Below are 54,094 nucleotides of genomic sequence, written 5' to 3'. Positions count from 1 at the left end.
CAGATCTGTGAAATCCTGTTTTAGTGTTAATGAAGCTTCATAAAAAGAAAAAACAAAAAAACTCCTACATGTTGTGCTGTTTGTCATTGTTTATAAAAATGTACAAAAGTCAATAAACATGCTTCAAAAAAACATTTAAGGGTGATATTTAATCTAAGACCATGATTTTGTTGGGGGAAATGTTAAAATAACATAGTAAAAATAAGGAAGTGTCTCTGAGATGAAATCTTAATTACACCTTTGGCAGATTACATGAGTACATTTCTATGTCTGGCAAAAAAAAAAAGACACATAGTCCACATGTGCATGTAAAATAATATACTTTATTATGACCGTACATTTCTCAGGATCAATACAAAGCACTTTTCTGTTTTGTTTAGTGATGCTTTCCACGTGACATTTTCTCTCCAAAGGACAAAGAGGCCAAGACAGGAAGATTAACCACGTCAGACGTACGCATGAAAAAATGATGCACGCAGTTTGCTGCTATAATCTGCGACACAGAGGTAAGAAGGTGAGAGGATGCTAGAACTGACAGGAATGCATGAAGAGTACCAAATGTGTAGAAAGCAGCCACAGCTGAGGAAATTCTTTCTGTTTTAACATGACTTACCAGATAACTCCTATTTCAAGCCAACTCCGATTTCTCATTCTTTTAAAAAAATGTGTGAAATTCTGCCACTGGGTTTCACCTGTCAGTCCATCTTCCAGAATAAAACATATGAGTAAAGATTCTGGAAACATGCTCATTTGTGAAGACTGAAAATATCCTCTTCAATTGTCATATTAAAATGTTTAAATCTGAGCTGGAGGTTGATGAGGGAATATCCTGTATATTCACAGCAAAGACGTACAATTTGCGAGATACGGCACAGCATCAAACTGAGTCCCCGTCCGCCTTTTGAGTCCTCTGGAGGAAAAAAAAAAAACCTTGACCAATGCCATCTTTCTATCGAAGGAACAGGGTGACGAACAAACGAGCATACATCGCAAAATAAGTCTTTTTTTTTTTTTTTTACACATAAATATCAGATACAAAGGCGGATGATTTATGTCAGTAAAGCTTTTGACCATGCAACGTTCAGTACCTTAAAAATAAAAAACACCAAATAAAACACAGCTTAGTCCACCAGAGACACAAAACAATGTCAAATATATACACAATACAATAAAAATAACAACATCACTGTTTTTCTGCAAGAGCACGATTTTATCATATATTTTACAGCTAAAGTTGTACCATTAGTCCAGCACATTAACATGTGTACAGGTAGCTTGAGGGAGGGAGGGGGGGAAGCGAACTATTGCTACAAGTCAACACTACACGAGGTCATCAGAAGTATTTAAATACGCCATTGAAATAGAAGCTGTAAAAATAATATACTCCGAATACATTTATATAATTATATACATATACATATAGGTTAAATACTGATCATTCGGAATCCCTGGATTGCTGAAAAACGTCCTTTGTCGATTTAGGCAGCTAGCTAAGTCGTACTAACTGAGGCCCTCCACTAACATCTTCCACTGCTGCGCTGAACATTGTGCTTCACATTTGGGCTGTTTCACGTTTTTTTGCCTAAAAAGCTATGACAGGCAGAAAGGTGACTCATCAGGTGGTTTTTCAAAAGTACTAGTTCGACATCTTGAGGAAATTCTCTTTAATTAGCTTTTTTGCCGAGAGGTAGATGAGGAGATGGACACCACTCTCACGTTAGCTTAGCTCGAGCGTGATGACCTTGTACGGGTGAAACAAATCAGAGTGAATCAGAAGCTGCTAAGCTAACTATCGTCTAGCTAGGGATGAGCGCGTGGGCTGCTTTATGTGCGTCTGTTATCAATTCAACTAACTAAATGATCTGTACCTGTATTCTTATTCAAAATGGGTTTGAACAGGAAGTGGGCGTTGCTCCCATCGGAGGTGGGTGTGGCTAACCAGAGGCTTTTAATAGATGCAGATTTATCAGAAGACGCTAAGCTAGCTATCTTCTAACTAGGGACGAGCAAGTAGACAGTCATCCATATCTGTATCACTTCAACCAACCAAAAGGTCTATATGTCTGCTGACATCAGCAGTGGGCGTGGCTAACCGGACGTTCATTTAAATGTGACATTTGTATGTGTTGATCAGAAGCTGTTATGTTTATGATTTAGTCCACAGCTATTTACAGAACATGATCTGAATGAAGCTTCAGATCAGTGATTTGGATCATGTGGTCAACTATATACATATTTTTTTTTTTTTTATGAACTTATAATAAACTTCAGTCTGTTAGCCTACCCAACAAATACAAATACTGAAGCATTTTATTTGGATGATACTTGCATGCGTATAAGTAAATGATCTGTATTGTGTACTCCACTTTCAGCCAAATAATCTCTCAACACTACATGTAACTCTGGCTTAATGTTCAGCACACAGGCATGAGACTGGTGGTAATATTCTCATCTCCTGTAACTCTCAGCAGCAAAGTGAATAAGTGAACTTCTCAAAATGTTGGACAATTCTGAAGCCACATGAAACACAGTTTCTGTTTTTTAGTTGCCTTTTTCAGATAATATAAATCAGCTTTCTGTTGAGTTTTATTATCCCTATCTTATATTTAATTCTAATAGATGTGCAGTATCGAAACAATACTGAAGGAAAATACATTTCAAGCCATATTTTTTTTCATATTTATCCCAGAAGAGGAGGTTTCAGTGGCGGCTCTTCCTCCCTCAATTCAGTCCGGTAAATATTTTACTGCATGAAATATAATGACAATCTACTAAACTACTGCCTGCCTCATAAGTGCATTATTGTTGTACAACATTTAGTGTTTCATACCTCAATAGAAAAGCTCTCTGCTGCCTTAAAAAGGAAATCCACTCTCAAACAGAATGTGCGCATGTTCCTCCTATGATCTTGGTTTAAATGCTTGAAAACAGACACACAAAAAAGTTCAGGAACAATGTTGCCCATTCATCTTTTGAGACTCATGTTCCAGCAAATAATAGAGGGGTCCATTAAAATATTGGAACATATTTCTTCCACTAACAAAAGTGATAGATGGTTGGCCTTGACTGCAAAACCAAAACGTTGGATTTGTTTCCTTTGTACATTTTTGATTAATTGAATTACCTAATTCTATATTTTTGTTGGAAACCAATTTGTATTGAAAGGCCTTGGGCATCCCAGATTTTTTTCTACCACCGCAAAGATGTGGAAGAGTCCAAATTTCAAATGCTGCTTTAGAAGACTGCCAAAAAAAAAATACAAAAAAGTACTTTGGGGGAACTCTGGAAGCCCTGGGATGTTTTGGTCGGTTTTAAAAACTGAATGAATATCGTCTATCAGTAACTTTGCATCTACAAACGTTGGATCAGTATCACTGACTGAAAGCTTGCATGAGGTTATGCTGTAAGTTGCAAGCCCTGTATCAAGATCATACGAGGGGAGACATTTTCTTTCAGGGTGGATTTTCCTCTTGACGTACCACCTTCACACAATTAAGGCACCTTTTAAACCCCTGAGGGGTCAATGGGTTCTTCTAATAAGAAGAGAAGCAACAATAACAACATGGAACACAGAACCAGACTGAAACAAACTGACAACAGCAACATAAAGTAAGACAGTCGACAAAATAAAAGGAAAATAAACACATTACGGAATGTCTATGGGTAAGGTACAAACGCCAGAAGTGCCCCGTTACATCTCTTCTCATCTCGTCGTTGCAGTTCGTACAGCAGCACCGCAACACGCTGTCACGTCAACGTCACAGGATCACAGGATGGAAACACTGTGGCTGTATGCTGAAGCACCTTGACAAAGGTCTTCCCCGAACCTCATCAGGGTGTATGAGTGTGTGAGCAGGAGTCAGTATCCGACGTTGAGCTTGTTCTTGTTGAGCTCTCTCTCCAGGTTTCCTATCAGAGTGTCGATGCTCTCCTGCAGGTCTCTCAGGTTGACCCTGTTGCTCAGCACGGGGCTGATGTCCTGGATCTTCATGTACGCCTGGTAGGTGTGCTCTTTGGGCAGACGAGGTGGAAGGATGTGGTCGCACACCCTCTCCTCCTCCTCCTCCTCATCTTCCTCCTCCTCCTCATTGTCCTCTAACGGCTGCCCGTTGCCAGAACTATCACTCTCCACTTGTCTTTCCTCCTCCTCTTCCTCCTTTTCCTCCTCCTCCACCACCTCATCTCTCTGAGGTTGCTCCAGCTCGGCAGGTTCAGACGCAGGGATCTCTACCCCCTGCCCTTCATCTTCCTCTGCGTCCTCGGGCTTCTCCTTCCCCTCCTCAGCTGCCTCTGTGTCCTCGGAGGGCACGTCATCATAGTCCGCCTCCTCTTTGCTGGGAGGGAGCAGGATGTCGCAGGGGAAGTAGCTCTCGCCGCAGCCGCTCCAGTCGCCGGCGTAGCGGTTGCTGGGGCTGTCGAGGCGTCCCGGTCTGGGCCGCAGAACTCCCGCCATTTCCGCCTCAGTGAGGTTCAGGACCTGGGGGCGCTCTTTTCTCCGCCGTATTGGAGGAGCTGATATCAGGTCAGATGAGGCCGGAACAAAACAGGCGGCAGTGGGCTGAGAGGACGACTGGCCATGTGGGTCCACCACTGGAGGAGAAAGCAGCAAGAGAGACAACAGATGGGGAGAGTTAGTCCGATGTGTACAGGTCATTTGAAGAAGAATATTAACGGTTCGACATTTTGGGAAATGCGTTTATTTTCTTTCTTGCTAACAATATACGTACGGCACATTAAATATGGTCAGCTTAGCTTAGCATAGAGACTGGTAAAAGGGGGAAAGAGCTGGAGTGAATTCTTTAGTTTCCTCCAATCAAGAATGTGTTTTTCTTCTTACTCCTGCAGTCGAATGCAGTTTGAGCTCCTCTGTGTAGAATGATGTATGTGCAGACTTTGACGCAAAAAGGTTGTTTTCACAGACGGGCCAGTATTCAGCAGACACAAGTGTGGTTTATTTTCAAATGAAACAAATTTGCATGTACAAGTATTCAGGAATTTTTAATACATTTTCCACCCTGCAGAACCGTGTCAGACACATATTAGAGCTAAAAACATGTGCGGAGGGGATCTTTATTTTTGAGAGAAAGAATATTTCCCAAAATGACGAAATGTTTCCGTTACGTGTTAGTCCACCTAATATACCAAGACATTTTTTTCCCTATATGTCCAAAATGGTATCTAGCCATGCAGATATTTGTAATTATTTATTTTTGTATTTATCTATTTGCCCAAGCTGCCACCACCCCAGTTTTGAGAGGTAATGAGCTAATGTGTCCTTTTGATGATAAAATACACATTTAGCCCAAATGACAGAGTCTAGTTATCAATCTTTTAATATGAGACAGAGTCAAAAACAGAATTGTGTATGGTCAGAGTATTGATATTTCTGTCAGTGGGTCAGACATAATGCTGTTAATTACTATTTGTTTTTTCATGTATTAATCGTGATGCTTTAAGAATATTATAAATTCCAGAAATCTCAAAATATTGGCACAAAAACTGGAAACATCTGCATATCCAGGTACCACTAGGAGTAACTGACAAAATATCACTTTGTGTAGTTTGTGTGAACTGACCCTTTATCCCCCTTTTTTGTAACCTTGTGGTCAAACTAACATTTTAAAAAAAAAATGCCTTGAAAACAACAACCCCTGTAAAAAGATAAAGTGTATCCGAATGAAACTCTCTCAGGGCAACGAAAATATGTAGATAAGTGAACAATAAGTTAATCAAACCGTGGGAGCCTGACAAATAATTCAGAGGAATCCAAACGTGAACATGCCATGCTGTGCTCAAAGTCAGACACACACATGCTGAAGTCACACCACCACACTCTGTGACTCTGATGCCATCCTTCTGCACTATTTGTTATCAACTGTTGACTAAACCAAACTTAAAAATTAACTGAACTGAAACCTTGTTTGGACAAGAATCATCAGACTGTGCCACCAGCAAAGAGGAACAGTGAGCACTCCACCACAACCAGCACAGTCCGGTTACCTGTCTGTCTTTATCTGTGTGTACCTACACTTGTTGACACCGCTAGCTCTCGCTTGCTGGATCAGAAAGGAACAAAAAAACAAAACAAAAAAAGTTAAAAGGTTTGAGGCTGCAGGTCACGCACAACGCAGGAAGAAATCAACACTCAGCTCTATTTGGTTTTGAAAGCTCCAAATGTTCTCCTTCCATGCCTTAAACCAAAACTAACGATGAATTATGAACCTCCATTTCATTCATGAGGAGTGGCAGTTGCAGATGTAATATTTATACGTGTCGGCTGCAAGCCTCGCAACTCTCCTCGAGGCGAGAGACTCGAGCAATTATCACCTTAAAACAAACAGAAATTATCCTCCTTTAAGAGGCAACGTGTCATTTAAATCTCAGACATGATTCACTGGAGTTATTAGCCGTCAGCAGAAAAAAACGAAGGCAGGAAGCAGACGAAAACACTGCGCCGTGTGTAACAGTGGGCGAAAATGTGTTTGTAAAATGTAAAGTGTTATTCCTGCACGTGACATCAAGACACAAACAAGTGCTCGCACACCACAATCACACACATTCCCCTCTTCTTCCTGTCATTCTGTTTGTATAATCATTTGTCCGACCCAAATTGCAAGAAGCCGCAATTTTTTGAAAAATAGTGTGACACTGAGCTTTATAATGAAGTCCTGCAGAGCTGAGCACAGAGGGCATGTCTGTTTGGTAGGCCTACAGACAGCAAACATGTCATCATGATTTTAATAGCAAAAATAAATATATGAGGCAATTGTGAATCATATCGCAACAGACCATATTCCTCTGATGTCACTCTTGGGGTTGAGAGCTTGAATGCTGGTATAGTGGTAAGGTGGTAAAGTGAAAGGCCAGAGGTACCTGGGCCATGTGTCATTTGAAGCTACATGATTCGATTACCCATTAGCTAATGTTAGCATACTGTTGATTACATCCTGAGCATTTCACTTCCGGGCTTAAATAAACGTGGACAAGTTGTGTGTTGTTATTTTAAAGGTGCTCTGTAAGAACTGAGCACCTTGAATCCAGACTCCCAACAACAAGGGGCAGCATTTCACCAGAGTAACTGCTAACTGCTGCTAACTGCATTCCGTTTATACATCCGTGATTGTTAGCCTTCTGTTTGCTTGTTAGTTCAGATCGCCGTGCTGGTGTTTACTGCTGGGAGAAAGAGGTTTTCAGGCCTGGGGCTAGCTGGTTAGCACGCTAATTTCAGTAGATATCTCTTCAATGCAATTGACAAATTGCTACAAAAATGCACAATTTTTATTTCTTCACATCCTGTTGATAGTTTTATTTGTGAGTGTTGTCAACTAAAAATTAGCACATATTACTCCTTTAAGCCTATCATATTGCGTAGCATATCAAGTTACAATGCTAGCTAGGAATGCGAATGTTAATAGTTGTCTAACTAAGCAAATGGAGGAAATGATAATGAAATGAAAGGTAATATCATAAATGTTGTTTCACCTGGAAATACGTCCAGAATTTCACTTTCCATCATGTTTTCAGTTACTCATCAGTCGGAAAAGTGGGGAAATGATAACAGAACCTAGAGCGTGATGTCACAGGAAAATGGCCGCCGTGTGACTATTGGTCTATTGCAATATGTGCAAAAATAATCCCAATATGTCTTTTTACATTTCCATTTTAAGCAGCCCTTCACTTACGACAATATTCACACTGGACACCTCCTCTGCCTCTTTAAAACACATTATGCCCATGCTCTCTCACACTTCCTGTCCATAGTGTCAGTGGATGCCTGGAGTCCTTGCACTTGCCCAGAGACATGCACACTGGAGGGTGGCCCGCATTAACAATGCCTGGGAGGTGCGTGCGTGAGAGGTGTGAAGAGGCGTCTGAAAATATCCCGTAATGGCTGTTAAATGTTAGGGTGAAGCTTTGGGGGCTGAGGGCTAAGGTTAAGCCTGGAATGTCTTTAATTACAGTCAAGGCGTCCTCTGTGCTGTGGGGATGCGGGCAGAATGGAGATGCCACTGAGGGTGTAAACAAAGGCTTGAGCCTGGACTGACAGGTATGTCAGGGTTATTAAAGGTCATTATAGGCACTAGGTGGGTGACATCAGCCAGACACAGGAGAGCAGATTAAAACGATTTTCTTCAGACTACTTGACCCCGTCGCCCTCTGTCATTGTCTGCATGTACGCTCTTATCCTCCTGAATATCTTTGCACTTTCTGTTGTTTATCTTTTGAAATTCCACTTGGACTTCACCCAGGCTACCCGCAATTATGGGATTCACATGTGCTGACTTATTTGGTTGCTACACTCAGTTTCCCTCTCGGCACGTCTCCTCCTATAGCGGATGTAAAGGAGGGTGGAGGGTGCTCGACGTTAGTGGTTTGCACAGAATTGGTTCAATGTGGGAGTCTGAGGATACAGTTAAACTTTAGAGGTCAGACCAGACACAGAGTCAGGGCTTCTTCAGACGTCCATCAGCAGATCTGGTTAAAGCTGCAGGTTACAGGGAAGACGCTCCAGTGTGATGTTAGGAATGTTAAGATTTTTTTTTTTTTTAAAACAACGTGCCTGGAGGTGAACTGTAGAAAATCACTGCACTCTGAAAAAACTACTTCCTTAAGATTAAGACCCAGTAAGAGAGCTTTGTTTCTGAGTCACCATGAACATTCTAAAATGCATTATGGATTTTCTTACAAGCTCATAACCTTATAGGGATTATTCAACCCAAAATGTTTTTTTTTTCTATCTAGACTGTTTTGAAGATATCAAAGGTGTCTGAGGTACATGGCTTGTGGTGCTCAAAGAAAAACAAAAAAAAAGATATTTGAAAAGCTAAACAGCTATGTCTCTTTCCAGAAATCACAACACAGTTCCTGGAGATAATCCACAGACCTTGTTGTGAGCAGTTTTGTCAGAGCTTTTTTTCTTTCAGCATCACAGTGCAGAGGGAAGCAGCATCTATTCGAGGCTAGGGTTGCATCCAAATGTCTGGACTGTGAGAGCTTCCCAAACACTTAATTCAGTGAACAAGGGCAATGAAACAGACTTCACAGACTGATTAAATTACCAAAGATGAATTGCAATGCAAGTGAAAGAGTTTTTTTTTTGTTTTTTTATTCAGCCAAGCTAAATAAGCTACCTAATATTACATCTTATCTGAGAAGGAAGCCTTTATTTAATCCATGAATGGCTGCATGCTTTCCTCTGCATGGCGATGCAGCTGGCTGGTCAGGATTTCTGCGAGGAGACATTGCTGTTGAGTTTTTTATAAATATATTTTTGTGTGTGCTTTGAGCAACAAATGCTGAGTGCAATCTAGTCCTATTATATTCAAGAGAAGGAGAACCTCTCTGTGGGTGATAGCTCCAAAACTAGCCAATCTAAGCAGCACAAAAATGTGCTTTTGAATTTGGATAAACTCTCCCGGTAATGCTAATTTAAAAACGCTAATGAGCCGCAGAAGAAAATGCTTTTTGTTTCAGCTGAGGTTTGAACAGGCAAACTGCCAACTACTTCAGCAGTAATACGGTTATGTAGCAGTAATGGATTTTCATACAGTCTTAATGTTTTGTGCTAATAATCTACAGCGTCCGAGCGGCTCACACACTGACTAGAGACGAAGTGAGCACAAAAACGGAACAAAATTAAACACCTCAGGTTGAAAAATATCCAAGTAGTGGCTGTGACTAATACGAAATTCCCCACCGCCTGCAGCTCTTCTTCATTACGCTCCCTCCTTAATGATCTCTGAGTCCCTTCATATCTCACACTGAGCAGACAGCTGCAGCTGCAGAGAACAGCTGTGCAGACAGACAGATGACCTGTTCGGAGAGAAGCTGGTGCTGGGTGTCTGTCTGGTTCCTGTCCTTGGCTGGTGATATATCTGAAGACGGTGGGCCACGCCTCAGAGGTTTGGTTTACATTGGGGCTTACTGGCTTGGCTGTGATTGGCTCACTCTGCCATGATGAAGCACTCTGTGGAGAGTTTCATCTCAGCAGCCAACAGATGGTGGCCAATGACTATCAGAGCTATAGTTATGCCAGCGGTGGATAACCTCAAGGATCAAAGCAGCGCAGCCCTTTAACAGCCCTTTGTAGGGCTGCACCACAGAGCTGGCATGGATTTATACCCTGAAGTAGGCAGAGCTAGAAGCCCCTACAGACAAACTTACTTTGAAAATAATCACGTGTTTCAAACCAAAATACCTGCAAATCTTTATCTAAACCTGACATTTATTCACAAATTTAAAGAACGACCCCTCACCTGGCCAGAGCTGGAGCAGGTAGTGCAGGACTTCGATGTGTTTTTTGAAGTGCAGCGCGCTGGCCAGCTCCTCGGAGTCGATGAAGACTCGGTTGGTGTGGCAGGACGCCTCCTGGCGCTGGCTGAGCAGCACCGGGCCGAAACACACCGCCAGGTTCTGACACGTCATCTTGTTCACTTCCTGGTAGGACGCCACCAACTTTAGGTGGTCGAGAAGCCTCCGCAGTGTCACCTGTTGCACACACACACACACACACACACACACACACACACACACACAAACAAATCAGACATGTTATTATTATGATTAGTAGTTGTAGTAGTACCGCTGGCAGCAGCTGTTTCATCAGGCTGTTTTCAGCAGTGAAGTCTATATTTCTTGTACACTGGGCTGTTCTGAATACTGCTTTCATCTACCATGAGTGTCAGCTGGCTCTCATGTTAAGCATGGCTGTAGCCAAGAGGGTTATTTTAAGGAAATGGAAATCCTCATTGACTCCTTGCTGTTGTCAATGACAGGATTTGCTTTTGCACATTAGAAGCTTAAATATTTTTTAAAGGACAATAATTCTCAATGAATTACCAATGACGAGAAATGTTACTTTGAGCAAGCTAAGCACTATTATTTTTAATGCTACAACGATATGCATTGCTGCACATCTTTTTTCATAATGTCCAACAGTTGTGATAATAATATGAGCAGTGATATCATGCTGGATTCTACCGAGCCCACAGAGGGTCATTGTCTGTAACTGATTTGCGTTTCGGCGCTCCAGGATTGTTGTAAAACCGAAAATTGGGATTTCTTGCTTGAAAATCTTAAGTTACATCTACCAGGGTTGTAATAGGGAATTTTATGTTTTGTGTTGCAGCAGTGTTGAGCATTTAGGGTTAATTACTGTCGGTAGGGAGTCTCATGTATCAGTGACAGCATATTACATATCCCAGGTCACAATATCAAAGTTTTAATAGATTCATGATAACAGTATTTTTACCACATCTATGGAAATTTGCTAAAAAAATGCTACCAATCTAATTGATCTTTGTTTACTGTGTGTTTTGTCTATTTTTGGGGGAAAATACAACCCTCAAAACATGACTGTAGGGAGGTGGAGAAAGTCTGTAACCATAACTTTTACAAAAGTGCTATGTGTAATGTACAAAATAAACAAAAAAAATGTTCTCATATATAATCTCATATAAAATTCAACTGCAATCAAAATTTAAACTTTTTGTCATCTGCCCTAAAGTGATGAAATGTAGAGAAAATGAGACCGCTCCAGGCTTGTGCACTGAATGCCACCACTAATATCCCTCGGTGCACAAGCAGACGTAACAGAAGTCAGACCTGTAGTATTTGAGCCACCATTATCTGCGCCACGATCATCCCTTTCACCACCACCTCAGCAACAATACTCTGGCACAATGATAACTGTGAGATGGCAGCAGGAGGTGTGTGTCTTCCTCACCCTCTCCACCTCCGGAAGGTTGTCCAGCAGGCTGACGGTGTGCTCGGAGTCGGCCTGGTCGTTCTCGCAGCCCGACGCTCCTATCCGCAGAGGCCTTGTGGCCATGGACTCCAACACTGCTTCATAAAGCTGCTTGGTGATAAGCGGGTAGGGCAGTTCTCGCAGGTAGTCCTTCAGTACTCCTGAAAGAGACAATATACAGAGAGTGAGATCAACAGCTGTGGGAGGACAGTGAGCAGATGTTGAATTCATCTGTTATTAAGGGGTTCTTTGCAGCATCAGGCTCAGGCTGTTTTCCCACACTTGAACTGATAAATACTTATTCTCCTCCTGCACAACCTGACAAATCACCAACAATATATCTCTATGCAGAGGTGCCATTCAGATATAATAAGCTTTTGTTCTCCCTCTCTTTTAAGCGGCTGAAGTTGGCGAACGCTCTTGGCTGCAAATTGAGGTCCCATTGTTTCCGCGGTCGATCCCGTGGCGTCTGCGGAGATGCCTGATTGGAGTCGGGCGTGACTCGGCAGCCGAAAGTGTCGGGAGGCCCGGTGTCTGTGACGGGCCGTTCACACCTGTGACTTCAGCCTCCCGCGGCTCAGACAAAAGCTACGGGGAAAACATGAAACCCACGCTGTCTGTCTCCACTAAGCCCCTGAAATATCGCCGGCATGTCTTTTCATCAAAGGCGAAAGGGGCGGGAAGAAAAGGGAAAAATTCGGGAGTAAGAAAGGCTGCTGGCAGGGTGACAGCGCTTTGTGGTGAGTGTCTGCTCTCTGTTCCCTCTGCGTGATGCTGGATCAGTTTTCAGAGACAGCTGGGGGGAGCGTCATCAGTAATACTGTTGACGCTCCAAACTAAAACACACTGACTGTGAACAAGGAGTAAAGAGAATATATTTGATAAGACTTATAGGATAAGTTCACCCCGACATGAACATTCAGTCATTATCCACTACACTCATGCTGATGAAGCAGGAGTAGTTTCGCAGTGCACAAAACATTTCTGGAGCATTGCAGCATTCTTCTTTCACAACTGCGTGAAAGAACAACAACAATATCATCATCATCATCATCATCATCATCAAATGGCTCCATACAGCTCATTCAGTGTAATCTCTCTGGAAGCCCTAAGATCCCAAATTGATTTGACAAGATGTTGTTTACACCCATTATTTAAGCCAGAACCTTTCACCGGAGATGCTAAGCTAAAAGCGCTGCACCTCGATTTCTTGGCTGATGTGTACTTCCACGTCTGCTTCACTTGCTTAGGACAATACTGCATCACTGTTTTGTGGACTTCACTTGACCTTCCATTTTGGGTGAACTTGTCCTTTAAGGGTAACTGCCACTATAGTGATTATGATCATCTAGAAATGCTAGAAAAAGGACACTTGATTGATTTAGCGTTGCACTCTGGCCTGGAGTCATGACGGACAGATAAAACACAATGAAAAGAGCTGATGATGCAAAATCACTGATCAAGAATTCAGGTGTGTTACGCTAGCGGGCTGATGCACCCTCAAGCAGAGATGAGGAGCAGGTCAAAGGAGGGCTCTATGTTCTCCTTCAGATATGCCATTCAAGGTTTAACTCACTTATGGCGCCAAATATGCATTTAGTTTGGTGACATGGCTCTGCTCTTGTTATTCTGTGGAACAAATCTGAACAAGCTTGCCGCAGACTGCTCGTGAGCTCACATTTAACGGACATGCTGCTGAACATTCAAGATTCACGTTACATATCTGACAGCAGGCAGCGGTAGAGGCAGTGATGCAGAGCTGCTTGTCGATGTATGAGGACTGTTTCTGTATAGGTAATGGACATGTGTGATTGGAGAAAGAGTGAAAGATTTGACTACAAAATGACTTCTTTGTGCTTTGTCCCTGGTTACAGACTTACATGTGTAAAATCAGTGGGTTTACCCTTTAAAAGAACATTTTCATCAGAGAACAACCTACAAATCAAGTGACGCCTGTGAGCCAGTCCGATCAGATAAATGTTGTGCTGCTGCAAACAAATATGAAAGCCTTTACTCGACATGTATGACGACACCCACAGTGAATCCACACAGGCACACTGCGCCGTAAATCCGGCGTATGTCTTGCAGTGAAGCGGTTTTGTTCCGCGACACTGCTGCTGCTGCATATTTTAAAAAGCGCATGAAAGCCCACCTGCCAACAGTCCAATTATGCTGCTTCAAGACGGCTTTGTTGAGGGAAAGTCATACTGCTGCGGCTGCAGGTGTTTTGGTCACTTATCTTATCAGCTGCACCTCAGGCCAGAAAAAGAGATTTCCTGTCCTGGCTGTTGGAGCTGTTGCCAGCTTCGGACCGTGGCGAGTTTATTTTCCACCAAGGTACCGATGATCACTGTTTCATCCATCGAGGGCTTGTGCCTACATGTTTACAATGTGCCGCCTTCGCTCTGTTGTTTTGTGTATTTGACACCATCGGTGTGCTGTGACTCCCCAGACGATGCGCTTCATCTCTCGTTTTGTGTGAAGCATTTGCATTTCTCAATGGAGGATTAAGTTCTTCTCCTGTCTGATCTTATTTTTCATGCATTTGATTTTTGGCACAAACACGGTGATGTGTTCATGCTGCTGATTTAAGCAGCAGTGAAATATGAATATGCAGGTTTTCTCAGCTGGCGGCTGTAGGTTGTCTTATTGTTTCAGGGGTTCTTCTTGTTTGGCTCTCAACATCTCTGGTAGAGGGTGTGATTATTCATCAGCTCCAGGGAGATGCAAACGTGACACACTCATGCGCCTTTTTTCTCGACAACGTTGGCTTCGTGGTAAACATGATTAACATTTTCTTCATACTCCCTGAAATTACCTAAGCGCTGGAGAGATATTCCACTCAGCAGGAGTTATTTTATGCTCACTTCATTTCAAATTACTCCTGACAGCTAAGTTTGCTTCTTAAGCACTACAGAGCTCATTGTTAGATGAGCTTACACCAATATGCTTGAAATGCTATGGATAAAAATCTGTCTCTAATTTGAACATATGTAAGGTAATTGGTGTGTGTTTAGAGTGTGCCTTCTAAGGGAATCTCTTTGCGCCACTAACCTAAACCCTGTTCGCAGAAAACCCAAAGTAGTGACACAATCCCCTGAGCCTTTGTAACTGACTCTGATTAGGACGCTGTAAATAGGAGCTCCGACTTCATCACTTGTGAATCTCTGGATTATCCCCTATGGACCCAAGGTGTTTTTCTTGCCTTCTATTTACAGCAAACTACAATAAGATTTGCTGTAAATCCACTGACATCCCTTCAGGCCCAGTGCGGAGAACAGAGGGCACAATTTAACACGCTCACTTTTTAATCCCAGTAAGTCCCGACTCTGCCCCTTAAGGGAGCCCGAGGCTTAAAGCTTTTCAGTCTGTTTCTGTCTGGCAACGTGGGTCCATCGCTCATTAATCTCTGGAGAATAAAGTGGACTGTCGAGCGTTCTATGATGTGTTTTCAGGTGATGATACCTGGCTTTCAGCTACGTGAGAGTAAGAGCTTTTGAATATGGGATAAAGGGGTGAAAGAAGAATCTAAACTCAGTTCAGTGTTACACTACAAAGTCTCAGGTTATCATTAGGTTCATTATCTGCACCGGGGAATGATCTACTGTAAACTTTAGGTGTTGCATTCACTGACAAACCCGTTATCAAACACAATACCACACAATACAACAGGTAAATATCATTGAAATTCTATGAATTGCTGTCACTGTTTTTCTCTTCAGGTGTCAGAAGGTATTAAGCACTACTTATTCTCCCTTTCTATCCAGAACTACAAGACTGAATTATCAGTCACTTCAGTCACAGTTCATCAAGAGTCTTGATTTTTAATGTAAACTTCTCCACTACTGGATGGATTGATGACCTTGGTAGAGATAATCATTATTTCCAAAAGACAAATCCTCATAGCTCTGATGATCCCTTGACTTTTCATCAGCGCCATGCGGCCGGCTGCAACATGAGGACATCAGCCAAGGCTTTCCACAATCTAGGCTGAGGACCAGAGGTGACCGGGCCTATAGGAGATTAGACTAGTGTGTGCACCATAACCTCTTTCAAATCTCTCTTCAAAACATGTTTTCAAGAGTGTGTTTATACCAGGTTTGAATTCCCCCTCTATCGCTTGACTTACTTGTTAAAACCTATGAAGTCTTGACTAACTAACAATGCTGAACAAATATTTTATTTGAAATATGTCAATCTTTTTATATTGTTCTATTTGACTTTTTTATGCTTTCTCAGAGGTGGGAAGTATTTAAGTACAAATACTTTGTTACTATAGACGTAGCAAGGAGGAAACAGACAGAGGGAGACTTTGCAGAGATTCTAGATTTTTCTTATGCTTCTTGCTGTGTTCATGACACTTTTCCAACCCAAAATGGCAATGACACTCAGTGATCAACTATCTTTGTGGTGCATTTACGAACAGATCAGACAAATCCAGCAGATTCTACCTTTAAGACTTTGAATTATGAATATGACGTGAGGTCCAGTTAGCTTTACACAGAAATGTCCTGTAGAAAAGTTCTTTAGAGGGAAATGTTTTATTTATACTTTGAGTACATTTTAGAGCCTTTAATACTTTCACTTGAGTAAAATTTCTATCAGTACTTACCTGGGTCTTTTTTATACAAGTGTCTGTACTTCTACTTACGTAAAGAATATTTTTGCAAGCTCTGCTTATTTTACTCTCTTAAACACAGCTCAGTTTGCTACATAAAAATACCTTTTCAACTGTTTTTACATAGTTTGTTTTGAAAAATGCCATTGTGCAAATGTTGCCTATCTACTAATAAACTAATGACTAAATACCTTTAAAGTTATTTATATCCCCACCAACCACATCTGTATTTTGTAAATAAATATAGCTGGTGAACATTATAATTAAACCTTCTGCACATCGACATATTGCACTGAGCTGAATGTAATTTCGTGTTTTGTTTTGTTTTTTTTAATTTTCTATTTGCACATGTACTATATGTGTTTTTATGTATTCATTACATTATGAGCTCAGGTTGTAAATGCCATGATATGTGGGATTTGACTTGTTTGGTGATTATTCTGCGCCGTCAATCTGTCCCTGCTTGAAAAAAAGATGGAGAATAAATAAAGGAGCAGGAGAAAATAGCAACTTTGTTATCTCGCTTTAGAAAGCCCCTCCACGACTCTGTGCACTCCTCGAGATTCAACATGTCCTCACACACTCACACACACACAGATACTGAGAGAGACAGAGATTGTGCATTCCTGAGGCAGTCCGTGGTGGCTCTGAAGAAAAACAACTCATACCCAAACAGGCACGCAGGCGTAATGTCAGCCCTCCATCTCAGGTGGACGAGCACGACGACAGCTCCGAGTCAGCAGGGTCGCACTTTTAACACGGCTTCAGGCGAACATGCACTTAAAACACCATAAAACGTCTGTGCGATCACACACATCCCCCTGCTCTGCTCCCCCCCGAGCCGGCGTGGCTGATCTGTGGCGGCATGTTTGCATTTTGTTTTTCAGCTCTGATTCACATTCTTCGGTAATCATTTATCTTCGCGAAATCTGGTATGAGCACAGGATACAGTCACTCTGCGTAGCGCTCCTCTAGACACACTGATTTCCAAAACAGATAAAGAGAGAAATGCTTTGTGAACATCCTCCTGCTTCCTGGTGTCAGTCCTGGCTGAGACCTCGCTGATAATAATAATCTGCTGGTTCCATCGCAGGGAAACGACTGCCTGGAAGCAGAAATGAGCCATGTTTTTTTTATCTTTATCTTGGAAAAAAGCCTTGCTTTTGTTGTCCAGAGTCTGCAAATAAAATGCAGAGAGGTAACACTGGATCTTTTTTCCCCCTCGAGATGGAAACTCAAGCACGGTGGACCCTCTGGCCTTGCCTGTGCTGTGAGGCAGATCATCACACAGCAGCAGCAGGACTGTGTCACACTGGCACCGCTTCATGAAACAAATCATCCTCTTTATTTGCCTCAAATGCAAACATGACTACTTAACACACACATTTGGGCTCTGTCTATTTCAGTCATTTTTAAAAATATGCCGCTCCGTCAAACCTTGTGTACGTGCGTGTGCACATGTGCTTGTGTTTGTCTGTAGTAAAGAGAACACAGCCATTCAGGTAAATCATTAGCCAGTCAGTGCTCGTGTTTACCTTTGTGTCTTAGCCCCTGTTGGCGCCTGATCCACACACATAAACACACACGTGCTCAGTGAAATGTGAACACACGCATATACACACACACACACACACATGCAAGGTCACGGGCTCAGGGGTGAACAGGTGTGCCTCCCCTGCAGGTGCTTCACTTTCTTTCACAGCCAAGCTGAACACAAGCGCGCGCCGAGTGTCTGTTCTCTCACATTTAAACTGTCGGGGTTTGGCTTCACACCAGAAGAGATACCAGCTACACATACTGCACATTCATCTACACCCACATGTATGGCTGGTTAAGGCTGAGGAGCAGAATGAGCCCTGTGTTTTCTAGTGTTGTTAGAAAAGAACCCAAAAGTCATGCTTGGGTAAAAGTAAAGATATTGTGTTTAAATATTACTTTGGTCAAAGTGAAAGTCTCCCAATCGGAATAATTCTTCAGTAACAGTCGATATTACAACCACAGCATCCCATGAAGCAGCTCTGCCAGTCCACCGCATCACTCTTGTTTTGGCCTCCTCTACCCACAGATTCAAAAATAGAACTACATACCGAACGCAGAGATGGTGCCTGTTCAGTCCAATGAGAACTGCTGGGGTGGCACATGCACCAAAACATGTTTTCTAGCTTTTAGGGTTTACTTCCTGGTTATGAAGATGCTGAATATTGTGCACAGCGGAGTTTAACCTCCGCTTGCGAGCTCCAACCCTGCCAACAGACTCTTCATTATGGTGATGTAAACGTTTTATAAAGTGAGGAAAGGTTTACAAATATGAAACCTCCATGAATCAAAATTTCACAATACAACGAGTCAGAATTGCTCTTGTTTGCAGTTTGAGCCATTTTCACATATCCAGTTTCACATACAAAAAACAGTAATCTGTAATATGCAGTCTACAAATAACTAGTAACTTACGTGGTGTACAACATTTGCCTCAAAAATAAAGCGGAGTGGAAATATACAGAAGCATGAAATCAAGTAAAGTACCTCACAAATACTAAGGACAGTACTTGAGCAGATAAACGTAGTTACATTCCATCACTGTTGCGATCAATAGCGGCTCAAAGATGAAGAAAAACAAACCCCCGAAATCTCAAAACATTCAGTTAAAGCCACGGATAATTGCATCTTAAAGCATTCTGATGTAAATGTTCCTTTTCGAATCAATTCAGACATTCAGTGTTTCAAATGTGCCACCAAACACTACAAGGCACACAATGCACTGGGGCACGGCTCTACCTTTGACCTGTTGTTCAAACAAAGCGGAAGGTCACTCCTCTTGTCAGCGCTGCAGTCAACGCCTCGCCCGGAGAACAAATGGGGGTTTGTTCTCCGTCTGGCCCCCACCCTGCAGTCCTGCACGCCCCCACAGCACTAGGGGGGGCCAGAGGAGATGTGTGTGTCGCTGCCTTCTCCCGCTGGCATGGTAAAGCTTTACGCTGCGGTTTCTTCAGCATCAAAACAACCGCCCCCTCCCTAAACGAGCAAACCTCCATGCCTAACAGTGGATACAGTGGTGCCCTCATGCGACATTTCGTCAGAAATATGTCCGCAGCTTGGTCCCTGACTTGCAGTTTAAGAAATATTCTGACACCCACACAGGCCTGCAGCTCTTTGTAAAGTGGTTGCCTGCCTCCCCGGGCCGGCCCAGGGTTCAGCTAATCCCCCATGCGTGAGCCAAATACCATCTGTGTTTGTTCGGCAACAAAGGGGGCACTTGTTAATGACTTTCCATGTCTTCACTGGAGTACTGCGGAGAGTGGAGTGGGGTGGGGGGTGGGGGGGCAAAGTAGGGAAGTAGGCTATGGAAAAGACGAGTCAGGCAAGGCAAATTAAAGACCACAAGCTAGGATCAATAACTGTGCCGAGCTTTCCGCCAGCAGGGCTCGGGACACACCGGTTTCATTTTGTGAGGACAGATATCTCCGCCGGTTTCCCTTCACTGGATCACTTTGGAAGCTTTGAATTCACACTAAAGCCACAACAGGTCGGGCTGAGGGCTTAATCATTAGACAGCCTGTCCTATGAAACCAAACTTTTTCTCAGGGATCCGTTGTGCATTTTATCATTTGATCCGCTGTGTGAGTGAGGTGTGATTTGAAGGTGTGATCTGAAGGTCAGAAAGGTTGTAAACATGCTGAGGTTATACCGCTCACGCTGAGGGACACTTGACTCTAATGTGGCTGAGACCACTGCCCAAAGCTGCCAACAGTAACACTGTAACACTTTACTGCTTCCATGACCACATCAATCTACTGGCTGAAGTCTTCCTCACCAGGGGAAAAACACAATCTGATATTATGAGTTTGTTTTTATCTCTTACAACTATATGGGAACACAAGGTGCTACTGAGAAACACCATTACACTGTTAAATGTGATCTTTAAAAAATCCAGGAAACAGATTACCTCAGAATTACCAGTTAGAGTAGACTATAAAATTGAAGTTGTACAAGTATTGAAGTTATTTGTCTACTTTACTGGGTTATTTTGAGTCATAATATGATACGTTCTTTAGGTAAAGTCAATTTGTCAGATTTTACAGTGTGGTTCTTTCTGATACTGATTGAAAACTGAAGTACTCAAAAATAATATGAAACACTTGAAATACTTATTTAAAGATATAGTCCATAGGATTTAGGGGCATCAGTTTGCAGATCGTAACCGACTGAAAACCCCTTGTTTCACTGAAAACACCACTGGCCCTCTCTGGTGCCAGTGTTTGGTTCGGCCATTCCGAGCTAATGTAAAAACATGGCCATGGAACAAGGTGGATTTCCTGAAAGAGGACCTGCTGTCTCTGTAGATACAAAGTGCTCATTCTAAGTTGAATAAAAACAAAACGTTTGAATGATGAAACAGCTGGTCAGGCCGTGTCAAAATCAACAAAACAAAATCCACCTACCACCGCCTCTAAAGCGCATTAAGTAACACACTCAATTGTGTCTGTTTAATCTGTGTAAAAGTTGTGTAAGAGTTTAAGGATGACTAGTTGTTTTACGGGGGGTATGTGAAGGACTTCATTAAAAACTAAGATCGAGTGTGTGAAAGTTTCAAAAACCTCCAGGTGCCCATGATTTGGCACAGAAAGTGTAAAATGAAGTAGCTGAGAATTAGAAACAGCATTAAATCAAAGTGGCCCTGGTGAGTTGTTAGATTATTACCACTGGTTGATGGAGATGATTCCTTAAGATCCACCTCCACATCACCCTCTGACCTCCTTACATCACATCTGTGACAACCTTCTCAAGTGCCATACATGTTCACAGGAGGTTTGACAAGCAGACGAACTACAGATCAGAGAGATTGACGACCTGCTGAAGTTTCCCGGCACGTCGCTCGTGTTGACACTGTTCTGGCTCTTTTGCCCGAATTGTGATGTGAAATAAAGGACTGTGATTTGAAACAAAGGAGGGCAGCACACTGAGCATGTTTTGCAAGCTTTGGATTGAACTCTGATCCCCGGATAATCCCTTTCACTACCTCCTCTTTTAAATTAGCCGTGTGACACGCCAGCCCTCTTAGCTCATCCGTTTGCTGTTCACTTATTAGCCTCTAGGCTGACACCACACTGCTGGGACTCCACTTTAATCCAGTAATCAGCCTTTACATATTAAAGAAGTAGACAGCATAACATGAGGGGACGTTGTACTGCAATTGCAATTTGAATTTGAAGGTGTTTCTTGAAACATGAGGAGATTAAACTCAAAGAAAAAGTGAAATAAGGTCAATCAACCAGCAGATTTTAGTAAAAAAAGACATTTTTGCAGCACACACTGTAAACCCCTCATCTGCCTCCCTTCCCCCTCTCTCTGCCCTCTTCCACTCACTCAGGCCCATCTGCAACAGCAACTCGCTTGGTGGAGCAAATTTAGGCACCGAGCAAAAAACAACAATCCACGCTGGTGCTGGCCCTTTTTTTCTAACCCGTTCAACTGTTAACTGTGTTCTTTGCCCTGCCATGCAAATGCATGTGGATCAAAGCAGGCATGATAGGACGACGCCTATACGGGGCCTCTTCCCAAAACCAACAGCAGCTCCTACAATGCCCAGGGGTTTCCATGGTCTTCCTCTTTTTGTGGGAGAAACAAAAAATCATGACCAAGTCATTTTCTACAACAACTGTGCCTCCCCCCTCATCTGTCGCACTGCTGGAGTCATTACTCAATCCAGTGACACGGCTGGTCTCGTAAGCTGAAGGCTCTGCGAGATGTTCTGCAACTCCTCGTTTACATTTTTAATTTCACAGTGACAGGGCGGAGAGAGGCTGCAACTTGAAGGAATCTCAGTGGCATTTAACTCACTGGACATTTCTGGACATTTTGCCCTCAACAACTGTGGGACGATAAAACATCATCCAGAGTCAGACTGAATTCTTCATGTTTGGGAAAAGAAAGTTCTCCGACTTGACTAAAATGTGGCATAGAAGGGACAGCGCAGAGCAAGTCTCAACCACCAACCTGAAGGAGAAAGAATGACCTGAATGTACAGCATGGCCTGATTTGTGTGCATATGTGTGTGTGTGTGTATGTGTGTGTGTGTGTGTGGGCCCTCCCCTCAGGCACCAGCCTTTACTGTTAGTTGACTGCAGGAATGTTTTAGCTACAAACAGCAGACTCATGTGCTGACCTATCTGCAGCGGACACACCAGTTCAGACACGTTCACCAGGGCAACGACTGGATCCATACTAGACTATATTTGAGTAACATCCTGTGTGTTTTATTATTAATGTACACGTGCTACAAAGCCCTGATCTTAATATAGTAATTTTCTTGTTCTATCACAGCATCTATTGTTTTTATCCTTCTTATTGTAGAGCTACAACTTGTTGATCAAAAGAAAATGAATGTCCAAATATCTTGATAAGTGATCCATCATTAAGCATGAATTTAAAAACAGTGGATGGTTCCACCTTCCTAAACGTAACAATTTGCTGCCGATCTTTCATGACAGTAAGTGAAGAGTCGTGGGGTTTTGGACTGTTAGTCTGACAAAAGAAGCTGCTTGAAGAAGACACTTGCACTCTGGGAAATGGTGGCGTGTGTGTCGGTGACCCTGTGTGCTTCGTTTGCCGTCTTAAGTTCTCCGTTACCGGCAATCAGTTTACCTGTGATGACGTTAACGTCAGGATAGGTGTTTTCGCACAGCTCCACGGCGTAGCTGTCCCTCTCAAACGCCTCTCGTAGCTCCTTCTTCACGGCTGCAGATCCACACAGACGATAGAGACCCACCACCTGGAGACACACAAGTGGGTCAAGTAAACAAAGCATTTGACAGCGAGGCCGACGTTTTTACAACCCTATCGATCACGTTCTACGTCAGCACTCAAACAATGTGCTGGACAGAAGCCAAATCTACTTTCGCAGAAAACTCACATGTTGAACACTGAATTACAATTTAATTTAATTCTACTATGATTTCATACTTTCATTCAAAGATTTTCAAATACAAATTCCAGGTCACAGTTTTTCTCAAAAGAAACCTTCAAATTCTGATGAGTGGACTGACTGATTGCAGTTAATACTGACTTATTTTACTAAACATACCTTATATTCTACTTTATATCTTAATTCTGCTGCCTTTGTTTTGATCATTGAAGTTTTTTGTCTGGCTTTTCCCATCCAAAACGAGGGTTTAAGGATAGCTGTAAAATCTTAACAACATAAGACTCCATGTTGTACAGATTTTACAGCATTTTACAGCATCCCGGCCAGACAAATAAAACACATCTTAACTGATAACCAGCTGCCTTTTCCCAGCAGAAGATCGACTCAGCTTGTTCGATTTCGTAAAACCACGTAACTCTCACTGAACAAAAAGTGATAAAAACTCTGAAATATTTCTCTGGCATGCTAAAAATGCATTTTGATATGCAATTAGCCAAACGTTAGCCAAATTAAGCTAACACAGCCATCCAGGATATTGATATTGATGAGTGCTATAAGCAATGCTAAGAGAAGCGCTGGTGGGGGTGCAGTGGTGGCAATCACCAACATGCCCTCATGTTGACAACAATAAACAGAAGTGCCCTCTTGAACGACCTGACAGTATGGTAAAGTTCCCTCTGCGGAGCCCTTCCAGAGGACAAACTCGGTGTCCTCGCGTCACTATAAATACTGTATATCCTGCCTTTCTGTGTGTCCCACCACATACAGCTGGTGCCCTTTATATTTTTTCGCTCCAGCCCATTAAACCTCCTGAGTCCATCACTGAACAGCAGAGTTGTGCACAGATATTTCGAGGGGGCCGTTGCTCTAACCTGAAAAAATAAACCAAACCCAAGCCCTTTTTAAGGCAATACAGCACACCAGGATTGTCTGAGGACTATGTAGAGATCTAAACTCACAGGGTATCCCATTGGTTATACCGTTCTCTGTTAATCATTTCAACAACTTCAAAAGACTCACCAGGAGCCCTCATACCATAATACCAAATTTTTCAGCATTTGGTCAAGTGTTCTTAAAAAACAGGAGAAAAAGGCAATTTTAAAGGCGATCCAGGCGCACCAAGAGCACGAAAATATCAAGAAATAAGGAAGGAAATATTAAAATGCTTAAAAGGCTCCAGCCCCAGTGGAAACCTAAGGACTAAAACATGTTGGCTTTTTTTAATAATTGCCCTTTTAATGATTTAGCCACAACAATAAGGGCTTCTTAATACTTCCTTCCTCCTTTCGAGTCTTGACACTTTGTGTTTTTGGTGTGCCTGGATTGCCTTTGGAGTCATTTATTTAGTTCTTTTTCTCCCTCCTCCACAGAAGCAGCCTCAGCCAAAGAGGAAAAAAAAATGGACTGTTGCTTGGGAAACTTCAGACTGGTCTCAGGCATGTCCTTGGGTAAAAAGAGTCATCAAATTAGGAAACTAATTCAGTGGTGTCAGCTTCACAGCAATGTTTATCTGAAGTCTAAAGTCAAGTGAGGTTGTAACAGTGAAAGTCTTGAGCAGAGTGAACTGAGCAACAGTGCATTCCATTACTTATGAATTTAAGTTCTTAATTGTAAGAAGATGATTCACTGTTTTCTTCTTTCAAAAGCTGTCCATCTGACTTTGAATACTGCTGTGCAGGTGGCATCATCTTCTATACATCTGTTAGCATCATCTCGCGCCTTATTTAAAGTGAACAAGAGGAGATGTGCTCCGTGTTTCCCCAAACTGCACTCAGAGGTGTGATAAAAACGTCACGTCCTTATGACTGAACGGATAAACACTGAGCTCTTCCAAAAACACAGCTGACAGCTCCGCATTAGAAATGGAAGCTCCGCGCAATAAACCTTTAATGTTTCTTTACCTAAGCCTCTGATGTGTGACCTGAAGGAACTCTTTACAATTTCCTCGAGACGTTGACATTTGATAGCTGGAACTTGGCACCACTGGTCTCCTTGTTATGTCGGGATTAGGCCCGGCTACAGACATACCATAATTTCTCCTACATGTGTCTGTCTGGTATGTAGCATAGCAGACCAACTGGTGTGGTTGCCCCAGCAACGTGTTAAGTCAGTGGGCTGTGAATGGCGGGTCGGGTCCGGTTCCACACAAACACAAATACACACATTTGTAGACACACACACACACACACACTGCTGGCCTTTCCGGGCTCCAGCGTAGGAGCGCTATAATGTCTCCCCACCAGAACAGCTATTTGCAAGCTCTCCTCGTCGAGATGAGCAGTGTTTTCCAAACCTCACACGAGAGGGAGAGAGGAGGACAGATTAGGCAGGGATTTGGCTTTGTGTGAGAGTAAACAGAAGTCACTGGGCACAATGAACAACAAGTCCATTCAGAAAAAAAAAGAGTCTCTCTTTGAGGGGGGAGAGACGAGCGCAGGCGGGGAACAGCTGTTAGCAAAAAGTAGGGCTTGCACTTCTGCCCTGTGGCTGCCGGGCAACACAAGAGGCAGCGCCAGCCAAGACCTATATGTGGTGCGAGGCACAATGACCACCAAACCAAATGAGTTCCCTCGACAGGAATGTGGATGCTCTGTGACTGTAGAGCCAGTGATGGGATCAGATTTATTTTGGTCCGGGATTAGCTTAAGGTCTTTATAGAAACATCAAAGGGGAGAAAGAAAGTGTGTTTGAATTCATTACTGCTCCCAAGTGTTCGACCAGAGTAAGTCCACCTGTTTTCTGTGTGTTTCCTCTCAATATGACTCACCTCCGTAATAGAGCGAAATTAATGATCTGTGCTCACCTGCATGACAGAATGACAGAATGCCTTCCTGGCATGATTCAAAGATTCCCCAACGTAAGCAGAGGACATTCTCACAGCAGAGCAGGCAAACTAGTATAGAAAGTGCATGACTACAAACACACAAACACACAATCGTTGTAGCTAGGAACAAAAATAGGGCTACAGCTATTGATTATTTTCACACAGCCGTGAAAAATATTGAGCAATATTGGCTCAGTTAGCCATGTAGCTAGCAGTCCGGACTGGGAGCTTGGAGGAGTATTGGTGTTTACGCCAAAAGCACAAGAGCTTTGGACTAAGACAGGATGGGGCTAGCTGGTTAGCATGCTAACTTCAATAGATAACTCTGCAACACAGTGGAAATGTCACAACGCCAAACCCAATGTTTCTTCACATTCTGTTGATAATTTTAGGCACTTTTGTTAATGTTACCATGACTAACATTTGTACATATCGCAGCCTTCAAGCAACTTCTCCAAATTATTGGTTTTGTCCAAGCAGCTGCCACCAACACAAAGAAAACAACAAATACTGAAATTCAAGAAAGAAGTATTTACAGCACCAAACTAGGAATTCAGTAGAGAGCAACCAACCATCAAATCAACCAACCAACCAACCAATCAACCAGCTTACCCATCAAGCACCATATTGTCTAGTGTGTTTAATTTCTCTGTACATCTGTCCTATTGTCTGTTTTTCATTTTTTTCTATTAGATTTAGTGTGAATGCGGCATGATTTTGTATTGTTGAACTGTAATATAAAAAAAGGCAGCATCAGATTTTGCCCAACAGGCAACGAAATGAACGAGAATAGTAATCAAGGGACCCACCACTGAGGAACGGAGTCAAGCATCCCTCGTGTTCTTGGTCATTAAGTCTTTAGCTGCAGGATAATTGGTGAATAATTTACAATCCATCGCCTTTGAAACAGAAAAACCTTCAGGAATCAGTTTCCCCGATGTGCCAGATCCTGCATACATTGCTGCAGCTCTGTTTCAAACCGTCCTGTCATGTTCTAAAAGGGTCATTACATAGCAGAGGCTTATATATGAAAGCCCAAAAGCCATTCCTTTAACAGACAGATGAAGCCAACAATGTTACTGATTCAGCGTCTGAAAAGGGCTTTAAAACCTAAAGCTTTAACGACGCAATGTTCAGACGTCAGTTTTGTCTGAAATTATGCATCTGTGCAGCCCATCATAACATGTCACAACATCTGTGTGCTCCTTCTCCCGTCATGTATGGTAATATGCAGGTTTCTGGGACAGACCCTTTTAAAAAAATGTCTCTTTTTAATGGGTACAGTGTGCTCACATACATAACTCCAGTCTCTGACACACACATTATCCGCAGTCTTTTCAAAACACCCACAATCATCCAGAGTCTTAAAAGCCTGGAGAAGCCCTCAGGACACTGATTTCTAAGAGACTCAGAAAAAAAGGGTCTCCACCACACATCCAAGATAACCATTTGTAAAGGCACACCACTGCACCTCTGGCCTTGCGTGCCTCAGTGACATAACCTGCAAATTCCTCCGGAATCTGGTGTCAACCCCCGTACTAACCCCTGTCTGCCTGCAACCTGGGGGAGCCCTTCCATTTGATGTCAGACTGATACCCTGTGCAGAGTCAACTGCTCTGCATCTTTGTAATGAAAGACGGCAGCAAAACAGAGGGGAGAGAGTGAGTAGAAGAAACGCTGTGAGGGACAGGAAACAGACAGCTTCAAAAACAAAGACAGGAGGAGAAACACAGGCAGACGAGGAGAGACAGAGACAGATAGGAGTCATAATATGGCTGGGTGAATTATATCAACAGAAGAAATCTGGGCTGAAGGAATACAAAGTCAGATATTAATGGCCTGAACAGTGACTGATCAATGAATCTGTTGATTACTTTAAAGATTAAGTGATTTATTTTAAGTCTTCAAATTCCTTCTGCTGAAGAAAAGCAGTGAGTCTGCACATTCAAGAAACTAAAACCAGCAAATGTTTGAACAAATGACTTAAAATGAAACTTACTGAATAATCAACTAAGCTCTAGAACATACACTATACATACCCAGCAAACATAGGAATTAATACAACCAAGCATGCGTGTGTTTCTCTGAAAAACTGTGTATTTCCACAATTGGTGTCTGTCGTTGCAGTTATATAATGAAAATGATAAAATATGAAATATGGGTACACCTGGACAGTTCAGCTGACAACTCATTCAACAGGTACTCAGATTTTCGCAAGAGGCCTGGAAGTTCCCTTTACTCATTGTGACAACACGGCATCTAACAATCTCATTCCGTGTTGAAACAATAACTCCATTCATCGATCTCTTGCTCAACAACATTTTTGATAATCTGTTCATTGCTTATCAACAAGAAATGCCTAACATGCCTGTCTCTGGTCTCAGCTTCTCCAATGAGTGTATTTGCAGTTTTTCTTCATCTTATATCATTAGTAAGTTGATGCCAGTTTTGAACTATTGCTCGGCCAAAACAGGCAATCAGGAGAGGTCACACTGAGCTCTGGGGAGAGGTGATAGGCCTTTTTCAAAATTTTAGTGACTAAAAGATGAATCAAATTATCCAAAATAATTCACATATTAATACAAAAATAAATATGTTGTGTTTATAATAAGTTGGCTGTTGACTGTCTCTAAACTTTATTTGTACATTGATAATGGAACTATATTGTAGCAATGACTATTGGTGCTTCTACAAAATGATAAAAAACACATTTTTTTTATTTTTGATAAATAATTGTCAGTAATGTGAATATAATGACTAAGTGGGTAAAGGCAATTACTAGAGCAAGTAAAACAGTTCAGAAAATGATTGTGATACAGCCTTTAAAACTTTAAAACACACTATCTAAATCTAAGATGATATATGTATAGTCATATTATCATGATAAAGATACATTTTTGATATACTGACCAGCCCTCAATTGAACTCTTGGCTTAGAAGATGGAATGGAATCAGTGTAGTTTCTGCAAAACTGTGATGGGTCATTTTGATCATTTTCTGACACTTTAGAGACCAAACAACTTGATTTTTTTTCTATAACAAAAATGTTCTATCACTAATTAAGTACTGAACAGATTAATGGATGATGAAAACAATAAAGAATTGGTAACCTAGTCTTATGAACTACCAACTACTATCACAGGCTACTAACAGGAAGACAATGTAATGACACACTTCTTTTTACATCAGCAAGCAAAATGATTTGCTCCTTCTTTGAAATCAAATCCAACAGACTCCCGCTAGAAGCACGGAGTGCTGCACAAATGGCCGAGGCGGGGCGAGCTCTGATTTGACAGACAGGCTCTTTGGAAAGGCCCCTAATGTTTGCCTGTTGGCCCCAGGCACCCGCTGCCCCTGGCATGCCCCCCTAGAGTGATCAGTCAGGACCAGTGGCCAGACACTTTTACTGCCCCTGTCTCAACTCTAATTAGGAGAAACTCTGCTGCCTTTCTCTCTTCTCTTCAAAGAGCACATGAAACATGGAGGGGAGACAAAACAAGAGCTGGTCACATGATCCAGGGGAACACTCCACCATGCCGGTCTCTTAACTCGGAGTCTTTCTCCTCTCTGAATAAAAGAGCCAGTCGCCCCAGGAAGGCTCAGAGACATCATGAACTGCGGTACATCTCTTCTATCCATTCTGTTCGTGCCACTCATCCAGTATTATATCTTGCTGCAGGGCGAGCACTCATCTCACGGCATACTGAGCCAAAAGGATGCAATGAAGGTTGGATTATCTCACTACAAAAAATGCATTATATAATGGTGTCCTGCCTGCGTCTTTTCAAATGAATCCCCATCTGTTATCAATTGACAGAATGGGATTGGACTGGCTTCCATCCGTGTGTGCTGGGTCCTCAAACATATCTATATATATATCATTTGGAGCTGAAATGATTATTCATTATATTATCAAATTATACTGCAACTATTCTTATAATGAATGAATCATAAACTCCAAAAAACATTCTGAGAAATGGGAAACTGTTTAAGTCAATTGGTTTCAAAATTATCTGTGATTTCAAATCCAGAGTGATTGACTGAGAAAACACTTGAGTTGTTGTCATATTAAATAGAACATGGTTGGTTTTAGACTAATAAAAAAACAGCTATTGCGTTACCTTGGGCACTTGATGATAATGGACATTGGTCACTATTTTCTGACGTTCTACCCTCTAAAAATTAAACAAAAAAACTAGAAAAATAAAGTTACATATTCCTTCAGACAGGCCAGAGCCCAAAACATCACACATGGTGGTAATACTTGTTCATGGGAGCATTTAAGATCTAGTGCGGGGACTTTAGTTTCCCTTTTTTCTTCTGCCCAGTACCTGGTATTTAACAGAGTTGGACGTAAGCAATTTTATAAACCCTTTGCCTAGACAATTAACAGAAAGGAACATTAGTGCTGCAGCATGTAGCTGGTCACAGTCACATCTGCTTGAGTTTTTCTTAAAGAAAAAGATCATAATCTCACTCACCTGGCAGCCTCGCTTTTCGATCTCATTAATGCACTTGCTGATAATCAGCGGCACCATCAGTCCCGTATTCTCCCTCTCCACCACCTTCCACGCCTCCACGCCGAAGACCTGAGGCTCCCTGTCTCCATCTGGCCCTCCATCCAGGGAGTTCTGCCACTGTTCCATCAGGCTCAGCTTGACGTAGATCAGACCCCGCGGCTCCAGCTTCACCGCCAGCTGGTGGCTACGCGTCACCCGGAAGAGCGCCGGCAAGACCACCGTGCCGTGGCAGCAAACACGGTTGCGTCTCGGCGTGGGCTCCCAGCTGAACACCACCAGCTTTAGGTGCTGGGCGTTCTCCAGCTCGATGTTGAAGGTGTGGTCCATATCTAGGAAGGTAGTTCGACACGTGAGGAGAGCGGTTCGTGCTTTATTAACCGAATCCACTTGGATGGCGCAGTAAACATCTCGAGAGTCGATGCGTGGAGGTTTGAGGTCCTCAGCACCATAAAAGTGCAGGCTCATCAGTCCAGAGATGTACTGGCTGCACTTGGGCTGCTCAGTGAAGCTGTAATGGCGGAAAGCATCAATGTCCAGCTCCGTGCCGTTGAGTTTGGAGCTTCCACCACCTCCTTCCATCTCCTTGTTTTTCCCTCCTTTCCCCTCCGCAGAGCCGTGCTTCCCCGACTTGGCCACCAGCTCAGGTGAGTCACCGTCGCTGAGGTAGCCACCTTTACTGGCGGACTTTGAGCTGCCGTTACTTTTCTTCTTGCTGAAGCTGTGCTGTGTGGACACGCTGCTGTCCAGGTGGTAGCGTGAGATCACGTTGCGGCTCGCCTGCCCACCGCCAGACGTAGCTAACCTGGGAGGGCCTGAGGAATGAGGGGCGGCCTCTGACCCAGTCCCGTTGTTTCGGGGAGAATGAGCTCTGGGCTCTAAGTGACTGCTCCCGTTGTTGCTGTTACTGCCACTCGGGGTTCCCTTGACGCTGAGTTTCCGGCTTAGCTCCGGAAGCTTCTTCATCTTCATGGAGATCTTCCTCACAGTGCGAGGGGACTTGATCTTGTCTGGGAAGGACCAGTTTAGGGAGCTGCTCTTCTTGGTGGGGTTTGGACTGGAGGGAGGAGAGCTGACTGCATTGGGCAGGTCAGGACCATCTACAGAGGAAAATAACAGAGCAAGAGAAGATGTGATTAAAAGGAGAGACTGACGCATTTTGAATTTTGGATTATTCTTTGGTTGGGGAAGATTAAACAGTTTCACTTTGGCAAGAAAAATATTTAGAGAGCAATTTCTGAATCACTCTCATGAACAAATGGGTTCCACCAGCCACAAGTTCTTAAAATCGCTGTAATCGCTGGTTTCACGAGACTGTCCACATCACTCCCATGATTACAAGTAGCTGTCAGATGTCCAGTTATGTCGGAGAGGAAAGAGAAGACACAAACCACAGGCAATGTGCGGATTCGCGGCACATCATCAAGTCATTAGGTTTACATGCAACCCAGTAATCCACTGACAGAGATACATTCAGCAGGCGGAGCTCCATAAACACTCCAGCACTGTATAATACAGATACAGCCTATATAAGTAAACCCAGACAGCGATTTAGAAAATTAACAGGTTGCTGAAATGGCGCCGATATCAAGATCAAGCATTTGATTGTTCCCAAAAAGTTTCCATGAGGCCCCTCTCCTGCGAGTGGGCTTCACTCAGTCAAACAGTAGGGAAATTGAGGTGGAATGTCTTTAGCTGCCGCTCCAGGAAAAACAAGGAACTTTAAGCAGGGAAATGTCTGTCTAGAGACACCAACAGCTCCAGGGTTGAGCTAGAGTTACTCAGTCATTATTCAAGTTGAAAAATATCCATTTGGATTGGACCTTGTAGACAGCTCTTGTTTAACTAGATGTCTACAATGCGAAATTTCTACTCAGGAGTGACAGCCATTGTTTAGTCTACAGGACTGAGGTGTGGCTTTACAGTTTCTCCAACATGTCGCTAGACCAACAAGAACTTTTCATCTTCTTGTCGTTCATAAAGAGATGCACAGTCCAGCGTTTAAACAACTAAAACAAATCAGTAAATTACTCAAATCTTCCACAGGCTTGTACAGGTGACTGAAAGAGATGAAGGTCTCATTTTTCTCGGGAAGGTGTCCTATCTCTTATCTTCAAGTACTCTACTTAAGTACACTTTTGCAGTACTTGCACTTAACTAGGTATTTTCATCTTCAGCTACCTTAAACTTCCACTCCATTGATTGCAAAATCAAACTTTAACAGTTGTCTGTTCTGTGTTCACTGCTTGTTACTTCCCCATGCTTAAGATAAGACCTCCATCACTGACTTACAACCCAGACTTTCACTCATTTACCACCTCCAATGAATCTATCTGGCAAAGGAAGAGAAAGAGAAAGACCTGGCACATAGCCAGACCTGATTTGTGTGATTAAAGTGAAATTTGTCAAATTATGGGCACCATGCTTCATCACCACACAGGCAGCCTGAGTCTGTCTCAAACAGAAAAAACAGCTATTTACAACTTTCTGCACTCATTGGTTAACCTGCCTTTTTTTTACACTTTAGAGGGAAAAACTCACAGCACAGATACATGGGAGATCAAAGTTGGACCACATGACTCAGCGGGACAAATCTACCTTCTGTAGGCCTGTCAGCCCAGGCCTAGATGGTAAACAAGGCTCTCAGTCTAGGGGCTGGTGGGCTATTCAGACATTTAATACATTCATGATATGAGCTTTTATTGATTAAAGATTTCTCATTTCAAATATAGAAGCTTTGGTTGTTTTTTTATCAGCTAATTACTTTCTCTGAATAGACTTCTGAAACAAAAGTGATCCTGCAAGAGAGAGAAAGAGAGAGAGAGAGAGAGAGAGAGAGAGAGAGAGAGAGAGAGAGAGAGAGAGAGAGATACAAAGAGGAAAGAAGAGAGAGAGAGAGTGCTTGACCCTGCCAACATCACCAGCTCTATTTTCAGAGGGGACCTGCTGTGCTATTCTGGGGCGAGGGCCCACGACTGAAAAGAGGGAGGCAGAGGAGGTGCAACAGGATGGAGAGAAGGGTAAGATGGGGGGCAGGAACAGGGCAGGGTGTAGCCAGCAGATGGGGGACAAAGGCGCCCCTTGTCCAGGCACTCAGAGGTCTGGATGGTCGACTGAGAGGCTGGCAAGCCGGCGGGTGAATGTACAAATGAACGCGGCTGTTCTCTCACATTCCTCACCAAACCATGTTTAGCCTCCTTTTCCCGCTGGCTGAGTAGCCTTCCCTGTCACAGCTTCCTGCCAATAACAGACACAGAGGCACTCTGAGAAGGGAGAGCATGGGTGGAGGGAACTAGAGGTGCAAATTCATGAAACAACATCTGGGGAGGGGTCGAGTACACAGAGAGCCCGGTCAGGTCCGAAACAAGGTGTTCAGGAGTGAAATTCCTCGAACGTGAAACACTGTTTTACACATTTCTGAGTTTGTCTACAATCCTAATATCTCAAAATCAGTACTAATGAGAATGACGTAAGATGTAAATAGAATATAACCAGCTAAAAAGGGACGGTCCTACATCGAGTATAAACTGGTAATTATTTGTTATATGTAAGCATTACATGTCATGGGCCACGCAGTACTATCCTTATCAGCTTTCAGTAGAACTGTATCATGTTGACACGACCCTACAGCGATAGTTTAACAAAATTCTATAGTCTAAATTCATAATCATGATCAAAAGTTTTGAGTTCTGACAGGAACGCTGCATAACACAGGTCCAGACTGTTAATTCCATCGAACATACATTTTTCTTATCATTTTTTATTATGTCTGTATATATGTGCCAAATTGGTCAATATGTCAGATTTGAATGAACTTAATGAAATGTTGTCTAAAGTATCAAAAGTGTGAGCAACCAAGAGTTCTATCCTAATGTTTTGTACATCACAGTTTATAATATTTAAAGGATAAGCTCACCCAAAACTGGAAATTTGGTCGTTACGTACTATCTTAACCCTCATACTGATGAAGAGTTGGGTGGGGAGAAAATCACTTAACTTTCAATTTGGGGTTAACTTGTCCTTTGAATTCCTGGACACAATGAATCAATTCAATACATAGTCCTTATCATCATGTATACACTGTATACGGAAAAATATCAATATTATTACGAGAACGATTTCAATTGCAAAGTCAGGCCATATGTGATACAACACTTTCCACTGTAACATAAAACACCCTTCAATAGTGAGAATCAGTGTCCTTCTATTGCTCCATTTATTTGATAATGATCATGAACCTGGTCAGTATCCATCAGCCCTGGAAGGCAGATCTGCCTCTGACAAAGTTAATGACTGTTGCTTCACACACACACTTACAAACACACATACAGCTGTGTCCTCTGAAGGCTTTGGCCTTGTGGCAGCAGCCAGGAGAGAAACGTGACACCTTGCTAACCGAGGTTCAGGGGCGATGGTTTGACACCCAACCCTCCAGGGCCATGTCCCGGGGTCAAAGGGCAAAAGGTCTGCATTTTTCTGGGTGACACCTGAGCTGGGTAACCACGTCCACCCCCAACACTTAAACACGCACATGCACTCAGCATATTACTGCGCCACAAAGAGAGAGTGCATGTAAATATGCGTGCATAAACATACATACACACACATGCCCTCCCTGACCCTGCAGCCCTCCTCAGGCACCCGGCCAATGACACCTCTTAACAAAGCCCAGGAATTTACGACAAGAGCTTTTCACAGTGCTGTGGCACCAGACAGGTGCAGGAGGAGGGTGTGTGTGTGTGTGTGTGTGTGTGTGTGTGTGTGTGTGCGAGGGACGACCTGATACTTATCAAATATTCCTGATATACGTTTCTACGATACAGCCAAACTGTCACTCGAGACAGTAGTCGCATAATGTGAAACGTCCTCCAATAAAAGAACAACGTGTGTTTGTGTGTGTGTGTTTGTGTTTGTGAGACAGACAGAGATAGACACTGAGTATACTCTGATAAGCCTTGAAGCAGGACAATAATCTGCCCTCCACGATTACCCCTGTAAAACCACTTGGATTCGTGTGTGTGTGTGTGTGTGTGTGTGTGTGTGTGTGTGTGTGTGTGTGTGTGTGTGTGTGTGTGTGTGTGTCTATAAAAGCATGACCTGCCAAATGTGTGTTTTAAATGTAAAAACAGACAGGAGCAGGGTGTGCTGACAAACAAGGGGAGTGTAAATAAAGCGGTGAATGGGATACTTGTCCTGTAGTTTCTTCGCTGGGTGACCAAGGCCGTCCTCTGAGCTGCTTCCTCTCCTTTTGGCTCTAAATCATTCAGTGTTGGAAGGCCATTCAGGGGCCGCGGGAGCCCGGCCGTTTCATTACAATGGTTACAAAACCCCTGCTAATATATCCAAGCATGCAGGCCTTCTCACTAGCACAACATGGCCCCCTGCCAAAGCAGCCCTCATGTACCCTAGCTTGCCTACCACTGCAGGCATTCCTGCTCTGCTCTGCTGTAACTCAACTGACAGAGTGGCTGCTAATTCTAGACGGCCTGCAGCCACACCGGCCTCGCTGCACCGCCACCATCCCGACAACAAGGCACTAACAGCTCTGTCATGAGTGTTGACAAATGACTTATGTTAACCTGGAAACAAGCCAAAAACATATTCAGTACACAAAGTTTAAAGGCAATACAATCTTGATGTCATGATTCATTTAGATTTTACAATGGAATAAAGTTAAATGACTTCCTTGTTGCAATAAAATCCAATCATTATGAAACCCAACGCTTTCATTATCACACAGAATGGATGAAGAGGCAGTGAGCCATTACAGATGACCTCACAGGATAAAAGTACAGAAAGAAATAATCTCAAATATTTTGAAGAATGCCAAACATTGAATGGTTCCTGCAGCATTTAATAGTGGGGGCACTGAACCCCACACCTAAAATAAAAATGCCTCAGCTGTTTTCACATTTTTTTTAAATAAAATAACATTTAGTCTGTTAGGCTGCAGGTAGCATGAGCAGCAGTACAAAGGCTGTATATCCAATTTGTGAGGTGGCTGTTTGAATCGTCTAATTACCATCAGGGCTCAACACTGACTTTTCAAAGCAGTTGCGTGGCTGTTTTGGCCACCAAGTATCAGCTTTTGGTTGCCACTTTAATATGTCAGCGCAATACTGAAAATGTGACATAAAAAATGATTTTTTTCATGTGTTTCATCCGATACTTGTTAGCGTGTTATCAGTGAATGTGTCCAGCTTCAAGTCCTGGTTTACAAAACACCGGCAGTACAGCTGTTGTTATCTTCTCAACATATTTCTCAAAGATGAATACATAAAGTCATCCAATACATAAAGTGGTCGGTTGCTTTGCCATACTCTAAACCAGATGTGTGCACACAAGGAAAAGCACTAGTGACTATGAAAGCAATATTTATCATCTCTGCAACAGACATTAAAAATGGATTTGCATGCTTTTACTGTTTGCGGTCCCTATCACTCATCTGGTAATAAGTAGTTTCCACTAATCACGTTCACATTCACCCCAGTGGATAAAAAAAGGAAAATATGAGTTTTTTTACAGTCAAAACGTATCCATCAAAAGGAGGTGCTGATGTCAGACAACATCAGATGTTGATAACAACATGATAATAACAAGCTGAACACGCTGCTACTATGTGAGAATTTGCTGCTTTTTGTTTTCTTAAGCAACTCGAATATCTTTTAGTATTGGATTGTTGGTTGGACATAACAGGAGGGGACATCAACTTGGGTTCTGGGAAATTGTTGTGGGCAGCTTTTACTTTTTTCAAGTTAATTGAAAGAATATTGAGCAAATAAATCAATAAAGAAAACAGTTGCTACTTGCAGCCCTAGCTAGCAGTGCTTGGGGTTATAAATGTCCTTAGAAAACCTTTCCTTCAACACACAATCAACTTATGTACAGATTCTATTATGACTCCCTCGATGCGTTCAGTCACTTAAGAAATGCGTTTGTGTAAAAAGAAAAAAGTTCTTTACTCAACAAAATAGAGACCAGCTCAGTTTTCCTCAGCTGCTCTTGTGATGAAATGAAGAACAGACCAGAAAGTAAGAGCCATGAGGAAACTATGTGGGCCGAACCTCACATCTAGCGCCAAGCTAAAGAATCTGCTCGGGTTTTGAAGTGCCGTTCTCACAACGTTGAGTTGTTGACTTCCTCCAGACCCAACCGCGCAATCGTCAGCCCAGATTCTGGGGTTTCAACTCGGAGGCTTGAACTCTCATGTAACTTTAGCAGCCGGGGCCAAATTCCCGAACGCAGCAGCCAGCGTGACCAACACAACCCCCAGAAATAGCTCTGATCCCTCTCTGAGCGCTGGCCAAGTCAGATTCCCCAAACAGGCACTAAAGGGAACAAGAGATTGGGAACACACCGAGGCTCACCACCCCCAAAGTCCATCAATCATTATTCTCCATACAAATAGAGCATTCAGATGGACAAAAAGTCAGTCAATAGGCAGCACACGAGGAGTCTGGAGTGTATCCGGTGAGGGAAGAAGAACCAGCCAGGCGAACAGAGGAAAAGCTATAGTCAGTAAAGAGTCAGCTCCATCTGCACTGCTTCATCAATTCAGCAGACGCTCTTATTCATGCTCAATCAACGAAAGGCCTGTCACATTTTTAGCCCTGCAGATAAAGTGGAGTCTGTAGCACATATTTATGAAGAATCTGAAGCAGAAGACACAAAAGATGGGACTAAAATAGTGGAGTTCAGGACTGTGGCTGCACTCAAGAAGCCATTACTCCCGAAGAGGGAATATGTGGGTACATTTGTTCTAATGTGGCAAGCTACACCATGAGGCGCTGGTCTAAACACAGATACAGTTCATACAACTCTCAACGATAAAATAATAACCAACAAACACATGTGCTCTGGTGAGGTTTAGTTTGGCACACTTTTTCCAATTCTGGGTTCGTGAAGCATTAAAAGACAAAACCAATGTTTCTGCAAGATTCAGCGAGAACAGGAAATACATTCAAAAACACACTTGAAACAAAATGCATAGTTTTCACACTGGTCAGCTGGGATGTAAACTATATGTGAGTTGTTGTGAATAGGCTAAATTATGATAAACAACTGGAATGGCCCTTTAAGGTTATCAATGAGTCTTTAAGTCAGTCTTTATACAACAATGCCTGGGCTGTCGTCCATCTGTCATATGCTTTCTTCTGTAACTGCATGTGTAGTGCAGAGATGTGTCACTGATCACCCACAGCAGGCTGCTGTCCTTTTAAACTCTGCTCACTATCCTCAAACCCTCCCAACCAGTGTGTCAGGAGGAGGAGTGCAGCGTCATCCTGCACAATACATACTGAGTTAACAGCAAACACAACACACACAGCGATGACTGGAGGGTACAGGAGGTTTCTAACTCTAGGTGAAGAAAGAAGGAGAAGCCTTCCCATCTTTCCGCTACGTTCTAAACCAACATGCCCACAAGACACACACACAAAACACAACAACCAGTAATAAGTGTTTCTTATTTGATGACACGTAGCCGGGCTTATTGCGCCTTCTCCTTGCAGTGAAGTTTGGGATGGCGTCGCCAAACCCACAGGAACCAACTGCAAAGTCAACAGGCACCGGTCAGTTCCAGAGTGAGAGGGAAAAGAAAAAAAAAATCCTCAGCACTTTGCTTCTTATTTTCACAGCAACCATTTGCAGCAGTTGTAAAGCCATACTACCACAGACCTGCTACACAGTACTCCCATTAAATCCAGCCCTGTAAGTCAGGCTCAGTTCTTTGAAAGGTAACAAGGTGATGGAAAATGAATCACTGCTGGAAAAAGGTAGACAGCTCAGAGATAAATTCTATTCACGGGTGCTCAGAACAAGATTTGTTCCCTGGTAAAACTGCTGAATAAGCTGAACACCAGCCTCCAAATATGTCCACTCATCTGCTTACCTAGCACAAACGGCCCTAATGACACCAGCAAATTTCATAGACAGCAAAATAACCTTTCAAAAGGTGCAGGCAGTAATAGCCAGAATTTAATTAGCTCTGTGCACCATTATTAGTGCCTCTCTGGGCCGGTACAGCGAGACTCATTTGGGACTGGTTTAATCCTAATCCTACAGGGAAAGTCTCTGAGGACAGAGTTTTGCTGAGCCACACGTGATGTCAGAGGGAGCCAGGAGTTTGACGCCAGTCAATGAGGATCAAGGAGTTTATCAGCCGCCAATCAAGCCTGCGACCTTGACACGAACAGATTTGTTTTGGGAGACAGTGCGACACCTCAAGAGGTTAAGATGCTCCACACTGACAGACCCACTTTCTTTATAAAGTGATTGTTTGGAGCCCTGATGGAAACCTAATAGTCGAAACATGCTGGCTTTTTCAATTATTGCCCTTTTAATGATTTAGCCATGACAATAAAGACTTGTAATATTTCTTCTAGTTATATCTGTTTTTTGAGTGTCTTGACTGTTTTTGTAATCAGCCTTTTCTCCCATTTTCCCACTCAACACAGTTCTTGCCCACATTGTGTTGAGTAGAGCAACCAGTAATGCTCTCTTTTTTATGTGCTGATTGCTGTTTTGAAATATGGAAAAACTCCATCCTGAAGTGTATTCTTTCATTTACATGACTCAGTCTCGAGAACTTGTGGTCCACTTCTAAAACTGTACTTTAGAGCGAAAAAAAAAAAAAGTTATCTCAAGCCCTCACTCCTGCAGTAAAACTGTGACTGTGAACACTAAAGCTTATAAGTATTAGATTTCCCTCTGTGTACCCGAACTGCACGGCCTCCGCTTTGTGCTCCTACAACTAGAAATGGCTGTTGCGTGCCACAGAAACGTGTTGTCAAAAGTCGTAATTATAGGATCAGCGCAAGATGTGCCAATTGGTTGAAACTACCATGTTGCCACATCAGAGAGAACAAAAAGTCGGAAGTTGGAAAAAAAAACAGGCTGAGCTTATTAAGAGACAGGGAGCCCTGCGCTGGCTGTCATCAGTATGCCGCCGCTGTAGACCACAGTCGTCAACAATTTCCACGAACAAAATTAAAAAAAAACAACAACAACAACAACAAAAAAAGCGCAGGGAGAGCACTGTACATTACTTCTCCTTAGCTCTCAAGGTCATGTATCATTTGTGTGTTGTTTTTTTTTAGCAAGCTTTCAAGGCAACAGCACGTTTATTCAACTGAAAAAAAAAAAAAAACAAAGCAGAGAAAGTTTCGTGGCCTCTGTGTGAGCCACAGTCACAAGTAAATGGATATTGTTTCCTCTGTGGAATGCCGGTTCTGAATTCCTCCTGGCTAATGTCTGTCTGAGTTTAACTAATGAGGGACACTGATATGGAGTGATATGATTAGACAGCCACAGCTCCTGTCTGCTCCTATCAAACAGGACTGGACGAGAAAACCCTGGCACACACCGCCCACATTTGTTTTACATTTATAGAGGAATTTTGGAGTTGAAACCCAGCAAAGCTCTTCCTTTTTGGCACTCTATCATCTTAAACTTTACACCACAAAAAAAAACAAAACACTTCATACGTTTCTAAGCTGAGATAAAGTTGGCCAGGAATTACTTGCAGCTATACCATTTATCCTTTGATTGGGAACACTTTCAACAATGGCTGTAATTAGTGCTCAAGGTGTGCACGACCTCAAAACTCAGCCGAGGGTGACTGGCTGAGAGACAGAACGACAGGCAATAATTGGCCCTTGACATCAGTGAAGAAGACTGAATCAAAATGTACAAAAGGGAAGCAGAGTAGGAATGAGTGGAGGTGTGTATGAGTGTTTTTTTTTTTTTTGCCTCACCTGTTGCTCTGCTGGTGGATGCCCCCCCCTCCTCCTGAGGTTTGCACGCGAGCATCTGTCTGTGCAGATGTAGTGCCTCTGTGGAATGTACAGCATTCCCCTGAATCCCATCTCCTGAACCGCCGCCAAGGCTTTCCCCGAGTGCCTCCGGCCCGGCGCCGCTGCCGCCCCCCAGGTTCCTGCCACCGTGACCCGCATCCCCTCCCCGGCTGGGCCTCCTCTGGAGCTCCGCTCGAGGGGGAACCATAAGCCGAACCGAGGGTCGGTGAGACATCTCCGGTTCCTCATCCTCAGGGATCGGGTTGTACCAGATTTCTCCTTCGTCGTCAGCGTCATTCTCCTCGGCGGGGTCCACACTCCGAGGGTGAGGGGACACCTTAGTCTGGCTGATGTTCACCTGAATAAAGACAGCGACCGAGGTGGAGCATTAAAACTTTAGAAAGAGAGGAACTGTGTTAATGTTGTATATATCCAAGTTTTGTCTTTCTGAGAAATACGCTTATTTGTTTTCTTTCTGAAAGTGAGATGAGAACACTGATACCACTCCTCTGTGTGTATGTTAAAGGTGCAATATGTAAGAATTTTACTGTCAAACATTCAAAAAAATAATAAAACATTAACATAATGTGAAGATAGCATGCTAACCAGCTTGCCCAGATGGCGCAAGGCTACACCAACACTCACATTGCTCCAAGCTCCCAGTCTCTAGCTAACTGGGCTGCTAACTACACAGCTAACTGAGCTAACTAGCTGTAGGTAGCTACAATTAGCAGCATCACTCCAATGATTTGCTGCCACCTATATTGTTTGGATTAAACAGGTAGCCAGTTCTCACATATTGCCAAGAAAGCAAAGAAGTGTATTTAAAAAACGCTAACAGAGAGCGCTCGCGGCTAACCTGTGGCAGGTGCAGGCGAGCCGGCCGTGACGGGGCTCCACCTGAGGGTCTCAGGTGGTCTGGAGAGGGACTGGGAGGAGGTGGCAGCTGATGGGAGACCTGGCTGCCCTCCTCCTCAGATCCCAGCATTCCCTGCAGCTCGTCCTTGGCGCAGTGATTCTTCCCGAGGGAGCTCTGCTGCAGCCAGTTGCGCTTCTTGGAGACCGTGATGGTGGTGAGCGGTGGCCGCCACGATGGAGACTCACTGGGCCGGCCCGCCTCGCGGCCATTGGCGCAGGGGGCTTGGACATTCTCAATGAAAGCTGAGGGAGCGGTTGGGAAGAGAGTGTGAGAGGGTGAGAGTTACAAGTTGCTGCCGGGAGACACTCGAATGTCATCTGATTCACATTAAAAAGCAACTAATCATCACCATGATCATCATCGTTGAAGCAATTATTGAACTGAAGTGAAGGACTGACTCTGATGTTTGATCTCAGACTAGTCGTGTCCTGTCAAGTTGAAGAAGACGTCTCTATCAAGAAACCACAGGTGAGGAAACTTAAAGCCTTTGTCTCATTTTATTTCCATGTGTTTTATAACTTTTGGGATATTGTGATTCTGTTTTCATAACCAAAGTCAAACTTTCAGTCACGCTGCCAAAGTCCCCTGGAGGACCCCCCCCACCCCCACCCCCCCACCCTTTCTGCTCCTCAGTGATGCTTTGGGGAATATGTGGGCTTTGAATTCAAAAGAGATCGCAGGGAGATGGAGAGGACCGAGCACACATATCTTCCATCGCAGCGAAAAAGGAAAAAAAAACAAAAAAACACTGGCGTTAACAGCTGTGAAAGTAGAGCGGAGAAGGGGAGGGGGAGTGGCGGTAAGTACAGCCGGTGGCGATGCAGTTGAAAGAGGACGAATAACGGGGACGCTGACGTGGTCACTTAATGTCCCAGAGAAAGCATTAAGGAGTGCGTGCACGGCTCTGAGTGAGCCTGTGGATGTTTTTTCCGACGGTGAGAATCTGTTTTTTCCTCATAATCAAGAAGGGCCTTCACAAAATCATCATCTGACGTGCCTTTATTTTTATTTTTGTTTTTTTTACAAGGGTTGATGAGCAGGCAACCAGAGAAAAACAACCTCTGAGCTTGTGTGTGTGTGTGTGTGTGTGTGTGTGTGTATGTGAGTGTGAGAGAGACAGGGCCGGTATGGGTCTTGCTCTAACACGTACAGCCGGCTGGTGTGAAAGACTGTTTTGATCCTCAGCAGCTCCCAGGCGAGCCCCTCCACATGCTATAATGACAACTTCTCCTTTTCCTCAAGGAAACGCATCTTCGTGCACGCCATGCTAACATCCACCAAATTACAGGCTAGCGTGTTTTCACTCTACGAAAAATCTGAATCTAAACGCGGGGGCGCATGCCAGTGTGTGCATGTGTCTGCATAAACCAGTTTGTTTTTCTTTCTTTTTTTTTTTAATCCAGAGCAGTGCGAGAGAAAAGAAGTCCATCCAAAAAAAAACAAAAAAAAACACATGGTTCAAATTACATAACTCCTACTCAGTCGATTGAGACTCAGGTAATTTTTTTTTTTTTTTTTTGCTTAGTTGCTCTCATTGACAAAGCCCTGCTAGTGGCACCGAGGGAGCAGAAGCCTCCACTGGGGTTTACTTTTTTCTCTGAAGAGCCTCTCGCTGCCTGCCTGTGATCTACCAGGCAACTTTATGAAGCTATTGTTGACTTGTCATGAACGCCACCGTCTCCAGCGCCTCAAAATCCCGTAAAAAAACCCAGACATTGGAGTTTCTCTCACCACAACAAGACAAGTTTGAACTTTATTTCTTTTCAACTTTTCTCTCTGCTTGACAAATACAAGCACGACATAAAGTGGGATGAAACTGAATCTGTTAGGGACGCCGCTCCTCTGGGTTTCCGGCTGATTATATAAAGACACTGCCGAGCATATGTAACAGCTTTCAGTGGCAAAAACTGAGGCCACGTCTGAGGTCTTTCTAATCTCCAAAAAAGAAAAACCAAACACCACGAACTACGAAAAACACGACCCATCACAGCCCACCCCCTTCATCTGCTTCATGTTAATTCAAACATAGCACTGTGCCGCCGTGATAAAGAACATCTTTAAGTAGTTCTTCCTCTCTGCTCTGTTTAAGTTAAAGAGCCAGAGACGTGTCTGTCGGACCTGAGCCAGCCCTGTGTTTGCATTAGCCAGGATTAGGGTTGATGCTGCGTTTAAGGGCCTGGAGCTCAGAGGCCGAGTGACGGAGAAACATACAGCGTGTTTCTGGTGATATGCTGGAGTCCAGCGGGATAATGTGCAGGCCAAATGTTGGCAGGCTGTAATAATCTGCTATGGTTTGTTCTCACGTGGTCTAGCCTGGAGTTTGTGTAGCCCTTTAAACCCTGTCTACAAGCAGCGTTTTAACTTAAATCTACACTTAAGTACATTACAACAGTAATTTGTTATTACCTATATACCTCTGTCATAACACGTAAATCTGTAATTAGTTTGTAAGTCTGAGCCAACGTTCTGCACTAAAATGACAGCGTGGCTGTTAAAAGTATAATAACGTAATCTCTCTGTATGTGTTCAAAAAGGTCAACTGATATAAAACAAACGGCAGCGCCTCCTATGCTACAACTTTTTGCCAGAGGAGAATGACAATGAAAGAGATGAGACGCGCTCTATATGAAACAAAGGATACTAGCTAGCAGTTAGCTAATATTACACATACAAACAGCTCACTCCTCCCTGCTCAAGAGTTTGGGCTAATTCACCCATTAATCCTTTGCTACTGAGTACTACTACTAGTTGTAGTATCAGAAATCACTTGAACTTTGGCAAGCTAGCCAAATTTCGTAGCAATCCACTCTGATAGTATTCTACTTGCAAATATGTTAGCAAGCAAACTGAGGTTAGCAAGCTAGCTGTAACTTCATTGCACTGCATGGATCTGGTGCTTGTTGCCCCATAACATTAGTGGATAAAGACAGACAGTATTTTGCAACGTTAGCTAACCAGCAATTTGTCTATGGGAGCGAGCAGGCTAACGTTAGCGAAGCTGTAACTTGACTGCACTGCATGGATCTGCCATTGGTTGTTTAGAAACACTATGTGGACAGAAAGACATAATTCTGCTACATTATCTAATTTTTTCTCCCTTCACACATTGGCAAATCGAGGAAATTCATGTGTGTAAAAAACATTCTTACATATAATCCCTATAACAGACATTTAAGACCAGGATATGGACAAAACTACAGGCTAATAACATAATTGATATCTAGCTAGGGGAACTCTTCATCAGATGAACAACATCAAATGAAACTTAACTGACACTGAAAAGGTAGAGGATATCGACTTCGGCACAGATACAAAGACTACAAATAATATGAAATCATTTGAAACCACAACACACACGAGAATGAAAAAGCTCGTAGGGAACGTGGATTATCTGAGAGCGGGCAAGACAACTCTTCTGGGAGAGAGGTGGAGGAGATTTTTCTAAGACCAATTATGAAAACTGCAGACTCAAACTGGTAACGCGAGACTGCAGAGAGGTGTGATATTGTGCGCGGAGTTGTTGTCACTGTGCCATCTTCTTTAAGGGGTCTTTCATAGCTGGAAGAGGAAGCGTGTTCTGACAAGAGCGGCATTCCAGACATCTCCAGATTTACAGCCTCGCCGCCGTCTCCTTCCACTGTCACACTCCTTCACCAGGAGCAACACGAGGCAACAGCGGGACACTGCTTCCACTTTATAACTGAGATTTCAACCATCTTCACTAGTGTCCATCCATCACAACACTCCTCAGCATTTTACATTAGCTTATCCGTGTTTCCCCCCTTGAGTGCTTTAAACGTGAACAAATATCATTCTAGCAGATGCAGAATGTTCAACCTGATGCTTTTCTTCAAACTGATCTTCAAATCACTAACGCAATGTGAAGGAAACTGTTTCTAGAAGATGTCTGATGGTGTAAACTGAAATACAAACTGACATCTTGTCGCAAAAACACAAAAAAACGGACGAATGCTTGAAGTGACGGAACATTTAAGAGACAGAAATTCCATTTGTTTTACAACTATTTTTTGATTAATTTATTAGTCAGAATTAAGCGGCAGCTCATTTAACTGATTTATCAACAAAAAGTTCCAGCTCCTCCGTGCTGAGGATTTGCTTTGTTTCTTTGTCCTGTTTAACACTAAACTGAAACTGTGCTTCTCCATCTTTCACACATTTCTGATATTTTGAAGATCAGACGACTAATCTTTAAATCCAGAATGTAAACTGCAGATGAACTGACTGTGAAAATTACAATCAGAATTTGCATGTGTTTATTTAAAAAAAAGTATCAGAGTATCCAGTGGAAGAGAGGAGGGAGTTTTTTAAAAGCTGTGCCTCATTATAGTAATTCAAATTTGTATTCATGCCACCAACATACATGTTTCCAGGAAGAAAGAGTGAGACTACAGCTGGCGTTAGAGCCCGGTGACCATCTAACCTTCAGTCAACACAGCACAAAGCGAAACAGAAGGCCCGCGTCAATTACAATTTCCATAACGGAGCTAACGCGGCCCGGCTCCCTGTGCAGCGATGGCATGAAGATGATGCGTCCGCCGCACGGAAAACTCACACCCCTGACCTGAAGGTAACAGATGGCCAGAGCACATAATACAAGGGTGCACGTCTGTGTGAGAAAATAAAGAGAAAGGCAGAGAGGGAGAGAGAGGGAGAGGTGGACAGGGAGGAGCGACGCGGGTTTGTCTGAGGTGCTGAGAGGAATGCAAACTTATAAAGAAAGAAGGCTTATTTCCTGGACGCGCTGGTGTGAACCTGCGCCACGTGAGCCCGACAGTAAACCCAATTATCCTCACGTCTAAATCTTTTTTTCTCCGCTAAGACAAAAACACCCGATCCGCTTTCCCATAGGCTTCTCTTTTATTTCCTGAATTCCTTCTGGCTCGTCTTTTGATAAGTGCAGAGCACACACACCAGCGCGCCCTCTCTCCTCCATACAGACAACACTTTGTGGTGTGTACAGAGTGTCTTCCCCCCCTTCAGAGGGAATCTTTTCGCTCCGTGCCATACATTCCCATTGACGCGCATTCATATGGAAATGAGGATTCTCAGTGTAGATTTGTTTCCTCTTCGCACCGAATGCAGAGCCAGGATCGTCCGGGGTTGCATCACATGTCAACACTTGCATCCCCGTTGAGGCGTCCTGGCAGCGCAGCCCGCTAACCCTAATGCCACTTCCTCCTCGATGCGTTGGCTCCGAACCCACATTCTTTTCAGCGCTGTGGCGCTTTCTGTCTCGTCTTATTGTGTCTGTTTAAAATCTGATACAAAAAATACAAATTCTTCAGCGGAGGGACCGTGCAATCTAAAAAGTGGGACATGGACTCTCAGTGTGACCCACTTAGGTCGGGAACACTGATAAAAGTGAGACAAGTCATTGAAAGGCCCTTCAGCAGCGCCTTGTACAGTAGCTCTGCATGAACTGCTGCCAGTTGCTTAGTGTTCGCCCACAACACCATCATGTGACTCATAAACCATCCCTGTATGAACCCTGATGCCTCAAGTTTCTCGTCCATCACCTGATCTGTCTTTAGAGGTGCCATCCACCATGAATCTGTCCGAGTACAGACACACCAGACAGGATGAATGACTGTACCTGTGAAAAAGACTACCAGCAGCTCGGTAACATGTTCTCTGGCACAATGCAGAGACCAGGCGCCACGTCGTTCTGACACGACTCGACAGCAGTCAGGCAGGATTATGTTACACCTGCGGTATCATCTCGTTCTCTAGCTAATTTGAATCTACTGAGCAGGCAGCGATTCATTGATTCACAATGTTGAGCAACAGTAATGTGGCAAAACACAAGTTGTTGTTTAGCTCATATTCTACGTTGTATTTAAAGGAACAGCCCAAAACTTTGGGCTGTTTGCTTGCTGCCATTTACATAAAAAGAGTGATACTTCTTGAGGTGACAATCAGCAGACAGTTTGCTTCGCTTCACACAATTACATTTAACGTTTTAAAACGAGTCCCTGTCTACTTCAGTTGTTTAGAGGAGTATCTCAATGCTGTTTAGCTGTGAAGCTTCAGAAATGTTTCGTGGACTACGAAACTTCACCCAATTTTTCCTTTGAGTGCACCTTCATTTTCAACAGACAGATATGGGGAGATCTCAATTGTCTCAGCTTAAGCTAACTATCAACTGTAAACTATCCTTTTATGAGCTTTTGTTGAGGAGATACAGAGCTAATTAACTTTCTCCCAGAACGCTGCTGTGTTCCAAAACGTCAGTATTTCTGGGTGTGCAACGTGGGCACGATTTTCCAGTAACTGTGAACCACAGGACTAAAATGAAGAATAAATAACAGGAGAGAATATCTGCCTCCCAGGAGTGGATCTCATACTTCTGTTTGTGGTGTCTATGGCTCAGTCTCAACATCAGCTTTGACTGACACACACAGCTCCTGAGCTCAGATCTGGCCAAAACATGATGCCTGGATACTGCCTGCCTGCCGGCTAGGCAATCCTCTGCCACAACACAACAAACCAATAAATCCTCACGCAGCAAATACTAACAGGCGTGTGCACACTGGAGATGTGCATATGCATGTTCGCGTACACAAAATCCCTCACACACACTTATACATAGAAGGAGTGACACTCGGCTGCGGGTGATAATCAACACGATTTTTAATTAAAGGACAAGTCAGGACAGAAATAAATTAGCTGCAGTTTAATTAAGCCAATAGTTTGCACTGTGACTTCATGGAGAGATTACATGTCCAAGTATCAGTCAGGGGCAGCAACATGACTATTTTTAGAGATGTATGAATATTTGCATAAATCAAGAGAAGAGCCTTAAACTCAATGAAGAGTTTCAAGCCAAGACAAGCAGTTCACTGGAGCTTTTGAGAGCTTTGGTATTTCTTTTTTTTTCTCTTTTTTTTTTAAATGGCTCTTTGTGAGGCGCTGAGAGGCCCACAGGGGCAAGATAAGCCCAGCTCTGACCTTAATAAATACTTAATCGCCCTTCATTTTGTTCATTCATGGCGAGGAATTAAGTGACACAACGCAAACAAAGTTAAACAACAGGAATGGCATCCGAAATATTCAATCCAAAGTCTCTTTAACATGCAAGTTACCATGGAGCTGTCCAGAGCAAACGACCGGGGAGGAAGGCAACATGACAGCCCAACCCCCCTCCTTTTACTCTCAAACAAACACACGCACACACACACACACACACACACACACACACACACACACACACACACACACCCACCACAACCAAAGAGGCTAACTGCAGTGGCTTCTCCCCTGCTTTGGATTCCCCTGGCCACAGCTGTGGAAAAGTTCAGTGGGGACAGAGAGGGGAGAGCTGAGCGAAATGAGGGGAAAAAATGAGAATCAATGGCGCAAAGAGGAACCTAATATCAAGAGGAGCCCTGTCTGTATTCTGGAGGTAAAAGTTGGAGCCACGTTGAGCCGGCAGCGGCTGGAAGTCAAACATAAAGAGGCCTTCCGCCCGGCAGCCTCTCAGATCACACTCTATTTCTAGCAGCACGGCACACTGACAGTCAACAGCAGCCAGCGCACATGGCAGCTCGTCTGTTTACTCTGGAAAACACTGTCGGAGCAAAACACACGCGCTCTCGTGCACAGGGCACTTTCATACGAAAAAAAATGAAAAAATGTTTTCGATCCACACAAAGCCATTTCCACACGCTGCGCAACAAAATGTCAATACAGAGCTCTCTGCACAGGCAGCTTCAGAAGCCTGTGACTGAACTGGCGGACTGCCCTGTTTGCGGTCAGCTCAGGACAGCATGGAAAGGAAAGTGCAATCCATTTGGTGCAACCAGGCACTAACACAGTGAAGTGACAGCTTACGTTATGTGCAATGTAAAGCAATGGATGTAAATGTAATTAAGTAGGGTTGCAGTGATATATATGGTTTTCAAGGTATACTGTGGTATGAAAGTTAAGTGAAATTATAATAAAGTCCTGTTCATTCAGGTAAGGGTTGCTCTAACAGATAATAATGATAAGAATTATACAATACTGCATATTAGGTTCCATGAAACCGTGAAAAATCTCATGCCCTTGCAACCCCAATGGTGACCCTTTGGTGATATTATTTTTTAAACTTCAGTTTGCATCTCAACTTTCAGATATCGACGTGTTTGTCTTGGAACTGCATGACAAGGTATATACATGCAGAGATGGAGGACTTAGTTTCTAAGAAGCTCACAAATCAAAGGTTTAAAGGTGCTTTTTGTGAGAAAACAGATTTTTGAGTCTAACTCCCAACTTGGAAAAAATCAACATTTCTTACAAACGGCATCTTTAAAGTGGGAGAAAATGTCGACCCAAGGGATTTGACCAAGTGATGGGACTGCCGTAACCACGCCACACCGTTTGTGTGTCCCCCCCCAACAATAATATCATGTATCACGATATTTGCCAGGATAATATCGTAATATCAAACCCTAGATATCGCCCAAGAACAGCTCTTCTCCAGAACAGCTTCTAAATGGACCTTTTATGGGTGAGCTTGTTCTGTCAGCTGGTATAAAGTTGTAAGCAATCTACATCCAATCTAATCCCTGACTATCCCTCATAGACCTCACCTCTAGATTGACTAATTACTAATGTGGCCTCTTCCTCTCAGTGGTTTCCTGATACAGACGTGTTCCTGTTTTTGCACCATAATAGAAACAGAACATCAATTGTCATTTTGTATGTCATCAAAAGTCATTCACACGCACACAAACCAAACCCCCACCACCAACACCTTAGAAAACACCACAGCAGCTAGCAGAGGAGAGTGAGTTAGTTGTTACTGGACTACGCTGTGAGTGATCCGACCTATGGCCTGATGTGCGATTAATTCAGTGTTAAACAACAAATGCACCTAAATTAGTGTGAAGGAACAGAACCCGCCACCGGTTAGAGAATCTTGAAAAAGGAAAGCAAAGAGGTCTGACGAGTCTTGTCCCTTTGCTTTGCATCCAGAAGAGGAGGAGTGCAGGATGGACCGCCACCAGACGGAGTTTACTATGAGTGGAGGAGGATGACAATATAATCAGACGGGAGGAGGAAGGAGGGTGAGAGGTCTCTGATTTAGAGGATCCACGGGAGCTGGGGCCACTCCGTGTAGCCTTCCTACCTGGTGACTTGACTGCAGGTGGCTTGGCCTTGACAGATTTAACCCCTCGGCCGGACGTCTGGGCGCCTGGTTTACACCCACCGGGGCTGGCCTGAGGGCAGGAGCGGTCCTGGCCTTGGCCTCCTCTGCGAGGCAGAGATGAGCCCTCGATGCGCTGCTTCATCTCGGAGGACAACAGCCGCCCCTTGTGCATCCACTCCTGCATCTTGTTGACAGTGACACCGTGGCCCTTGTTGACAGAGTTGGCTCGCTGCGCTCGCGCCTCGGCCAGCTCCTGCTTGCGGTCGTGACCCTGATGTGCTGATGCTTCGGCGTTGCTGTCCGACGAACCCGTGAGGCTGTTGATCGAGCCACTGCTCTCATTGAGCTGCCCGCCGCGGTCTTCATCGCCACCGGCATCTTGAAGCATCTCATCACTGCTGACGGCCTCGAAAGGCACCCGAGGTTCTGTCAGCTCTCTACCCTCTTTTGTCCCCGTGGCCCCTAACTCGGCACTGACGTCTGGACCCTGAGCCCTCGAGGCCTGAGCACAGAGTGAGGGTCCACCTGGGTACCTGATGGCACCATCACTCGCGGAGCGCAGTAAAGCTGGCCTCATCCTGCTCAGAGACAGGTTCACCATGCTCTTACTAATCACCCCGCTGTCTCTGAGGCCTGACTCAGGGATTCCACTGAGGCAGAGCAGGAGCGAGTCGGTGTCGGACACCTGCTGCGGGCTGTGGTCGCCTCCTGACGACCAGGAGTCGCTGTCCATGTTCTTGGCGGACAACCTGGAGCACAGGCTGTCCCTGGAGTGGCTGCTGCAGGAGGAGGAGGCCTGCTGCTCAGTGAAACCACCACTGATCTGTTGCACATCCAGGTTGATATCATTCATAGCATTGATAAGGAGGTAATAAGCTTCTTTCAGCTGGTTCCTAAGCCTGTCTGTTTCCTGGGCACTGTTGCTGTCACTAAGCTGTCCTTTATCCTGACCGGGCTGAGGCAGCTCTGCCACCTCTGCCCTGTCGTCACTTTTTGTTCTAAGGGTTTCATAAAAAGGCAGAATTTCGTTATCATAATAATCCTCATCCTCGCTGTCTAGGGTGTATCTGAGTGGGCCCCCCGTGGCGCACAGAGATGCCATGCTAATGTCGCATATTTCTAACTCCGTGGGGAAAAACGTCGGGCTCTGCAGGGCGCCCGCAGTTCCCCTGTTGTCGCCTGCGTACTCGGGCTCGTAGCTCTCAACAGTGCGGATCAGGATGTTTTCCTCCGTGCTACCTGACGCACAGGTCGGGTGCACGTGTGCCGCGCAAACCGGCGAGTCTGGCCCCAAACTTCGGTTGTTGTTCAGACTCCAGTTGGCGTTGAGCTCAGGAGCAGCCCCTACGGTCCCTGCCATGTGCCTTGTCTGTCCTCTGTCTCCGGGCTCTGTCACATCGCCATCAGCGGCACTAACCGGGCCCGCTGCAGGTTTACCCTGCGGATCCACCTGTGCGCGGTACAGAACGTGGTTTGAATTGTCCCCAAACCCGATTGAATCCCCGACGCTGCGCTGCCGCGGGACCGAGACGAAGTGCTTCCTCTGGACATGCGGTCCTGCGAGCGTGACCCCCGGCGATAACGCGATTTTGCCACCGCATCTGGGCCCCTGGTGGCTCCCGTCTCCCTCCCTCCTGACCGCGTGTCCCCCAAACTGGCCGGCGCTTTGAAGTGAGACCCCCAGGAGCTCCTCATTAACCCGAGCCCTGCCCCCGCTGCTGCGCTCCTGGGGACGCGCGCCGGCCGACTCCGCCGCGCGGCTCTCCCGGAATACCACAACCCCCCCGGCTCGCACCAGCGCCCCGTCAACACAATTCTCGTACGTACTCATTCTCTCTGTCGCGACCAACACCACCGGGCGAGCCTCGTCGGAGTCTCGCTGCGTCTGCAAAACTTTTTCTTTACCTTCTCGGCCCCCATTCGCCGCCGCCGCAGCAGCAGCAGCAGAGCCGTATCCACCGCCGACCGTCGCTCCTTTCTTGGATTTCTTCCCCCGGAGTTTCGCTAGTAAAGTCCTCCGCAGAGGATCAGCCATTCCTTTCCTTTGCCCCCCTGTTAAGTCCTCCCGGTTTCTTTCAGCACGCTGGCTCCAGAAGGAAAGGGCCGAGTGGGTTCTCCTCGCTCGCCGCGGTCAAAGCTCGCCGGGCGGACGGGTTCCTCTCCATTCTCCGCTGTCACCTCCGCTCTGTCGCCTCACTCACTCCTGCTCCCTCTGCTGAGCTGCACCACCTCTCTCTCTCTCTCTCTCTCTCTCTCTCTCTCTCTCCCTCTCTCTCTCTCCCTCCCTCCCTCACTGCTCCACAAACACACACATACACACACACACGTTGCCCTCCCTCCCTCCTCCCTGTGTTTCTCCCTCTTCCTCTCTCTAGCGCCTCACCTCACCTCCTCCTCATGTTTGCAGCTCAGATGTTTGGAATATTTTCCTGCCTCGCAGTTCACTGACCCCGCACGTAAATTACCCGGAGAAAATTGCATGAAAGCGCCTTCAGGGGTAAACTAACATTCAACTCAATTACCTGAAAAATTAATTTGCAGGGCTACGACAAGCATGCGAATTCTTATGTAACATATCGTGCGACTTTAGCCTTAAAAGTGCTA

At 44.0% G+C, this 54,094-nt stretch overlaps 1 protein-coding gene across 1 annotated transcript; it reads right to left on the bottom strand.

Annotated features, from left to right (window-relative positions):
- Positions 1–303: 303 nt before the first annotated feature.
- Positions 304–53,696, bottom strand: syde2 (synapse defective 1, Rho GTPase, homolog 2 (C. elegans)). Its single transcript, XM_037115024.1, has 8 exons — positions 51,470–53,696; positions 42,280–42,581; positions 41,382–41,778; positions 30,592–31,727; positions 23,007–23,133; positions 11,726–11,907; positions 10,257–10,488; positions 304–4,590 (listed from the first exon to the last, which is right to left on the bottom strand). Exons 1-8 carry the CDS (start codon positions 53,523–53,525, stop codon positions 3,860–3,862), a joined length of 5,163 nt encoding a protein of 1,720 aa, XP_036970919.1. The 5' UTR covers positions 53,526–53,696; the 3' UTR covers positions 304–3,859.
- Between the last annotated feature and the right edge of the window lie 398 nt (positions 53,697–54,094).

The sequence above is a fragment of the Acanthopagrus latus genome, chromosome 11, assembly GCF_904848185.1.
Source record: "Acanthopagrus latus isolate v.2019 chromosome 11, fAcaLat1.1, whole genome shotgun sequence".
Taxonomy (NCBI): Eukaryota; Metazoa; Chordata; class Actinopteri; order Spariformes; family Sparidae; genus Acanthopagrus; species Acanthopagrus latus.
Note: the sequence above shows the minus strand (reverse complement) of the source record. Positions and strands in the feature narration are given on the sequence as shown.

What these genes read in the sequence shown, in the direction of transcription:
- syde2 (XM_037115024.1), bottom strand. Translation starts at nt 53,525, where the DNA reads ATGGCTGATCCTCTGCGGAGGACTTTACTAGCGAAACTCCGGGGGAAG. An exon ending in ATCCACCAGCAGAGCAACAG is followed by an intron (nt 31,728 to 41,381) that starts GTGAGGCAAAAA and finishes TTTCCTCTGTAG; the next exon opens with ATGGTCCTGACCTGCCCAAT. An exon ending in TGACGTTAACGTCATCACAG is followed by an intron (nt 11,908 to 23,006) that starts GTAAACTGATTG and finishes TGTCTCTTTCAG; the next exon opens with GAGTACTGAAGGACTACCTG.